General features: G+C 39.6%; 2 long non-coding RNA genes and 1 pseudogene across 2 annotated transcripts; 2 read left to right on the forward strand and 1 right to left on the reverse strand.

Moving 5' to 3' along the window:
• Window positions 1-3,934: 3,934 nt before the first annotated feature.
• Window positions 3,935-4,848, forward strand: LOC140699898 (pleckstrin homology domain-containing family A member 3 pseudogene; annotated as a pseudogene).
• Window positions 4,849-33,275: 28,427 nt separating this feature from the next.
• Window positions 33,276-48,216, forward strand: LOC140699203 (uncharacterized). Its single transcript, XR_012077213.1, has 3 exons — window positions 33,276-33,420; window positions 40,536-40,746; window positions 47,140-48,216. It is a non-coding gene; the product is annotated as an uncharacterized lncRNA (long non-coding RNA).
• A 6,859-nt stretch (window positions 48,217-55,075) lies between these two features.
• LOC140699205 (uncharacterized) lies at window positions 55,076-69,674 on the reverse strand. The gene is made up of 3 exons (XR_012077214.1): window positions 69,576-69,674; window positions 55,971-56,154; window positions 55,076-55,287 (listed from the first exon to the last, which is right to left on the reverse strand). It is a non-coding gene; the product is annotated as an uncharacterized lncRNA (long non-coding RNA).
• Between the last annotated feature and the right edge of the window lie 2,415 nt (window positions 69,675-72,089).

A 72,089-nucleotide genomic window follows, 5' to 3' on the forward strand; every position in this document is an offset into this window, starting at 1 on the left:
ATACCAAGAAGTGCTTTGCTCAGGAAACCTGAGAATGTTACCACAGCCTGCAGCTGATCTATAGTATCTGTTTTTCAATTAGACTTATTTAACTAGAGAGCAAAACTGTGGATTTAGGTCCCTAGTGCAACCAAGTTATGAGAAGAACTCGCTTGAAATCGCAAGAGGAATTCCAGGGCCTCTGCTCATTATATACAAGATTCTTGCAGAAAATCATTAACACAAATGGATTTGGAATAAGGTTAAGTAGAAAACACAATCACTTTGATTTTAGGACATTGCAAACCAGGCTTCAACTGATGCATTGATTTTTAAATATCTGTCCTTACCAGAGAAAAAGATTTTAAGTATTTTCTTAGAGATTAGTGTATAGAAGAACATACTTTCTTTTCTTTGGTGCATAAAAATAAGAAATTGGTTGGAGGGAAATATTTTGTAAGGGTAATTTTACGTTAAAGGAGATTGTTATCAACTGGAGAAATGTTTAATTCTCTGGTGTCCTTAGAATGACTGAGCCATGAGGAAAGTATTTCTACATGAAAGGTGTTAGATGTGTATAGGTTTGAGTGGAGATGAGTGGATCACACTCATAATTTGTTGATACAATGAGATGATTGAGCTCCTGTTCTTTACCAGAAAAACATGTTAAAAGCAGTGGTGAAGAACAAACACACACATATGTGCTCTCAAATGTTTCTTGCTCAAGAATATATGGGAAATCCTAGCTTAATTGTATTTCAACAAATATATTTACTTTGGGGTTTCTTGGACTTCTCATGTACTAGTATATGATATCAAAGTCCAAGAAAGTTGCATGACATGCAGAAAGAAAAATACCATATGATATTACTCATAGGTGGAATTAAAAAAAAAAGAAGACAAATGAACTTAAATATAAAACAGAAACAGATTCACTGGCATAGAATACAAACTTGTGGTTGCCAGTGGGAGAGGAGTGGGAAGGGATAGACTGGAAGTTCAAGAGTTGTAGATACTGACAGGTATATATAGAATAGATAAACAAGTTTATACTGTATAGCACAGGCAAATATATTCTAGATCTTGTAGTAGCTCATGGTGAAAAAGAGTATGAAAGTTAATATATATATATATGCATGTATGACTGAAAAATGGTGCTGAACACCAGAAATTGACACATTGTAAACTGCCTATAACTCAATAAAAAAAATTTTAAATAATGTAAAGCAAAAATAAAAAAGGTGAGAGACGGAAGCAGGACACTGTAGATACATTTTCGTTCTTTTTAGGATGTGTTAGACCTTATATGACTATAAGTTTAAAGCAAACAAATAGAATAATGAATTAATATATTTGAAAAATATGGTCACCACAAATCCAAAGCACACAATAGACTCACAAAAACCAAACATACCAGGATAATGAAAAAGAAAATTATCAAACCACAAAAAGAAAAAGAAAGGAACAAAGAAGAAATACCAAATCAGCTGCAAAACTAAGTTCAAAATGTCAAGAAACAGCTATCAATAATTACCATCAATGTCAATGGACTAAATGCACTCCAATCAAAAGACATATTGTGGCAGGTTAGATAACAAAATAAGAGCTTACAGTATGCTGCATAGAAAAGACCCACTTTAGGGTCAAGGACACACAAAGATTGACAATGAGAGGATAGAAAATGATATTTCTTGCAAATGGAAATGACGAGAAAGCAGGAGTAGCAATACTGATTTCAGACAAAATAGAGTTTAAAACAAAGGCCATAAAGAAAGATAAAGTAGGAAACATTATAATGATTAAAGGAGCAATAAAGATGAGAATATTATACTCTCTAACATATACTCACCTGATATAGGAACACCTAAATACATAAAACAAATACTAACAGCCATAAAAAATACATTGATGGAAACACAATCACAGTAGGAGACTTTAACACCCCATTAACATCATTGGACAGATCTTCTAGACAGAAAATCAATAAGGCAAAGGAGATGCTAAATGACACAATAAAACAGCTGGACTTGGCTGATAATTTTAGATATTACATCCCCTCAAAAGAGAATATATATTCTTTTCAAGGGTGCATGGAACATTCTCTTGGATAGACCACATACTCAGGCACAAAACTTCCCTCAACAAATGTAAGGGGACAGACATTATTTCAAATATCTTTTCTGACCATGGTATCATGAAATTAGAAATCAATGACAGAAAAACAAATGAGAAAAAATGACTGTATGGAGACTAAACAACATGCTACTAAAATACCAATGAGTCAAAGATGAAATCAAGGAAGAAACTTAAAAAAATACTTTGAAACACAACCACACAAAATCTATGGGATGCAGCAAAAGCAGTCCTAAGAGGGCACTTCCTCAAAAAACAAAAACAATCTCAAGTAAATGCCTAACCTACCGTCTAAATGAGCAAGAAAAGGAAGAACAAACAAAACCTAAAGTCAGCAAACGGACAGAATTAATAAAAATCAGGAAGGAAATAAATAAAATAGAGTTTAAAAGAACAATGGAAAACATCAATCAATCCAAAAGCTGATTTTATGAAAGAGTAAATTAAAAAAATCAACAAATCACTGGACAGTCTTACCCAGAAAAGAACGGAGGAGAAATAATTAAACAAAATTTTAAAAATGGAGAAATTACAACCAACACAAGAGAAAGAAAGAGAGAAAGAGAGAAAGAGAGAAAGAAAGAAAGAGAGAGAAAGAAAAAGAAAGAGGGAGGGAGGAAGGAAGGAAGGAAGGAAGATACTATGGACAACTATATGGCAACAAATTTTACTACCTAGAAGAAATGGACAAGTTTCTATAAACAGCTCACCAAAACTGAATCAAGAGGAACAGACCAATCACTAGATGTGAAATAGAATCAACAATGAAAACTTTCAGCAAACAAAAGTCTAGGACTAGATGGCTTCACTGGGGAATATTATCAAACATACAAAGAAGAATGTATACCAACTTTTCTCAAACTCTTTCCAAATACTGAAGAGGCCGGAATACTCCAAAACTCCTTCTATGAACTCACCATCACCCTGATACAAAACCCAGACAAAGAAACTACCAAGAAAGAAAATTACAAGCCAGTATCATTGATGGACAGAGATACAAAAAGCTTCAAAAAAAATTAGCAAACAGAGTCCAACAGCACACAGGAAAGATCACACAGTAAGGTCAAGGTGGTTTCATCCAAGGGACACAATGATGGTTCAACATACAAAATCAACGTGGTACACTACATCAGCAAGACAGGACAAAAATCACACGATTATCTCAATAGATGCAGTAAAAGCATTTGATAAAATTCAGCATCTATACATGATAAAAGCTCTTATCAACATGAGTACTGATGGAATATAACTTAAAAGAATAAAATCTAATTATGACAAACCCACTGCCGACATACTACTCAATGGTGAAAAACTGAAAGCCTTCCAGTAAAATCTGGAGCATGACAAGGATGCCCATTCTCACCACTTCTATTCAACATAGTATTGGATGTCCTGGCCACAGTAATCAGGCAAGAAAAAGAAATAAAAGGGATCTAATCTGAGAGAGAAGAGCTCAAATTATCACTATATAAGGACGCCATGATACTGTACACAGAAAATCATAAAGGCTTCACACAAAAATTTTTAAAGCTAATAAAACCAGCAAGGTAACATGATACAGGATTAACACACACAGAGCGGAAGCACGAGCGGGAGGGGCCGTGGTCGCAGTTTCCCCGCCGCCGCCGCCGCCAGGGCTCGCCCGGGGCCGGGGCCGTCTGAGCCCGCGCCTCGCGGGCCCCGAGCCCCCCCGCGGCGGACGTGCTCCCGGCCTCTGAGGGCCGCCGTGTCCCGGCGGCGCGCGCGGGCTGGGGGCGGCCTGGGAGCGGCTGCCCAGGCTCCGCGCTTCCCTCGTCGCCGCGGCCGGCGCTGGGCCGGGAGGATGCGCGGCGCCGGGCTCTGGAGCACGGAGGGGTTTCTGTACAAGTGGACCATCTCACAGGTTGGCAGCCTCGTTGGTTTGTTTTAGATGGAATCCTGTCCTGCTCTGATTCACCAGGTGATGTTTGCAAAGGGAGCAAAGGAAGTACGAAGATGGCAGTTTGTGAAATTCAAGTCCATTCAGCAGACAACACAGGAATGGAATCATCATTCCCGGAGAGCAGCATCTCTATATGAAGGCAGTAAATGCAGCCGAAAGACAAAGGTGGCTGCTTGCTCTGGGAAGCTCCAAAGCCTGTTTGACTGATACTAGGACTGAAAAAGAAAAATAAATGAGTGAAACCAGTGAATCTCTGAAAACCAAAATGTCTAAACTTCACCTCTCCTGTGACTTCCTAATGCAAGTTCACACAATCCAAGAATTTGTTCACCATGATGAGAATTGTTCATCTCCCAGCATAGAGACCATGAATGAAGCCTCTTCTCTACTTAGTGCCACATGTAATACATTGATCACAATGCTTGAGGAATGTGTGAAGATAGCAAGCACCAAGTTTAAACCTGAGATGTTTCAGCTGTCTCATCAGGATCCCTTAGTTTCTCCTGTGTCACCTTCTCCTGTTCAAATGATGAAGCGTTCTGTCAGCCACCTTGGTTTTTGCAGTTCAGAGAGGAGTGGCCACTCTATAAAAGAACCAGTGCCTACACTTCGACTCTCCCAGTGATGTCGAAGAACCTACCCAGATACAGACTCTTGTAATGATGTTCCTCTTGAAGACCCAGATAGACCTGTTCACTGTTCAGGAAATACACTTAATGGAGATTTGGCATCAGCAACCATTCCTGAAGAAAACAGACTTATGGCCAGAAAAAAAAAAATCTGAATCGGAAGATCCTCTTCCATCCTCATCCTGAGGAAACAGAAGTGTCCAACTTCCTCTAGGTATTGCTAGGCAAAAGCTACTGTAATTAAACTATGTTATGGGGAGTAGTATTTTCCTTCGGATTTCTCAGGACTTTATGCAATATTGTAAAACAAACAAACAAAACAACCCACATACCTCTGAAGTGTATTTTATCTTTATATAGTTTATTTGCAAGAGTATTTTCCTAATAACTCCACAGTATGAATGTGCATTTTTTTTTTAAAAAACAAATGATGGTGTAACATTTTGACATCCATAAGGACAAATGTAGATGTTTTTCTAAAAAACTGTGAGGGACTGACAGTTTAGTCAGTGTGTATTGTAGCTTATAACATGAAATCTTATAAACCTAAGGTTTCAGTTTGACAGAAGTGTGATATACGTAACGTGTGCCATGGACCAAACGGTCACTTTACCCCAGCTGAAAATGAGTTTTGGTCTCAGCTTGAAGATGATTGTATTATATTCCTTTAAGCAAAAAGGAAACAGTTAATATTCAAAGCATTTTTATCCCAAATATCATGACATTGAGGATTTTTTAAAAACCAGACTGCGTTGTCTTTCATATATGAAGTTGACACTATTGATTTATCAATACCAAATGTTGGGCTAAAATATTTAATTTTTATTTACTTATTTTTCTGTTGCATCAAAAAGATGATTGCTTCCTAACTTTTACAACCTGTCAAATTTAAGATATGTATACATTGCTATTTACATTGTTCTAGAAAAGAGGTTAATGTTCTAGTGACCTTGCTCACTTCTGCCAGAGGACTAAATGACTTGCAATGGAAAAAAAAAAAAGATTAACATACAGAAATCAGTTGCATTTGTTTACACTAACAATAAAATATCAGAAAAAAGGTAAAGAAACAAATCTCCTTTAAAATCACATCCAATAAAATACAATACTTAGGAATAATCTGACCAAGGAGATGAAAGACTTACACATGGAGAGCTACAAAACATTGATTAAAGAAATTAAAGATGACTTTAAAAATAAGAAGATATCCCATGCTCTTGAATTGGAAAACTTAATATTGTTAAAATGACCCTACAAAGCAATCTACAGATTTAATGCCAACTGTATTAAACTACCCAGGACATTTTTCACAGAACTGGAACAAATAATCCTCAAATTTAATTCTAATCACAAAAGAACTAGAATTGTCAAAGAAATACTGAAGAAAAAGAAGAAAGCTGGATGAATAAACCTCCCAGACTTCAGACAATACTACAGAGGTACAGTAATCAAAACTGTAGTATTGGCACAGAAGCAGACATATGGATCAATGGAACTGAATAGACATCCCAGAAATAAAGCCACAAACCTTCAATAAATTAATCTTTGACAAAGGAGACAAGAATATCCAATGGAGAAAAGACCATCTCTTCAGCAAGTGGTGTTGTGAAAACTGGACAGTGACATGTATATTAATTTAGAACACTCCCTCACACCATACACAAAAATAAAATCAAAATGGCTTAAAGACTTAAACAGAAGGCAAGACATGATAAACCTCCTTGAAGAAGACATAGGTAAAACAGTTTCTGACATAAATCTTAGCAGTGTTCTCCAAGGGCAATCTACCAGGCAATAGAAATAAAAGCAAAAAACCCACAAATGGGACCTAATTAATCTTATATGCTTTTGCACAGGAAAGGAAACCATAAGCATAACAAAAAGGCAACCTATGCAATGGGAGAAAATATTTGCAAATGATGGCCTAACTTCCAGAATATATAAACAGCACATACAGCTGAATAACAGAAAAACAAGCAACCCTTATCAAAAATGGACCAGAGACCTAAAGAAGCAATTTTACAATGAAAACAGCCAAATGGCCAGTAGGCAAAGGAAAAATGTTTAATATCCCTAATTATTAGAGAAATGAAAATCATAATTACAATGAAGTATCACCTCACACCAGTCAGAATGGTCATCATTTAAAAGTCCACAAATAGGGGGTGGAGGGTAGGAAGGGATAGACGGGATTTCAAAATGTAGAATAGATAAACAAGATTATACTGTATAGCACAGGGAAATACACACAAGATCTTATGGTAACTCTCAGAGAAAAAAATGTGACAATGAATATATATATGTTCATATATAACTGAAAAATTGTGCCCGACACTGGAATTTGAACATTTTAAAATGATTGTAAATCAATAAAAAATGCTAAAAAAAAAAGTCCACAAATGATAAATACCAAATTGGGTGTAAAGAAAAATGGAATTCTCCTATACTGTTGACGGGAAAGTAGTTTGGTGTAACCATTATAGAAAACAATGTGGATATTCTTCAAAAAACTAAAAATAGACTTAACCATATGATCCGGCAATTCCACTCCTGGGCTTATTTCTGAAGGGGATTTTATTTTGAAAAGATACATGCACCCCAATGTTCACAGCAGCAGAATTTACAATAGCCAAGACATTGAAATGACCTAAATGTCCATTGACAGGTGACTGGATAAAGAAGTTGTGGTATATTTATACATTGGAATAGTACTCAGCCATATAAAGAATATAATAATGTCATTTGCAGCACCATGAATGGGCCTGGAGATTGTCATTTGAAATGAAGTAATCCAAAAAGACAAAGAAAACTACCACTCATATGTGACATCTAAAGAAAAAAATAAGGACACAAATGAACATATTCACAAAACAGAAGCAATTTCAGAGACAGACAACACTACCTTATGGTTACCAGGGGGCAAAGAGGGTGGAAAGGGACAAAGTGGAATCCAAATTTTTAGACACTACTATATATAAAATGGATAAACAATGAGTTTCTTCCTTATAGCACAGGGTACTATATTCTATGTCTTGTAGAAACCTATAATGAAAAACAATATGAAATCAACAACAACCACACACACACACACAAAACTCCATACCTAATAGGATAATTTATACATGAATATAATAACCATATAGCAGAATTTAGAACAAGAATACTACTATCACAATAGTTGCAGGAAAAGAATAGGACAACATTCAACATCTAATCATAGTGTAACCCTATACACTGGGAACAGACGGGAACTTCCATAGTTTGATTAACAAAAAGAAAAAGTAAAAGCCTGCAGCTAATAACAGCACAGTTAATGGTAAAAACTTCTAACCCCCTAAGATCCAGGACTGGATAAGAATGCGTTTCTTTCCAGGCTCATGCAGCAGTCCTTGGGTTAGGGCCAGGGAGAGAGAAGGAGACTGATTAAAGGGATGCCTGGAGCGACTTTGGCTGGGAAAGGGCAGGGAGGCGGCCAATCACAGGCCCTGCTGACTCTCAGGCGCCACACAGCGCGCACAGGTGACGTCAGATAAGACGCAGGCAATCAGAATCCTTCCCTGGGGCCTAAACTGAAAGTGAAGTCAGGTCAGAGGCTGACACCGGTCACCTGGAGCTGCCATGGAAAATCCTGGGCTCAGGACGCTCCCGCAGAAGAAAGAGCTGTTACCAACATGGTGTCCCTGTCTCCCGGCATCCTGCTGGGATCCTCTCACCTGGTCCTGCTTCCGGTGAGTTACCTTTCAGAAGACCTTTCAGCCTCCTGGCCTTTCTTGTTCGCATTGTCTTCTCAGTATATTGTTGGATCTTTGTGATAGTCTGACATTGATTGGAAGATGTATTTTTACATTTTCTGTTACCGGGAGTTGGGAGGCCCATGAGTCCAGGGCTTGGCAGCTTTGGGCGCCTGCTGACCTGGGTCGGCGTGCTTCCCAGTGGCAGCTGCGCAGGGAAGCTGAGGCCGGGTCCCCGCTGACCCAGAGCACAGCGCACAGCAACCTGGGCTGGACCGAGCCTGGCTGGGGAGACCACGCGGCCCCCTGGGTTCCAGGGCCCACCTGAGGCATCCAAAGTCAGTGTGCTTTTTGCACGTTTCCTTTAAGAGGTTTCATACTTTCAGTTGTTACGTTTAAGTCGCTAATCCATTTTGGGCTTATTGTTGTGTATTGTTTAAATAGGATTCAACTTTCTTTTCTTACACATGTATATCCCCTTTATCCAATGAAATGTATTGAAGAGAATATTGGTTCCCCGTTGTGTGTTCATGATACCCTTGTCAAAATTAGTTGACTGTCTATTCGTGGGCATATTTCTGAGCTTTCTGGTCTATTCTATGTGTCCCCTTGTTTGTTTTTACGCCAGTAAAATTGTGTTTTGATGATGATGGCTTTTTTATAATCATTTGAAATCAGGAGATATGTTTCTCCCATCTTTGTTTACTTGCTCAGAATTTCTTTAAGGATTTAGAGTCTTTTGAGGTTCTATATATGTGTATATATATACATGTATATGTATATATATACACACACACAAACACACACACACATATATATATATATTCTATACAGGACCATTCCATTTACATAAAGACAGTTCCTTCCTATATGATTTCATTGCATTTTATTATTATGTTTTTTTCTAAAATGCTATAAATTTGACTTCCTGTATTGAATTGAAGTGGTGAGAGTGGACATCTTTGCCATCTACTAGACGTTAAAGGAAGAGGATGCAGTTTTCTCTTTGTTGGAAATGTAAAATTGGGCTTTCTTAAAGGTCCTTTATTTTGTTAAGGTAACTTCTCCTGTAACTATTTTATTGAGAATATTTATTATGATTTTTTAAAACTGATGTATATTTGGTTTAGAATTTTACTTTAGTTTCTGGTATACAGCAAAGGGATTCAATTACATATATATATTCTTTTTCAAATCTTTTCCATTGTAGGTTATTACAAGATATTTAACATTGTTCCCTTTGCTATACAGTAGGCCTTTTCGTTAATATATTTTATTTATAGTAGTGTGTATGTATCAATCCCCAAATTCCAGTTTATCCCTCCCCCCCACCCTTTTCCCCTTTGGTAACCAATGTATTTTTCTGTGTCTGTGATTTTAATTCTAGTTTGTAAACAAGTGCATTTTTCTGATTTTTTTACATAGCACCAATCATGTGGTGATAAAACATTTGTCTTTCTCTGTCACTGACTTCATTTAATATAATAATCTCTAGGTCCATTTGTGTTGCTGCAAAAGGCATGATCTCATTATTTTTACAACTGAGTAATATTCCATTATATATACTATATATATATAAATATATATAATATATATAAATGCCAAATATATATATATATAAATACCAAAATACTACCAATTAATACCTTTTTGAAAATTTTAAAAAGTCAAAGAATGTGAAATATTGGCAAAAATGTGAATCACTGAGAATTCTTTTACAGTGGTAATGGAAATATAAATTGATGCACTTTCTTGGAAAATTGTCTGGCAATATTTCACCAACTTTTAAAAATCCATATTCTCTGACCCAGCATGTGGTCCCTAGGTGTATATACTAGTGCAGAGGTGACCAGGCTAACTACATAGCTGTTTTTATTTATAGCAGCCGCACCTAAAACCCTCAGATATTTTTTCAATAAAATGATTGCTGAGTAAATTATGATATGTTCTTTCTAAGAACATCTATTGAAGAGTGAAACTAATTACACTACATTTATTCACATTAAAAATAGATAACTCTTATTAATACAATTCTAAGGAAACAAGGCATGGGAAAATACAAACAGCATGATTTCAATGTTCAAAGTTGTATATATATGTGTGTGTATATATATAAAACTTATTTAGGGATAGCAAGGGGATGAAAAAGACAAACTTGAAGGTAGTGGTTGCCTCTGGGCCTGAGGGTGGGATGTAAGGAGCATACGGGACTCTTCCAAAGTACTAGTTATGTTCTGTTTCTTAAGTTGGAAATTGGGTACATGTTATATACATGTTATACATGCTCTGCTGTACATATACATCTTTAATCATTGTATTTTAGAAGAAATAAAAATAGGCAACCATCCAAGAATCTGTTTGAATTAGAGTTGAAATTTAATCATTGGGACTTACTTATTTAAAATGTGTGACCACTCAGCCTTTTTTATTGTTTATGAAGAAATTACATAGCTTAGCAAATTCAAGAGTAAACACAATCAAGGACCATATGAAATTTAATTAAAAGAACAAGCTAAAGCTATGTTTAAGAAGACTTTAAATATACATTTGCAGATGAACAGTACTATATATAAAACCTTTTTGGGGAAAGAGTAACTTGGAAAACTGGCATGTTATCTGGTGAACAGTTAAAACAGATATTCTGAATAAGCAATAAATAAAAATAAATTAAATACTAGTACCAGAAAGCTGTTAAGTACTTAGAAAAATATAATCCATTAAATTAATAGATTATTGTTTTTACTAGTTCTGAGTGAAGTCAGGGAAACAGAAACCATATTTGTTAGTGTAATGGAAATCATTTTACACAGGTAATTAGGTTACCACATGTTAGAGCAAAAAGGGACTCTCAGGTAACTATTGGGAGCAGCCATCATCCCTAGGGCTAGAGGAATGACATGAAGAGGTTGGAGTTGTCCAGGAACCTAGCACGAGAGGGAGAGCATTCTGTGGGGCTCAGACCCAGACGTATGTGGAGAGGATGCTGCCTATGCAAACAGTGCCCGAGGAGCTCAGAGAATGAGCCTCGCAGAGCTGAGACTGGGAGCTTTGAGGAGGTGGTACTGACTGGGCTGGTACTTTGGAGGGTGCTTTGATGCTGGGTTTGGGCCTGTAAAACCAAGCCGGGAACCGGAGCCACCTGCTGATTCGTGAGAAGTGTCTGGGGGCAGAGCTCACCAGAGCAGCAAACCCCCTAGTTTCCTGTCCCCTCCTCCAAGCCCTCATTTCCCTCCTCCTTGGTGAAACCTGTCAGGGAGCCAGATGGCAAAGGACAAAGGTAATTGGCTGACTCCCAACTCCAGCATCCCAAGCCTTAGGAGTTTGGGACTAAGAGGCAAAATCTTAATAACTTACTACTTATTTCATTCTTTTTTTTCTTTTTTATTGAAGTGTAGTTGATTTACAATGTCGGGTAGTTTCTAGTGTACAGCATAGTGATTCAGTTATACACACACAAACATATATATGTTCTTTTTCATTAGAGGTTATACAAGTTATTGAATGTAGTTCCCTGTGCTCTATGGTAGGACTTTGTTGTTCATTTATTCTGTATATAGTTGTTTGTATCTGCTAATCCCAACTCCCAATGGATCTGTCTTCCCTCCCTTTCCTCTTTGGTAACCGTAAGTTTGTTTTCTATGTCTGAGTCTCTTTCTATTTTTAATTCTTTAATTTACATTTTTATTTCCATTATTCTAATGTGATCTTACCTGTCTCTCTTATGGTTCTCAAAGTTAATAATAAATGAAAGAAATGTATTGCTTGTGGAGATTTTATGCCACACTATACCTTGTCTTCTCCTGGTTAACATTTCTTCGTGTTATCGTTACACTTTATTTAGTCCTTTCATTGTTGCTTTGTAGACAGCCTCACAGATGACCATACCCATTGCTAAAACTCAGAGAAGAAAAAGTCAGAACAGAGCACGGATGGAGGATTCTGACCAGTGTCTGGAGCAGTAGAAAGGCATTGAGCTTGTTTGAGGAGCACATCTCACGTAGCCACAACATAACCCACATACTCTTTGGTTTTAATAATAGTTACTTGTTAACTCAATTGTCCACGTGGTTTGCAGGTCATTCTTATTATACCTCTGCCACCTTTCTGTGCTACCTGTGGTCTTGGTTTCTGTATCTTAAAGCTTTGGCACAACATTGTAAAATGACTATAACTCAATACAAAAATGTTAAAAAAAAAAAACCTTTGAATGTATATATGTTGGAACTCATGGCTTCTGATAAGCCCTTATCAATTTTTCTAAGTAATTCATAATTTCACAAAAACATCTAAAGTTCTTGTGCAGTGTTCTAAAAGTTGCAACTTCACTGAGGTTTCTTTTTTCAAATTTTTTATTTAATTAACATTGGTCTGTAACATTATACAAGTTTCATGTATACTTCTAATTCTTGGTGCCCTACAGTGACCTCATCACCAAAAATACTTTCCATGTTTCACTATCCAGTTGTCCCACTGTTACCTATTTTGTCCTTCCCCTCTGGTAACCACTACTCTGCTCTCAGTAGCTACATGTTTCTTTTTAGTTGGTTTGGTTTATTCATATATTTTGCTTTTATGTTTGCTGGTTTGTTTTTTATATTCCACATATAAGTGAAATCATATAGTATTTGTTTTTCTGCACTGACTTATTTCACTTCACATAACACCCTCAGGGTGCATCCATGTTGTTGACAATGGTGAAATTTCATCTTTTTATGGCTGAGTAATACTGCATTGTGTATATATGTACCATATCTTCTATATCCATTCATATATTGATGGGCAATTAGGTTGCATCCATATCTTGGCTATTATAAGTAATGCTAGTGAACGTAGGGGTGCATGTATCTTTTTGAATTAGTGTTTTTGTATTCTTAGGATAAATATCCAGAAGTAGAAAAGGTGAGTCATATGGTATTTCTACTCTTAATTTTTTGAAGAGTCTCCCTGCTGTTTTCCATAGCAGTTGCATGAATTTACATCCCCAGAAACAGTGCGTGAGGTTTCTCTTTTCTCCACATTCTTACCAACACTTGTTATTTCCTATTTATTTGATAATCGCCATTCCAATAGGAGTGAGGCAATTGTGGTTTTGATTTTCATTTCCCTAATAATTAGTGATGTTGAATGTATTTTCAAGGGTCCGTGGGCCACCGGTATCTCTTCTTTGGAAAAATGTCTCTTCAGGTCTTCTGCCCATTTGGATTGTTTGGTTTTTTATGTAGATTTGTATGAATTCTTTGTATATTTTGGGTACTAACCCTTTACTAGATATGTCATTTGCAAATTTATTCTGCAATATATATTCAGTAAGCTGCTTTTTGTTTTATTAATATTTTCCTTTATTGTGCAAAAGCTTTTGAGCTTGATGAAGTCCTATTCATTTATTTTTGGTTTTGTTTCCCTTGCTTGAGGAGACACAACCAAAAGAATATTGGTAATACCAATATTCAAAGCATAGTGCCTATACTTTGTTTTAGAAATTGTATGGTTTCAGGTCTTACATTCAAGTTTTTAACCCATTTTGAGTTGATTTTTGTGTATGGTGTGAGATAGATGTCTAGCTTCATTTTCTTTCTTTTTTTTAAAATCTGGCTGTCCAGTTTTTCCAACAGCATTTAATGAAGAGACTCTCCTTTCTCCACTGTGTGTTCTTTTCTCCTTTGTCAGAAATTAATTGCACATACATGTGTGAGTTTCTTGGTGGGCTCTCAATTCTGTTACATTGCTCTATGTTTCCAGTTTTTCTGCCAATACCATGCTCTTTTTATTACTATGGCCTTGAATACAGTTTAAAATCGGGGCATGTGAAGTAAATAACAGTGGTGTCTCTTTCAGTTGATGGGTGTTGCTCATTGCCATTTGATTGTGTGGAACATTTACTAAACTCCTTTATGTCAGTGAAAACATGCTGGGTCCAATACTTATTCCAGTTGCAGCATCGGTGCATTTCAGAATTATAAGACATTGGCAACTAGAGTGACAGAACTACTCCAGAAGCTCTGAAGGAGACTCTGAGGTTTCTAGGCCAGTCAGAGATGCCTGTAGTTACACTTTAAGTCATTATTAATGACACTTTTAGGGGCAGCCACTATGTGGCCAAGCCCCTGGCCAGTATTATGAAGATCCTTTGTAAGCTCCTGGGATAGTCATGCCTGCCCTTGGTAAGCATTATCACTTCATTCTAGAAGTATGAGTTTACTAAACCCATAGAAAATGCCAGGCTTCACTTTGAGTGCATTTATATATGTAGTGTGCTGGTGTACATTGTATAATATTTTCAATTTTATATAGATCACTTTGATACTCAAAGCATTATACCATTTTATTTGTAGATTTTTAACCAAAGAATTCATTTGTACAAGTCCTAAATGTTAAAGCAACTTTTTACTTTTTTAAAATATTATGGTTAAGGATGGACATATTTGAAGAATTTTAGAGCCATATGTGAAATGTTATGAGCATTTTTGTGGTAAGAATGTTTTAATTTTATTGTAAGATGTTGTATCTGTCATCTTAAATACGGCTTTAATCAGTGAAGTAATAACTTTTTACAATCACTTTAGGAAAGTTGAATGTTTTTACTCACTTAGAAGAGTAGAGCTTGTAAATCATCTTTCGTACTATGCCTTCCCAGTGTGTCTGCTGTCGCTCTGAAGTGGCAGCCACACCATCAGTTAAAGAGATACTTGTGTCCGCAGCTACAACACCCTCAGCCTGTAAAACTTACGTCAGATGCAGATGAAAGCCAAGACTTACACTGTCTGTGAGGCATGTTTGACTGTCCTTAACTCTAAACCAGGAGTTCTGCAGCAGCTCCCTGGCCTCGGGTCCTTTGGTTAGAACTTGTACAATTCCAGGTTAGACAAACTGGGACTCCTTGTTATTTACTATTGTTAATGTTTGTATATTCCTTTTTATTTTGATGTAACTCAAGCTTAGAGGAAATTTGCAAGCTGGGACTTGGAAACCCTACATTTGTTTTACCTGGACAACCAGTTGCCTAATTTTCCTGTTTTCCATTTTTTCTACCATTCCCTCTCTCCTGCCCCTTACATACAGACATGTATGTATGTGTGCTTCTATGTACATATGCAGGTGTGCATGACTTTTTTCCTGAACCAACTGCCAGCAAGTCAGAAATATCACAGTCCTTTACCCCAAATACTTTAGTGCATATGTTCTGAGAACGGGGATGTCCTTTGACATGTACACAGTATAATGATCAAATTGGACAAATTTGACATCGATCAGTACTATTATCTAATCCACAGCCCGCTTTTAGAAGTGTTCTTTATAGCTGTTTTTGCAGATCTAAGATCACACATTGCGTTCAGTTGTCACGTCTCCTGAGGCCTCTTGAAACTGTGGCAGCTCCACAGTCTTTGTCTTTCTGATGGTGCCATCGGGGCATGCACACCGGCTTGTTTTGTACACAGACGTCTCTTCTTCTGGGTTTGTCTGCTGAGCGATCCGTGTCCAGTCTGTTGGCTGACTTGTGTCTGAGGGCTGTTGGTCTCATTACTGCTAATGAGGATAAACACTTTGGTCACTTTGTCTGGGTGGTGTCTGCCTGTTCCTCCACTATGAAGTTTTTTTTCCATTTAGAATCAGTAAGTCATTTGTGTGGTGATTCTTTGAGGGTATCTAAATACCCTGTCCTCATCCTCCTTCACCCACTAGACTGAGCATCTGTTAAAACGTCTAACTTCATTATTCCTTCTCTGTTGGTTGAAGCTTGTCATTCTTGTGTATACGTTTCTTTAAAGCAAGTCTGGTATAGCTTTAATTCCATTTTAAGCTACTTTGGTCTTTAATGTATTATGAGAGGCTTTCATCAGTGTTAACTAATTAATTATATTTATAGCTTATAGGCAAGTTTAAGTTTATAGGAAAACCCAGTTTACCTTTCCTTGTAGACTCTCAGTGTCATCTTTAGAATTCCTGTAAACTTCTACAATTTATTTGCTTTCCTATGAGAAGTTCTGAGCTAATAGTAATGTTTATTTAACAATTTGTTTATTCTCAGAAATCAAAAGTTGTTCCCATGAAGAGCCATATGATTTGGAAAGGGAAACGGCTAGAAATAGTCCTATCCTATTTTCAGTAGGAAACAGTGTTTAGTAAGTGACACATTATGTCATGATTTATCACATGAATGTATTCAAAGAGCAGCATTATTTTAAAAAATTAAGTTGAATTTATGCACGGACTTAGGTATAGAGCTCTATTGTTGAGTATCAAAATTCCTTAAGACCTTTCCTTTGGCTAGTTTGCTGATGGCTGTAATTCAGAACAGGCACAGTGATGGAAATATAAATAGAACGTTTTTGATTTTGTAGATACTATTTTTCATTTCTTTTCTCATAGTATAGGTGACGCATGATCCATTCTAGTGGCAGAAGTATGTGAGTATTTTATATATGTAACTTTGAAGGAAACATGTGGCAAAACATCTACTTTTAAGCGGGACCATGTTGCCTTCTGAAGTTAAGAAAAAGCAAATATCCAACACCGAGATCTGCTGTGATTTGTAATGTTTTACCTTTTTGATTGCATTGTTGACCATTAAAAAGATAAATATTTAGAAAATGGGAGAATATATATATATATTTAGTGAAATATACTTGATTTACAATGTTGTATTTTTGATATACAGCATAATGATTCATTTATATGTGTGTGTGTGTGTATATATATAAATATATATATAATCCTTACCATATTCTTTTCCATTATACATTGCTACAAGATATTGAATATAGCTCCCTGTGCTATACAGAAGAAATTTATTGTTTATCTACTTTATATATAGTACGTAGTGTGTGCAAACATTGAGCTCCCAATATATCCCTTCTTTTACCCATAAATATGTCTGAATCTGTTTCTGTTTTGTAAATAAGTTCATTTGTATCTTTTTTTAAGATTCTACACATAAGCTATATCCTATGATATTTTTCTTTCTCTTTCTGGCTAATGTCACTTCAACTGACAATCTCCAAGTCCGTCCATATTGCAGCAAAAGGCATTTTACTCTTTTTATGGCTGAGAAGTATTCCATTGTATAAATATACCACAAATTCTTTATCCATTCATCTGTCAAGGACATTTGGGTTGTTTTCATGTCTGGGCTATTGTAAAGAGTGCTGCTATGAACATTGGGGTGCATGTATACAGTCAAATTAGAGTTGCCTCTGTATGTATGTCCAGGACTGGGATTGCTGGATCATGTGCTAAGTCGATTTTTACTTTCGAGGAATCTCTGTACTATTTTCCACAATGGTTGCACCAAACTACATTCCCACCAACAGGGTAGGAGAGTTCCCTTTTCTCCACACCCTCTCCAGCATGTATCATTTGTGGACTTTTGAATGATGGCCATTCTGACTGGTGTGAGTAGATACCTCATTGTAGTTTTGATTTGCATTTCTCTGATCATTAGCAATACTGAGTATTTTTTCATGTGCCTATTGGTCATTTGTGTGTCTTCATTGGAGAATTGCTTGTTTAGGTCTTCTGCCCATGTTTGGACTGGGTTGTCTGTTTTTTCCTTGTTTGGTTATATGAGCTGTTTATGTATTCTGAAAATTAAGCCCTTGTCAGTCTCAACTTTTTCAAGTATTTTCTCCAATTCCATAAGTTGTCTTTTTGTTTTGCTTATGTTTTTGTTTGCTGTGCAAAAGCTTATAGGTTTAATTAGGTCCCATTTGGTTTTTTTTGCTTTTATTTCTATTGCCTGGGTAGACTGCCCTAGGAGAACATTGCTGAGAATTATGTTGAGAATGTTTTGCCAGTGTTTTCTTCTAGGAGATTTAGGGTGTCTTACGTTTTAATTTTAAGCTGTTTTGAGTTTATTTGTGTGTATGGAGTGAGGGAGTGTTTGACTTCATTGACTTGCATGCAGTTGCCCAGCTTTCCCAATACCATTTCTCAGGAGATGATCTTCACTGTATACTCTTGCCTCCTTTGTGGAAGATTCATTGACCATAAGTCTATAGATTTATTTCTGGGCTCTCTATTCTGTTCCATTGATCCATATGTCTGTCTTTGTGCCAGTACCACACTGTTTTGATGACTGTAGCTCTGTAGTATTATATGAACCCTGGGAGGGTTATTTCTCCAGCTCCGTTCTTTTTCTCCCATACTGTTTTGGTAATTCTGTGTCTTCTGTGATTCCATATAAATTTTAGGACAATCTGTTCTAGTTCTGTGAAAACTGTCCTGGGTCATTTGTCAGGAATCACATTAAATCTGTACATTGCTTTGGGTAGTATGGCCATTTCAACAAAAATTCTTCTAATCTAAGAGCATGGGGTATCTTTCCATTCCTTTAAGTACTCTTTAATTTCCTAATCAATGTTTTATAATTCTCAGTGTATAAGTCTTTCACCACCTTGATCAAACTTGTTCCTGAAGTATTTTATTTTTGGATATGATTTCAAAGGGATTGTTTCTTTTCTTTTGTGTTATTTCATTGTAAGTGTAAAGAAATGTGACTGACTTGTGTATGTTACTCTTGTGTCCTGCTACCTTGCCAAATTCTTTTATTAGCTCTAGTAGTTTCTGTGTGGAGTCTTGAAGGTTATTTATATATAGTATCATGTCATCTGCATTTAGTGGCAGTTTTACTTTTTCTCTTATAATTTGGATCCTTTTTCTTTTTCTTGTCTGATTGCTATGCCTAGGAATTCCAGTGCTGTGTTGAATAGAAGTAGTGAGAATGGGCATCCTCTTCTTGTACAGATTTTAGTGGGAAAGCTTTCAACTTTTCACCATCAAGTATTAGTTGCCTGTCAGTTTGTCATAAATAATTTATATTATGTTGAGATATGTTCTCTTTATACATACTTTGGTAAGATTTTTTATCATAAATGGGTGTTGAATTTTATCAAATGCTTTTTCCACATCGATTTAGATGATCATGTAAATTTTCCCTTTTCTTTTGTTGATGTGGTGTGTCATGGGGATTGATTTGCATAAGTTGAACCATCCTTGTGTCCCTTAGATGAATCCAACTTCATCATAGTGTATGATTTTTTTAGGTGTTGTTGGATTCTCTTTGCTGATATTTTGTTGAAGAGTTTTGCATCTATGTTGACTAATAATATTGGTTTATAGTTTTCTTTTTTGGTAGAGTCTTTGTCTGGCTTTGGTATCAGGGTGATGGTGGCTTCATAGAATGAGTTTGGCAGTGTTCCATCCTCTTCAGTCTTTTGGAAAAGCTTGAGAAGGATTGGTATCAGTTCTTTGTATGTTTGATAGAACTCCCCAGTGAAGCCATCTGGTCCTGGACTTTTGTTTCCTAGGAAGTTTTTTATTGTTGATTCGATTTCATCTCTAGTGATCTGTCTGTTCAGATTATCTAGTTTTTCTCAATTCAGTTTTTGCAGACTGTATGTTTCTAGAAACCTGTCCATTTTTGTAGGTTGTACAGATTGTTGCCATATAGTTGCTCATAGTATTTTCCTATTATTTTTGTATCTCTGTTGTGTTGTTGCATTTTCTCCATTTGCAGTTCTTAGTTTGTTTGTTTATGTTTGACCTCTGTATTTTCTTCTTGGTGAGCTTGGCTGAGGTTTATTGATTTTGTTTACTTTTCAAAAACCCAGCTCTTGGTTTGTTTGATTTTATTTCTGTCATTTTTTTTAAATCTCTGTTTTATTTATTTCCCCCCAATCTTTATTATTTCCTTCCTTCTGCTAACTTTTAGTTTTATTTTTTCTTCTTATTTCTAATACTTTTAGGCAGTGGGATAGGTTGTTTATTTGAGATTGCTCTTGTCTTTTGAGGAAGGCCTGGTTTGCCCTCAACTTTCCTCTTAGGACACTGGCTGCATCCCGTAGATTTTATGTGGTGGTGCTTTCATTGCATTTTTCTCAAGGTATTTTTTAGTTTCTTCTTTGAGTTCATCATTAACCTATTTTTAACATGTTTATGGTGATATGGTTCCTGTATAGTAAACTACACATGTTTCAAATGTACAATTTCATGAATTTTGATAGATGTCTACACCCATGAAACCACTAACACAATCAAGAATGCCAACATTTCCATCACTCCCCAAGAGATGCAATTTTCATATTGTCAGTTTATCCCTTCCCACCCCTTTTACCCCCTGGTAACTATAAGTTTGTTTTCTGTGTCTGTGAGTCTGTTTCTGTTTTATAGATATGTTTATTTGTGTCCTATTTTTAGATTCTGCATATAAGTGATATCATTTGGTACTTTTCTTTCTCTTTCTGGCTTACTTCACTTAGAATGATGATCTCCAGGTCCATCTATGCTGCTGCAGATGGTAGTATTTTATTATTTTTAAGGCTGAGTAGAATTCCAGTAAATATATGTGTATATATATATGTATACATATACATATATATATACACACACACACACTCCACATCTTATGTATCCAGTCATCTGTTGATGGAAATTTGGTCTGCTTCCATGTCTTGTCTACTGTACATAGTGCTGCTATGAAAATTCAGACATATGTGTCTTTTTGAATTGTATTTTTCTCATGGGAAACAATTTGTTTTTTGAAGAAATAATTTCTGATATAAACAACATTGTTTTTCGTGTCTGTTACGTGGTTCCTTCAAATGTGCTGGTGACAGACTTATAGATACCAATGATCTGGAAATTCACAGAAAAGCACTGACTGGAAACTTATAAACATTGACTGAACTTGGAGACTTGTAGATGTTAGAGCTGGAATATTTCCATTTCCTAAAAAAATACCAGACTCCTCATGATAATGGTTCAGTTCAGAGAATGGCATGCAGAGTGCCTGCTTTAACGACATATTAATGAGATGATATTTGCTCTGTCCCCCTAAACATGCCAATATGGTGGCATTCATATATTGGAACCAGTTTTCCACTGGGAATGCCTGAGACATCTTTGTTCTTATTATCCTCTGGCTGGATTTTTCTCTGTATTTGGAAGCCTAACTCATGCTTACCTTTTTAACATACTACATAACCATTTTGGATCAGAAAGTTCTTTAAATGAAACAAAACCTAGCATGATTGTAATTACTCAGTTACATCAACACCCTTTAGAGTTGACTGTAACACAAGTTTTCCAGGAACTCTGTCTTTGATATGTGCCATTTTTTTGTTTGGGGGTTTGGTGATTTTTGTCTTTTTTTTCCCCTCTATCTAGCTGGATGAGTGCTGGTGGGCACCATTTCTTATTCTCACATCTAAAGTAACAGCATCCTCACCCCACTGCAGTTTGACCTATTGACTTAACCCAGCCTGCACTCCTCCAGAGTGGCTCCCAGCCCTGCCAGGCCAGTGAGCATCCTTAGCCAACACCAGTGCCCCCAAAAGTGGCTCTGTGTTCGCACAGCAGTGTACCTGCAGCAAGCACATCCCAGCCAGAACAGGAAGGCACCTGCAGCCTTCACAGGGGACACTCCTGGAACACCTGGCTCTGGCAACCATGGGGGACCATGCTCCTGGCCACAAATAACACCTTCAACAGAAAATTGGAAATTGTATCTGATCTCCCTAATACATAGAAACAAACTGATATTAGGCAAAACGAGAAGAAAAAGGAATGCCCATGAAAGACCAAGATAGATTCTCAGAAAAAAAAAGTGAATGAAATCTTTAAGTAGACTTATCACAAAAATTTTGAGATGGCCCAAATAAACAAAATCAGAAATAAAACAAGGAAAGTGGCAAGTGATATCACAGAAATACAAAGGATTATAGGAGATTATTACAAATGATTATATGCCAAGAAAGTGAACTAGCTAAAAAAAAAAGGATACATTCCTAGAAATATCAATCTTCCAAGGCTGTGCAAGTATCACTGGAACAGAATAGATAGTCCAGAAATAAATCCACAAACTTTTGGTCAATTAACCTTTGACAAAGGAGGTAAGAACATACAATGGATTAAAGACAGTCTCTTCAGCAAATGATGTTGGGAAAACTAGACAGCTGCATGTAAATCAGTGAAGGTAGAACAATTCCTCACTCCATACACAAAAATGAATTAAAAGTGGATTAAAAATTTAAACATAAGCAAAACACTCTAAACCTCTTAGAAGAGAACATAGGCAAAACATTCTCTGACGTAAATCTCAGCAATGTTCCCCTAGGGCAGTCTACCCAGGCAATAGAAATAAAAGCAACAATAAACAAATGGGACCTAATTAAACCTATAAACGTTTGCACAGCAAAGGGAACCATGAGCAAAACAAAAAGACAACCTACAAAATAGGATAAAATGTTTGCAAAAGATGAGACTGACAAGAGTTTAATTTTCAGAATATAATCAGCTAATATAACCTAATTAGGAAAAAACAAACAACCCAGTTCAAAAATAGGCAGAAGACCTAAACCAGCAATTCTCCAATGAAGACATAAAATGGCCCACAGGCACATGAAAAAATGCTCAATAGCACTAATTGTCAGAGAAATACAATGAAAACTACAATGAGGTATGAACTCACACCAGTCAGAATGGCCACCATTCAAAAGTCCACAAATGATACATGCTGGAGAGGCTGTGGAGAAAAGGGAACTCTCCTACCCTGTTGGTGGGAATGTAGTTTGGTGCAACCATTGTGGAAAATAGTACAGAGATTCCTCGAAAGTAAAAATAGACTTAGCACATGATCCAGCAATCCCAGTCCTGGACATACATACAGAGGAAACTCTAATTTGACAATATACATGCACCCCAATGTTCATAGCAGCACTCTTTACAACAGCCAAGACATGGAACCAACCCAAATGTCCTTGACAGATGAATGGATAAAGAACTTGTGGTATATTTATACAATGGAGTACTTCTCAGACATAAAAAGATTAAAATGCCATTTGCCATATCATGGATGTCCCTGGAGAATATCACTGTGAGTGAATTAAGCCAGAAAGAGGAAGAAAAGTATCATATTTTACCAATTATATGTGGAATCTTTAAAAAATATAGGAGACAGATAAACTTATTTACAAAACAGAAACAGATTCACAGCCATGGAAAACTAACTTACCAGGGAGGAAGGCAGGTGGGAAGGCACAAATTGGTAGTTCAAGATTTCTTTGTTGTAATATATGTAAAATAGGTAAACAACAATTTTATTCTGTAATGCAGGGAACTATATTCAACATCTTGTAGTAACTTATGGCAAAAAAAAATATGAAAACAAATATACGTATGTTCCTATATGACTGAAGCATTGTGCTGTACAGCTCAAATTGATAAAATATTGAAAACTGATTCTAAAAAAAAAAAGTATATAAATAAATAAATCTTCCAAGGCTGAATCAGTAAGAAATAGAAAATCTGAACAGGCCAGTTACTAGTAATGATACTGAATCAGTCATCAAAAACCTCCCATGAAACCGAGGTCTAGAAGCAGATGGCTTCACAGGGGAATCGACCATATATTTAAAGAAAAGTTAATACCTATCCTTCTCAAGCTCTTCCCAAAAAATTGAAGGGGAAGAAATACTTTCTAGGTCCTCCTTCAAAGCCAGAATTACTGGCCAAAGCCAAAGATACCACAAAAAAAGAAAACTATAGGCCAATATCTTTGATAAATATAGATGTAAAATTTCTCAACAAACTATTAGCCAACTGAATTCAACAGTAAAAATCTTATGCCTGTGGCTGTCTAGCATTAAAAAATTAAAAGGATCATACACCATGGTCAAGTGGATTTTATCACAGAGATGCAAGGATGTTGCACTATTTCAAATCAGTCAATGTAATACATCACATTAACAAATAGAATAAAAAACATATGTTATCTCAGTATACATGGAAAAATCTTTTTACAGAATTCAACATCTGTTTATGATAAAAACTTCCCAGAAAGTGGGCATAGAGAGAACATACCTCACCATAATGAAAGCCATTTATGGGTAAGCCACAGCTAACATCATTCTCAATGGTAAAAAGCTGAAAGCATGTCCTATGAGATCAGGAGCAAGACAAGGATGCCCACTCTCGCCACTTTTATTCCTCGTAGTATCAGAAGTCCTAGTCATAGCAATCAGAGAAGAAAAAGAAATAAAAAGCATCCAAATTGGAAAGGAAGAAGTAAAACTGTCACTATTGTACAAAGAGTAGAACACAAAGCTACAGCATCAGAACAGTATGGTACTGGAAGAAAAACAGGCACACTAATCAATGGAACAAAATGGAGACCCCAGGAATAAACCCATAGTTTTATGGTCAATTAATTTATGACAAAGGTGTTAATGCTGCACAATAGGGAAATAATAGTCTCTTCAATAAATGCCTTTGGGAAACCTGGACAACCACACACAAAAGATTGAAACTGGTCTTACAAGATTCACAAAAATAAACTCAAAATGATTAAAGACATAAATGTAAGACCTGAAATCACAAAGCAACTACAATAAACCATAGGTAGGACATTCTTTGGTATTAGTTCTAGGGATTTTCTTTTGGATCTGTCTCCTCAGGCAAGGGTAAGAAAAGCAAAAATAAACAAATGGGACAATATGAAAGGAATAGGCTTTGCATAGCAATGGGAACCATCAACAAAATGAAAAGACAGCCTACTGAATGGGAGAAGATATTTGCAAATAATATACTTGATGAAGAGTCAATATCCAAATTGTATAAAGAAATCACAAAACTTAATACCAGAAAAACAAAGAATTCAATTTAAAATTGTGCAGAGGACCTGAATAGACATTTCTCCAAAGTACAAAAAGATGGCCCACAAACACATGAAAAGATGCTCAGTATCACTACTCATCAGGAAAATGCAAATCAGAACCACAATGAGATGTCACCTCACACCTGACAGAATGATTATTACCAAAAAGGCAAGAAGTAACAGGTACTGGGGAGGATATGGAGAGAAGGGATCCCTTGTGCACTGTTGGTGGGAATGTAAATGTGTGCAACTGCGATGGAAAATAGCATGGAGATTCTTCAGAAAATTAAAAATAAAACTAACATATGACCCAGCAATTTCACTTCTGGGTATTTCACCCCTTAAAAATAAAACCACTAATTCAGAATGATAGAGGCACCACTCTGTTCATTGAAGCATTATTTATAATACTAAGAAATGAAAGCCAATTAAGAGTCCACCACAGGTGGATGGATGAAGATTAGTTTTACATGTATATATTTCATATACAGACACCCACAGTGGAATATTACTCAGCCATAAAAAGGAACGCTTTCCACTTGCCACAGCATGGACTGACTTAGAGGGTATTATTCTAAGGAGAATAAGTCAGACAGAGAAAGACAAATACCACATGATGTCACTTATACATGAATTCTAAAATGCAAAACTAATGATTAAACAAAACCAAACTGAAATACACTCATAGATACAGGGAATAAATTCATGGTTGCCAGGGGTAGGCATGCAGATACAGCTGAAAAAGTTGAAGTGGTTAAGAGGTACAATCTTATATTTAATATAAAATAAATTATAGGGCTCTAATATACAGCATAAGGAACATAGTCAATAATACTGTAATAACTTTGTATGGCCACAGATAGTTACTAGATTTACTGCGGTAATAATTTCATAATGTATATAAATGTCCAATCAATATGTTGTACACCTGAAACTAACACAATGTTGTATGTCAAATATATTTTTAATTTCTTAAAAAAGGTATTTTCACAATCCCCTAGAAGGTGAAGTCTTGTTCATAGGCTTCCTTTGTCAGTATTTGGATGTTTCCAAAGTATGTCTGGACTTATGTCAATTATTGGGATTAACAGGATTTTCTAATTCTGACATATGTTTTAGTTGTTTTAAATGCACCATTAACAGTGTGACACTCTGCACAAGGTCTCTTTCTAATTTCAGCCTGTGAGGTTGAATTAGGGAAAGTGTACCAGGTATCCTCAAAAGGGCACATCCAGCCTTTCAAAGAAAACACAGAACAACTTATTATTGAAGATAAATTCTGAAGTGAAATGTTTTGTTTCCCCCCTCTTTTCAGCAGAAAGTTAGGAGGCATTTTTAAAAATAGGCATTGGTTTAAAGGGATTATTCTGACATCACAGAAAAATAAATTATGTTTAATCATGGATCACAGAGTTTCAAGAGCCTAGCATTTAACTGAACATGCTATTTTGTGGATTTTGCTCATAATTACTGGCTTTTTTTTTTCTGACAGTAAATACAAGAATTATTGGTTAAAATAGCATAAATTTATAAAGGCATCAAAACATTATGCTTTTGATAGAAAGTTAGATATTCTTGTAACTTTTATCTACACTTATGATTTGAGTTCAACCTGGTATTTATTAGCTTTCTCAAAACATTGTGCTCCAAAACAAAGTATATTGATATTTTTCAGTTCTTTAAAACATTCTATCCTATTTTTATAGGCAGTACAAATATCTCTGGATATTTAACACATTGTTCCAGTAACTTTAAAAGCTTTCTAAATATTATTTTATTGATTCTTCCTATATTCCTATGAAATAAGCAAGGATGGAAAATTTCAGATAATATTAAAGCAACAAAAGATATTTTTAAAAGAAAAAACCTATGAAAAGTCTTTCTCTTTGAAATCATTGGAACTTATCATTATATGAGAGCATTAACTACTCCAAACATTTCTGCTCTGGAATGTTACACATCTTCTGAAGTTCACATTTTAGTATCATCCCAGGCTCTGGGAACATTCTTGCTGTTTCAGGACTTCTCCTAGGGGCTGACATGGCATGAGACTGAGGCCAAATGGTATTCTGGAAACTGGCTCCATCCTTTTTATTAGGCCATGGTTTTTATAGGTTGTTTAAGTGTCATTAATGATGATACACACAATGAATGAGTTATACCCAAATTTGATTAAATGTCAAGCACAGCCCTTTTTTAGGTGGGAAAATATTATTTAATCTTTTAAGATAATCATGAAGATAGAAACAGAAATTTGGTCAGTCATAAGTCAGAGTGATTTTCATTTCCACATTCTGAGGTCCTCATGACTGAGAGTGGAAAATCTACTCATTGAGTCCTAAATAGTCCTTGACCGAAGTCAGAGTCCTATAGTTATGGATTAGAGGTTCCTGTAAGCTCACTCCACTGTTAATACGGAATACAAATGAGTCTTGCTTTTTCCATCCAGTGGGGTTTTAGGACCAAGAACATGTAATTTTAGCAAACTATATAGGGAAAGGGTGAAATATTCTTTTTTACACAAGGGTAGAAATGACTCCTTAATTCTATAACTCATTAAAGAAAGAAGTCAAAGAATTTGCTAGATTTTTGCATCTAAAACATTAATGAGTGTGTCATTCATATGGTTCACATAATATGTGGTGTATTATATAATATTTTGAATCTGCATTTTTTAGACCAGGCATTGAAATTATCTTTTGATTCTATCTCAGTCTATTTTTTTTGAATGAATAGCAAAACTATGTTTTTCAGCCTAGCTGGAATTGAGGAATTGTGCTTACATACCACACATGGTCATCCATATCTGATACCTTTGGAAATCAAATGATACAGTTGGAAATGACTCCCAGGGTGTGCATAGGCCTTCAGGATTTGTCTAGCAATTCACTTGCACAGAAGACCATATCTGGCCATAGTAAATGGATAAGTATTTATTCATATTTTAATGGTCTTCCATGAAGATATTTTAACCACTTTACTATGAAACTGAGGTGTCAGTAATTCTTATAACTCTGCATGACAAATGAAACCATAACTATTATAAGGGAAATAACCTATATATTCTTATAGATATTAAATACTTCACCATTTTGCCATTAGGTTAGCCCCAATTATGAGTCTTTCTTCATGTCTCTTCTTCTATCACTTTTATTTGCTTTCTTATTTCTTCCCTAATCCACTTTAAGTGTTCTGTGATTATATGTTCATTGAAAAAAATTTGAATGCCTACTATCTGCCCAGACATTCTTTGTGGTACTCAGTTAGAGAAGTGAAGAGGAAAATGTATGTGTCTCAGTGGACCATATGTTGTATGTTATCTGAATGACATAATGACAGCAGCAATCCTTTAGAAACACTTATGTAGATCAAATGTGTCCAAAATCTGGAAGAAAAAGAAACTAGTCCAGCTTTAAATATCATTGTTCATGAGCCTGTGTTCTGCGATATATAATGAAAATAATGGATTTCAAAATACATTTCTTTAGGAATGTAGCCAATTTTTTGGTCCTACATTTCACCTAGCCATCAGGACAAAATTCTAAAATTAAATTTATATAGTAAAAAAAACATTCCACTTTAGTACAAATAATAGATGCCAAAAGTTTGGTTCCAACTGGGCTTTCTGCAGTATTGAAGTAGTTTTCTTACAGTAACCTATGTGCTCAAATTACCTTACAGAGGTATATTTATGCTTTTATAAATCCTGTCAAAGTCATTTTTTTTTTGGAGAGGAGGTAATTAAGTTTCTTGATTGATTAATTTAATGGGGGTACTGTGGATTGAACCCAGGACCTCCTACCACTGAGCTATACCCTCCCCCTGTAAAAGTTTTTTTAATGCACCTCATTTTCAAAAACTAAACAATGTCTCCTACAATTTAAGACTGTACCAGATATTTTCATTTCATTAGCTTCTGAAATACAATAGAAACTTCTCTTATTCTTGTAACTAAGCTATTATGTGGTTTTTGGACCACACTCTAAGAGTCTCAGATTTCATCTAACCTTATGGATCCACTGATCCACCCACTTCTGCACTCCCTGTCTTCCCAGTTTTAGTCAAGCCAAGATTTTATGGCCTCCACTTAAACACCTCTTAGGAATGTCCCTCATCTCTGCTCTAAAATAAGCAGTTGAGTCCTACTGCCGTAATGCATTCATTGTTTGTACTGGTGCTAGCTGAGGACCATCCTTGGCAAAACTGAGAATATAATGTTAATGATTAATGTTCTTGGCAATCTGTGAATTTAAGGCAATCCCTATCAAATTACCCAGGACATATTTCATAGAACTGAACAAAGCATATTAAAATGTATATGGAATCACAAAAGACCCACAATTGTCAAACTATTGCTGAAGTAAAAGAATGAGGCTGGAGGAATAACCCTCCCATTTTTCAGACAATACTATAGAGGTACAGTCATCAAAACAGAATGATATTGGTACAAAAACAGCCATATGGATTAATGGAACAGAATAGAGAGCCCAGAAATGAAGCCACAAACTTTTGGTCAATTAATCTTTGACAGAGGAGGCAAGAACATACAATGGAATAAAGACAATCTCTTCAGCAGACGGTGTTGGGAATACTGGACAGCTGCATGTAGATCAATGAAGTTAGAATACTCTCACACCATACACAAAAATAAACTCAAGGTGGCTTAAAGACTTAAACATAAGATAAGACACAATAAAACTCTTAGAAGAAAACATAGGCAAAACATTCTCTCTCATATATCTCAGCCATGTTCTCCTATGGCAGTCTACACAAGCAAAAGAAAGAAAAGCAAAAAAAAACAAATGGGACCTAATTAAACTTACAAGCTTTTGCACAGCAAAGGAAAGATAACAAAATGACAACCAACAGAATCGGAGAAAATATTTGCAAAAATGAAACTGACAAAGGCTTGATCTTCAGAATACATAAACAGCCCATACAACTTAATAAGAGAAAAACAAACAACCCAATTCAAACATGGGCAGAAGACCTAAACAAGCAATTCTCCAGTGAAGACATATGAATGACCAATAGGCACATGAAAAAATGCTCAATATCACTAATTATCAGAGAAATGCAAATCAAAACTACAATGAGGTATCACCTCACGCCAATCAGAATGGCCATCATTGAAAAGTTAACAAGTAATAAATGCTTGAGCATGTGTAGCGAAAAGGGAACCCTCGTACACTATTGGTGGGAATGCAGTTTGTTTCAGCCATTGTGGAAAACAGTATGTAGATTCCTCAAAAGACTAAAAATCAACCTATGAAAATATACAACAATCCCACTCCTGTGCATATGTCTAGAAGGAACCCTAATTCAAAAAGACATCTGCACCCAATATTCATAGCAACACTAATTTACAATAGCCAAGACATGGAAGCAGCATAAATGTCCATCAACAGATGACTGGATAAAGAAGTGGTGGTATATTTATACAATAGAATATTATTCAGTCATAAAAAACAACATAATGCCACTTGCAACAATATAGATGTCCCTGAGAGTGTCATTCTAAGTGAAGTAAGCCAGAAAGAGAAAGAAAAATACCATATGATATCACTCATATGGGGAATCTGAAAAAACAAACAAACAAGCAAAGAAACAAACAAATAAACTTAAATCTAAAACAGAAACAGACTCACAGACATAGACTACAAACTTGTGGTTGTCACAGGGGAGGTGAATGGGAAGGGACAGACTGGAAGTTATAGATCTGTCAATACTGACAGGTATATATATAATAGAAAATCAAGATTATACTGTATAGAACAGGGAAATATATATAAGATCTTGTAGTAGCTCATGGTGATAAAGAATATGAAAATGAATGCATATATATAAATGCATTACTGACAAATTGTGCTCTACACCAGAAATTGACACAAGATTGCAAACTGATTACAGCTCTATAAAAAATAAAATAAAATAAAATCACATCCAATAAAATAAAATACTTAGGAATAAATCTGACCAAGGAGATGAAAGACTTACACATAGAAAACTACAAAATATTGATTAAGGACATTAAAGAAGACTTAAAAAAATGGAAAGATATCCCATGTTCTTGGATTTGAATAAATATTGCTAATGACCATATTGCCCAAATCAATCTATAAATTTAATGCCATCCCTATTAAATTACCCAGCACATTTTTGACAGAACTGGAACAAATAATCTGACAATTTATATGGAATCACAAAAGACCTAGAATTGTTAAAGAAATACTGAAGAAAAAGAATGAAGCTGGATGAATAAGCATGCCAGACTTCAGGCAATACTACAGAGGTACAGTAATCAAAACAGTGTAGTATTAACACATAAACAGACATACGGATCAATGGAACTGAATAGACAGCCCAGAAATAAAACCACAAACCTACAATCAATTAATCTTTGACAAAGGAGATAAGAATATCCAATGGAGAAATGACCGTCTCTTCACCAAGTGGTGTTGTGAAAACTGGACAGTGACATGTAAATTAAGTTAGAACACTCCCTCACACCATACACAAAAATAAAGTCAAATTGGCTTAAAGACTTAAACAGAAGGCAAGACATGATCAACTTCATAGAAGAAAACATAGGTGAAGCAGTTTCTAACATAAATCTTAGCAATGTTTTACCAGGACAATCCACCAGGCAATAGAAATAAAAGCCAAAAAAACTACAAATGGGACCTGATTAATCTCATACGCTTTTGCATAGCAAAGGAACCATAAGCATAACAAAAAGACAACCTATGGAATGGGAGAAAATATTTGCAAATGATGGGAATGACAAGGGCCCTAACTTCCAGAATATAAGAACAGCACAGACAGCTGAATAACAGAAGAACAAACAATCCAATCTAAAAATGAACCAAAGACCTAAAGAAGCAATTTTCCAATGAAGTAAGCCAAATGGCCAATAGGCAGATGAAAAGTGTTCAATATCCCTAATTGTCAGAATGAAAATCAAAATGAAGCCTATAGTGAGATATAACCTCATAACCTGTCACAATGGTCATCATTAAAAATCCACAAATGATAAATGCCAAAGAGAGTATGGAGAAATAGGGAATGCTCCTACACTGTTGGTAGGAATGCAATTTGGTGTAACCATTATAGAAAACTATGGATATTCCTCCAAAAACTAAAAATAGGCTTAAACATATGATCCAGCAATCCCACTGCTGGGCATATTTCTGAAGGGGATTCTATTTTGAAAAGTTACATGCACCCCAATGTTCACGGCAGCAGAATTTAAAATAGTCAAGGCATTGAAATGACCTAAATGTCCATTGACAGGTGACTGGATAAAGAAATCGTGGTGTATTTATACAATGGAATAATACTTAGGCATAAAATGGATAAAATAATGTCATTTGTAGCACTATGGATGGGCCTTGAGATTGTCATTCTAAATGAAGTAATCCAGAAAGAGAAAAAAAAATGCCACTAATATGTGAAATCTAAATTAAAAAATAAAACGACACAAATGAACTTATTTACAAAACAGCAACAGATTGAGAGACAGAATATCAACTTATGGTTACCGGGGACAAAGGGGATGTGAAGGGACAAACTGGAATCCAGATTTGGAGTCATTAACTACTATATATAAAATAAATAAGTTTCTTCCTTGTAGAACAGTTACTATATTCTATATCTTGTAGAAACCTATAATGAAAAAAAGTATGATATCAACAAAAACCACAAAAAATTCCATACCTAATAGGGAAAATTCAACTATTAAATGCCGAGTTGATATTTATATATGAATATAATAACCATATAGCAGTATTTAGAACAAGAATACTACTATCACAATAGTTGCAGGAAAAGAATAGGACAACATTCAACGTCTAATCATAGTGTAACCCTATACACTGGGAACAGACGGGAACTTCCATAGTTTGATTAACAAAAAGAAAAAGAAAAAGCCTGCAGCTAATAACAGCACAGTTAATGTTAAAAACTTCTAACCCCCTAAGATCCAGGACTGGATAAGAATGCGTTTATTTCCAGGCTCATGCAGCAGTCCTTGGGTTAGGGCCAGGGAGAGAGAAGGAGACTGATTAAAGGGATGCCTGGAGCGACTTTGGCTGGGAAAGGGCAGGGAGGCGGCCAATCACAGGCACTGCTGACTCTCAGGCGCCACACAGCGCGCACAGGTGACGTCCGATAAGACGCAGCCAATCAGAAACCTGCCTGGCTGGGTGGTGGTGACCTGGGGTCGTAACTGAAAGTGGAGGCTGATGTAGGTCACCTGGAGCTACCATGGTGGCTGGGACCCTCCCGCAGAAGGAAGCGCTGTCACCTGCCCGGTGGCCCTGTCTCCTGGCGTCCTGTCCTGCAGTGCTGCTGGGATCCTCTCACCTGGCCCTGCTTCGGGTGAGTTACCTCCCAGAAGGTCTCTCAGCCTCCTGGCCTTTCTTGTTGTTCGCATTGTCTTCTCACTGGACTGTTGGGTCTTTGTGATCTTCTGACATTGATCGGAAGATGTATTTTTACATTTTCTGTTACCGGGATTTGGGGGGCCCTTGGGCCCTGGGCTTGGCAGCGTTGGGCGCCGGCTGACCTGGGCCGGTGTGCTTCCCAGTGGCAGCTGCGCAGGGAGGCTGAGGCCGGGTCCCCGCTGACCCAGAGCACAGCGCATAGCAACACGGGCTGGACCCAGCCTGGCTGGGGAGACCACGCGGCCCCCTGGGTTCCAGGGCCCACCTGAGGCATCCAAGGTCAGTGTGCTTTTTGCACGTTTCCTTCAAGAGGTTTCGTACTTTCAGTTATGATGTTTAAGTCTCTAATCCATTTTGTGTTGATTATTGTGTGTGGTGTAAGTAAGGTTCAACTTTCTTGCACGTGTATATCCCCTGCAGCCAATGAAATGTATTGAAGAGAATATTGGTTCCCCGTTGTGCGTTCATGATACCCTTGTCAGAGTTAGGTGACTGCCTATTCTTGGGCATATTTCTGAGCTTTCTGGTCTGTTCTGTGAGTCCCCTTGCCCGTTGTGGTGCTAGTCAAATCGCGTTTTGAGGAAGATGGCTTTGAATACAATCTGAAATCAGGAAATGCGATCTCCCCATCTTTGTTGTTCTTGCTCAGAATTGCTTTAAGGATTTAGGATCTTTGGTGGTTCTATATACATATATATATTTTTTCTATATAGGATTATTCCATTTGCATACAGACAATTCCCTCCTTTATGATTTGGTTCATTTTATTATTTTTTATTTCTAAAATTCTATAAATTTGACTTCCTAGATTTAATAGAAGTGGTGAGAGTGGACATTGTGCCATCTACTAGAACTTAGAGGGAAAGTATGCAGTTTTTTCTCTTTGTTGGAAATGTTAAATTGGGCTTTCTAAAAGTCCTTAATTTTGTTAAGGTAAATTATCATGTAACTATTTTGTTTAGAATAATTCTTATGAGTTTTTAAAATTGATGTATATTTAATTTAGAATGATGTGTTAGTTTCTGATATACAGCAAAAGGATTCAATTATATATATATACACACACTCTCATATCTATGAATATATATATTCTTTTTCAAATCTTTTCCATTATAGGTTATTACAAGATATTTAACATAGTTCCATATGCTATAGAGCAGGCCTTTTTGTTTATATATTTTATTTACAGTAGTGTGTATATATTAAACCCAAAATTCTATTTATTCCCCCCCCACCATTTTTCCCTTTGGTAACCATTATTTTTTTCTGTGTCTGTGAGTTTAGTTCTGGTTTGTAAACAAGTTCACTTTTATCATTTTGTTTTAGATAGCAGTAATCATATCATGAAATAAAATTAGTCTTTCTCTGTCAGACTTATTTCATTTAATATAATAATCTCTACGTCCACTTGTGTTGCTGCAAATAACATAATCTCATTCTTTTTATGCTTGAGTAATATTCCATTGTGTGTGTGTGTGTGTGTATATATATATATATACACAATCTTCTTTATCCACTCATCTGTTGATGGACATTTAGGTTGCCTCCATATCTTGGCTATTGTAAAGAGCGATGCTGCGAACACTGGGGTACATATGTCTCTTTGGGTTATAGTTTTACCCAGATACATCCCTAGGAGTGGGTTGCTCAGTCATATATTAACTCTGTTTGCAGTTTTTTCAGAAACCTCTGTACTCATCTCCAAAGTGACTGCACCAATTCACATTACCACCAACAGGATAGGAGGGTCCCCTTTCCTCCACACCCTCTCCATCATTTATTCTTTGTAGACTTTTTAACAATGGCCATTCTGACTGATGTGAGGTGACACCTCATTGTAGTTTTGATATATATTTCCCTAATAATTAGCGATATTTTGAATCTTTTCATGTGCCTGTTGGCCATCTGTCTGTCTTCTTAGTGAAATGTCTATTTAGGTCTTCTACTCATTTTTTGATTGGGTTGGTTGTTTCCTTTTATATTAAGTTGTATGAGCTGCTCATATATTTTGGATTTAATCCCTTGTCAGCCTCATCATTTGCAAATGTTTTCTTCCACTCTGTCAGTTGTCTTTTCATTTTGTTTATGGTTTCCTTTGCTATGCAAAGCTTTTAGGTTTAATTAGGTCCCATTTGCTTATGTTTGCTTTTATTTCCATTACTCTAGGCACTGCTGGGGAAAAAAAAAGTTATTGCTGTGATTTACGTGCCTATGTTTTCCTCTAGGAATCTTAGAGTATCTTGTCTTATGCTTAGGTCTTTAATCCATTTTGAGTTTATGTTTGTATATGATGTTAAGAGATGCTCTAGTTTCATTTTTTACAAGGAGCTGTCCAGTTTTCCCAGCAGAGCATTTATTAAAGAGACTGTCTTTTCTCCATGATATATTCTTACCTCCTTTGTCACAGGTTAATTGATCAAATGTGTGCACTTATTGCTGGGCTTTCTCTTCCATTGCATTGGTTTCTGTGTCTGTGTGCCATTATCATCCTGTTTGATTGGTGACCATTATTTTTTGAATGTTTTGAGACTTCATCCATGAACTTTCTGGACCTGGGCTTTTCTTGTTGGGAAGTTTTTTTATTCTGATTTCAATCTTCTTCTTTCTTATTGGACTGTTTAGCCTCTCTATTTTTCTTTATTCAGAAAAAAAGGTAGAATGGTAGGATGTATGAGACTAAGAACTTATCCATTTCTTGTAGGTTCTCTAATTTGTTGTTGAATAACTGTTCACTGTTTGAGGCATCTGTTGTAATTTCTCTTTTTTTTAATTTCTGATTTTAATTATTTGAGACTTTTCACTTTTTCACAGTCTAGCTAAAGTTTTTTCTGTGTTGTTTATTTTCAAAAAAAAAAAAAACTAAAACCTCAATTTTGTTGATTTTTTTGACATTTTGATTTCTCTATTTTCTTTGTTTCTGCTCTAATCTTTACATTTTACTTCCTTCTAACTTCAGGTATATTTTGTTTTCATTTTCTAGTGCCTAAGTGTAAAGCTTGGTCATTTATTTGAGACATTTCTCCTTTTTATAATAGAAGAAATTATCCATATAAACATCCTGCTTTTGCTGCATCCCATACATTTTGGTAAGTAGTGTTTTCATCTTCTTTAGTCTATGGGCATTTTTAAGCTTCCCTTTTGATTTTGTCTTTGACCCTTTGTTGTTCAATGGTGTGTTATTTAGTTTTCATGTTTTGATAATTTTTTATCAGTTTCCTTGCTGCTATCAATTTCTGCTTTGTCTCTGTTGTGGCCAAAATAAATACTTGGAATGGTTTTAAACTTTTTAAAATGGTTAAGTCTTGTTTTGTGACCTGGCATATATTTTATCATGGGGAACATTCTGTGTGTGCTTGATAATAAACACGTGTATTTTTCTGCTATTGGGCAGAATCTTCTGTATATGTTAGTCAGCCTTGTTTGCACTATAGTGTAGTTCAAGTCCACTGTTTCTTTATGAACTTGCTATCTGGTTAAACTATCAAAGACTCAAAGTCAGGCATTGAAGTCTCCTATTACTGTTATAGTGCAGACTGTTTTTCCTTTCTGATTTGTCAGCATTTGTTTTAAATATGTGCTTGCTCTGATATTTGGTGTATGTATATATGTACAGCTGTTTATCTTCCTGTTGAATTATCCATTTATCTTTATGTTATGACATTCTTTTCTTTTAGGGGCAGTTTTTCATGTAAAGCTGATATTTTCTGTTATAAATACATCCACTTCTGTTTTCTCTCAGTTACATATGCATAGGATATAAATTTCCATCGCCTCACTTTTGATCTATTTGTCCCTGAATCTAAAGTGAGTTTCTTGAAGACAGGGTTCAGTTGGCTCTTTTTTTTCCTATCCATTTAGCTGTGCTTTATCTTTCTATTGGGGAGTTTCATTCACTTCCATTTAAAGTAAGTATTTATAGGAAAAGTTTTGAGCTTGCTGTTTTGCTAACTGTTCCCTGTCCTGCATTCTTTATACCTCTTCTCTTTTGCTGTCTTATTTTGTGTTTAATGACTGTTTTTACATGGATAAGTTTTGATTCCTCTATCTTTTTCAGTTGTAAAAATGATGTAGGCAGTTATATTGGAATTACCAAGGTTCCTATATAAAATGTCTTATAACAATGGCTTATTTTAAGCTGGTAACATCTGAACGTCACTTGCATAAAGTAATGATAAAATTTACCTTTTCACCCCTCATATTATATGATATTGCATATATATTTTATACATCTATGTTATATATAATACATTTATATTTATTTTCATGATGTTTCCATTATTCTACATATCAGTGATCTTATATACCAGTTGTCTTTTATTTCCAAATTAACTCATTTACATAATGTGCTTAAACTCCATTCATCTTTTAGCAAATTGAAGAATATCCTTCTTTCTCTTGGATGCATACCGTACAATTGTGCACATTCCACATACTTTTATTTACTCATCTGCTGATAGGCATTTGGGTTTCCCTAATTTGGGCTGTTGCACATAATGCTGTAACATGGGCATGCATACACTTCACCAAAATGCACATTGAATTTCTCATACTCTTTGGGTGTATATATGCAGAAACGGAAATGTTAGATTGTATAATAGATCTGTTCTTAATTTTTTTGCTACAGTCGTACTGTTTTCCAAAGTGTTTAGGCCATTTTACATTCCAAACAACAATTTGTCAGGGTTCTCTTTTCACCACATTCTTGCCCCACCTGTTGTGTCTTCTTGATGATGGATATTCTAACAGGTGTGAGGTCATATCCCATTTCGGCTTTGGTTTGCATTTCTCTGATCAATAGAGATATTGAGCATCTTTTCGTGTGACTTTTGGAGCTCTTTGCAAAAATATCTGTTTATTTATTCTGTCTATTTTTTCATTGAATTGGTGGGTTTGTTCCTTGTTCTTGTTTTTATGTTGTATGAGTTTTTATACATTTTGGATATTAACCTCTGCTTGAATACACATTTCCAAAATTTTCTCAAATTCTGTAGATTATCTTTTTTGAATTTTTACTTGTTCTTTTGTGGTGCAAAACCTTTTGAGTTTGATGTGGTCCCGTGTGTTGATTTTTGCTTTTGCTGTTTGTGTTTTTGTCATTATGTCAAGACAAATCCTTGCAAAAAGCAATATCATTGCGGTTCTTTAGGATGTGTTCAAGGAGTTTTATGATACCAGTGTTTAATCCATTCTGAGTTAATTGTTTGTGAATGGTGTGGGACAGGCGTTCAATATTTTTATTGCATGCATTTGTGTAGTTTCCCCTGCACCTTTGTTGAAGTGACTATCTTGCCTCATTGGGTGTTCTGGGTTTTCTTGTCTAATATTAGTTGACCATATGTAGCCGGATTTAACTCTGGCATCTCCTATTCCATTTGTCCATGTGACTGTTTTTTTGACAGAACCATATTGTTTTTAGTAGTTTGGGTTTGTAGTATAGTTTGAAGTCAGGAAGCATGATACTTCCATGCTTTCTTTTCTTCTAAGCATTGCTTTGGCTGTTCAGGGACTTTCGCATTTACACACAAACTTTAAAACTCTTTCCACTATTTCTGTAATGATTGCCTTTTCTATGTTGCTTTGGATTGCAGTGAATTTGTAGTTAGCTTTGGGTAGTATGGCCATTTTAATAGTATTAATTCTCCAGATCTACATACATAAAGGGTGTTGTTGTTTTATTTTTTACTTTTTTTTTGTATGTCTTTCAGAAAGTTTGCAGTTTTTGTTGTACAGATCTTTCACTTCTTTGATTAAATTTACCCCTATGATATTTAATCTCTTAAAGTAATCTATCTACTCATTACTGGTTTTGTTTGATTGTTTTGCTTTCTTTTCATTTGCTATACTGAATGAGATCATTTCCTTTATTTCTTTTTCAGCTGCTGCATCATTAATATGAAACAATACATTTGGTCTCTGTATTTTGATGTTTGTATCAAGCCGCTTTTTTGAAATCGTTAGGTAATTCCAATAGTGCTTTATTTGGCTCATTGTGATGTAACATCATATCAGCAAATAGTGATGATTTTATTTCTTTGTTTCTGACTTGGATGCCTTTTATTTCTTTGTCTTGCTTAATTACTCTGGCTAGGACTTTCAGTACTATATCTACTGATTAGAAGTGATGAAAATAGGCATCCTTTTTTTTTTTTTCATGTTATTCGAGGACCCACTTTCAATTTTTCTTCACTGAGTATATTGCCAGCTCTGTGTTTGATATATATTCCCTTTATGATGTTGAGGTATCCTTAATTTGTTAAGGGTCTTTATTGTGAAAGGCTGTTGCATTTTGTCAAATGCTTTTTCTGCATCAACTCAGATGGTTTCTTTAACTCTTCAGTTATTGATACAATATTTTACATTTATTGATTTGCATATGTTGAACCATCTCTGGTTCGCAGGGTGAAATCTCACTTGGATAATGTGTACAATCCTATTAAGATGTATTTGAATTTGATTTTCTACTATTTTGTTAAGAAATTTTGTATCTACATTCATCAGTGATACTGGTCTATAGTTTACTTGTGGTACCCCTATTTATTTACTTTTGGTATTCAAGTAATTCTTACTTTGTAGAATTAGTTTCGATGTGTTCCTTGTCCCTTGATATTTTTGAGGAATTTGAGAAGAATGTGTATTAATTCTTCTTTAAATGTTTGGAAGAATTCTCCAGTGAAGCCGTCTGATACTGGGATTTTGTGTTTTGGTAATGAGTATTTCCCCCCACCTTTTTTCCCCAAAGTTTTACTGTAGCATACGTTTCTGGCTTCTCTTACTAGAAGTGATTTGTTACTAAGAGTGGGAACATGTAAAAAAAAAAAAAAGCTCATGGAGGGAAACATAAGGGGGTGCTATCCAGTAGTAGGAAGATGTGTGTTTGGGGCTTGGGTTTTGGATGTGCCCATATACCAATAGGTAAATCCTAGTTTGGGGATGTGGTCCCAGAAGCCAATGGGATGACTTTGGGATCATCCAAGGGTGAACAGGAGGGTATTCATTCAGTTTTCTTTGTCTTCCTTCTTCCCTTTTGTTCCTCTCCTAATGTGGCTGCAGTCTCTCCTATGGAGAGAAGCAGATTCTTCCAGCTGCAACATGCACAGCTGACCACTGACTCAGCAGCTTCCCCTTCCACCTGCTTTCCCGGAAAGGCTGAGCTGTCCCAATGCCTCCTGCTGCTTCCACTTGTGCTGCTGCCCCCGTCACTGCCACACCCCTTCTCTCCAGTACATGCTGAGATGCCATCCAACTCTTTGAAGATCTGTAGGTGAGTGGCTCCCTTGTATGCTGTGTGGAGGCACTTTTTTTGGTTATGGATGTCCCATGATTTTTATATCATAGGAGAAAGAACAAAATGTACAAATCTCACTGCTGTGATGCTTATGTAACTTTTCTGTTTGGTCTTTTAAAAGTATCTTCTTTCTACATTTGAACTTCTCACTTTGCTTATGCATTGATCTCATGATTCTGATGAACATCTTTATGACCATTATGTTGAACTCTCTTTTGGGTAAATCAGTTATCACCATTTTTATTAGAATTTGGTTCTGAAGATTGACTTTATGCTTTTCTTTGGGCCATATTTCCTTGTTTCTTCATTTTCCATAAGTGTCTGTTTTGGTTTCTGTACATTTGACAAATAACCACCTCTCAAATGTTCACAGACTGGCCTCGTATGGCAGATAAATCTCACTAATCAGCTAGGCCATAAATTTTGTTTTCCTCAAAGCTTTGTGCTTGTTCAAATGGCCACCTATGTTCATAGTGTGCACAGGGTACTAGGTTGTGCTAAGTCCTGTAAGTATCCTTAGCAAACGAGATAGAAACCTCTCTGCTCAATAGCTGCCAGAAAAGTTGATGTCCTGTGTGTCGTCCATCATCTCTTCTCCTCATCCTTAATTACAGGGAACTGGAATTTGTCTCCTATACATTCTACAATAAACTGGGGGCAGGACCTATGGAAAATGCCTGCACATTTGTCAAACCACATACTCTTTCAAGATGTTTCTTTGCGCTTGGTTGCTGCCAGGAATCTGGAGGCTGGTGGGTTCTGTGGGCTCTCAGAGGTGGGTGGGGCAGCTGCAGGCTGGAGTCTATCTGTGGAGCTCAGTGGGGAAGGAACTGCCTTACGTATTCACCTGTGCATGAAAGTTATCAGGGGGCTGGGGGTTGTCTTATTCATCATTTCCAGAGAGAGACAAACTAGGAGAGACCCCTTTGTTCAGTAGCTGGAAACGCTGCTGCCGCAGTGGTGAAGGGAAGCATCTTCCCTGAAAGGGCTATGATCTTGCAGTCACTTCAGACATGAGCCGGGGAAGGGAGTCACAGGAGAGGGCATGAGGCTGATAGAGACCGCTGAGTTGTTCTCTGTACACGCTGAGCAGCCTAGTGAGTGCAGGGCTTCATGAGCTCACAGTGAAAAAAATAGCTAAGTTAGAAGTCAGACCCTCAGGTGGCAGCCAAAACAAGCAGAGTAACATATAGTTCTCCTCCTCCTAGGGAAAAACTCAAAGCCTGATCCTGCTCTGTACACACACACATGCACACGTGCATGCACACACACACACTGGAGGAAGGATTAACACGAAGTGCTCCCATGTGCATGGTCATTTGATGTCTGACTTTCAGGCAGCATTTCTAAACATTGGACTTACATGTGTAGTCTACACCCTGCACTGGAGAAAATGGGAGCTGTGTTTTTGCCCGCTTCCTCTGTTCTCAGATAGGAGAAATAACCCCTGAAGGACCTTGTGCACCTGTTTTAAATCACCGCTTTATTACCTGTGGTCCCTGGGTGACTCATGAATATTCAGCCCTCTGACCAACAAGAGCAAGGTGATCTAGGGACCTCAGAAGGCACCTATAAATGTTAGTGCCCTTGATGTCTTGTCCAAATCCTGTGTTTCTTAGAATGAAGATAAGAGCCAGGGTTTACATCCTGAATGCAAGGGCCACTGCTGGGCCTTGGGTTTATGGCCCTCGTGTATGTTGGCTTTTCCTAACATGTCAGTATTTTGCCCGTCATCCAGTGTGTAGGAGAACCAACCCATTTTTACATTCCTCTCACAGGAAATTGATTCTTGTATCGCTGTTTATTTAGTGCATCATGGGAGGAGGGAGTCAGGAGCCTCCAGTTCTGCTTTTGCCTTGATGTCCAAATTGAATACTTTAAAATAGTTATATATTGAATTTTATCAAAAAATAATAATTAAAAAAACCTTAAAACCACTTTTGCCAGTAATGGACTTGAGCTTATTGCCTCTAAATGTAGCAAAACCCCAGAAACAGTAAATTAGCAGCGAAGAGTAAAATTAAGAAGACAGAGTCAACCAGTTGCTTTTTGTACTTTGGACTCACCTCAGAGAACCAAAAAGTTACCCATCTGGGCTTCAGCCCTGCTCGTGGGGCACTCTCTTGTCATCAAGACTTCCCTGATCCCGGGAGATGAGTCAATGGGCAGTGTTTTTTCTTGAGGAAAACACAATAAAAACAAAAGTAACATACTGACTTTTATGTTAAGTAAGACTAACAACATGATACATTGTAACAGCTAAGAAGGAAAAATACCAAGCATAGGGAATGGTATGGAGCAATTTGAGTTTTTGTATTGGTGATGGGATGTTTAATGGTACAAATATGTTGGAAAAAATCAATTTAAGCACACAAACTCCGCATCAACAAGCAACTCTGCCCCCAGGATTTTGCTCAAGGAAAAAGTAGGTAAACAAAAAATGTGTCCATAGATATTTATAGTAGATATTTTTTCATTCCCTCCAAAACTGGAGACAGACTAAATATCCTATGATGGGAGAATACATAGGTGTTGTACAGCCATATAAAGTTTTAAACAGGAATACACATGATTAATATGTTCACAGCTTTATAATACAACAAAATGGTAAAATCTCATTGAAATCATGCTGAGAGCAATGGTGAGGTAGCCGGATATGCTGTCCTGTTGAAAATAAGAGCCTTCATTACAGATTGTAAACTGAATCCTCACCTCACCTTTCCGTGATCAGCTTCCAGGATCCTGGCAGACTCTCTCGATCCTGCCACAGAAGGTCACAGACCACTTGCTGAGACACGTGGAGCCATCCAATGCACAGACTCACAGTTCCGTGTGTGGCCCATGCGTAACGCAGGGAGGAACACTGAGAGATGCAGGCCATTATCCAGGCACACGGAAGTCATGTGCAGCTAATTTCTACCCATCTCATAAACATGTGAGTGCAGGGTAGGACTGTGTGATATGAGAGCATGTCTTCTAGCATGATAAATGGAGGAAAAAACTACATTGAAGGAAGGTAACAAAGGAACAGAAGATAATGAAAAGATCATAGGAAAACATGAAATAAATGATCTGTTAATATATCTCAAGCAAATAGAGAAGGTATTTTATAGAATGACACTGTTGTTTACATACAAAACTCTATATATTACATATATATGTGTATATATTCATGTACAGATATATATACACATAATATGTATATGAATAAGGTTGCCCAAATTACCCAGAAATTTCCACCAACAGGCTTGTTACACTCAGTTGAGCTCTCCATCCCTGCATTGAAAGAAATCTCCTGGCCTATTACGAGAATTTGAACAGAACAATCTGGATTTACGATCCATAAAAGGATTCCCCAAATGCACTCTCAGTACATGTATCATTTTCAGTTACCCCCATCAACATAATCACAAATGCTTCTAATGTCAACTTTACTTTTCAAGATAGTTTAGAAAACCTCTCACCACTTCTATTTCCATCGGCTCCCACTGGATACATGAGTTCAGAATTCACAAGCAGAGTATTCATCACACAGCCCTGTGAATATCAGCCCTTTCTTGCTTAGTTAGGAATGAGTGAACTTTCTTGTATCTCAGTTTCCACCAGGGTGTTTTGAGGCCACAGCAGATACTGCCTCGTTTTGTCCTCATGAGGATGGAGTGGGATAATGCAAATAATGAGCATGTTTTTAATCTGTTCTCACTGCAAGGCTAGGCAGTTTCTGGCTAAGTGCTAGGCAGCTGTGGTGGACTCCTGTGGCTTGCAAGGGCTCTGACATTCTGGCTAAAGAGCACTGAACCCCAGCTTAAAAGTGGGAGGTGATGGTGTCAATGGTTCATAGGATGATTGTGCCTGAATTCATGCTTCTGAAGCACAAGGGTAGTTAGGATCTCTTAGGATCTGAAGTTCACTTGATAGAGAGGGGGACAGTGTACCTGGAGGCAGATCCCAGAGTTCAAAAGCAAATCACAGGCTGAGCCTCCAACTCAAAAACAGGTTGGCCTCATTTTACAAGAGCCAAAGACAAGAGAAGCACCCTGTGTACCATGACACTTGTGTGACGGTTCCAGCCATGTTCCTCATTTCTCTTCAGAGCCCTGTGACTACGTGAGGTGTCCCATCCCTTGTGGTGAAAAGGGACCAGGTAGGGGATCATGCACAACTCAAGCCCCAACATGTGTACAGACTGAAGAAGACCACCATTGTGCTCATTTCTGTATTTTTGATCCTGGGAAACCTAAGTTGACCTGTGAACACAAAAAGGCCCATGGAGTTTATCCAGTGAACCAACCCAGTACTTGGACTCCATCTCTGCTAAAGTAACTTCACTCCCCAATGACCCTTCACATTTATAGCTGCCTCTCTGGTTACACTGTAACCCCAAGACCCTTGAATCGCTCTTATAACATCTTATTTCTACTCTGCTGTCATGGAACCTTGTCAAAAGTCTCCATCCAAGCTCTCACATTTCCATTTCCCTTCCAATACACCCCTCTGAATTCATCCGCATTTCACTGGAAGACACTGGTTCTGATCCTGATGCTTAAATAAGAATTCTGTCTTCATCCCCACCCCTCTCTTCCCTGGAACCCACAACCATCATCCGTCACATGTTCTCTGCAGGGCCCCTGGTTGATTTGATCCCATCTCTCAATCTCTACTTCTTTGCTTCCACTGGGTCCAGTCATCTCTGTCCTCAGCCTCAAATCACTGTTACGTTCTCACACCTGGTTTATCCTCTTTCCAGAGTGGCAGCCAAAGCCCAATTTACTTGAAATCAAGCTGTTTACTGTGCTGGCAGTTCCCTCCATCTTCTGATGCCTGGTGGCATTTACCCCCATCTCTGCCATTCCCTCACTGCATTCTGGCCAGCCTTGATTTTGACAGCTCTTCACGCACAGCATGGTCAGTACTGTATCTACTGTTTGTGCCTTCATCCCACAGGGCGTCTCTCCAGGTGTCTGCCGTGCTGAGGTGTCCCCTCCTCAGAGGGGCCTTCAAGCCCCACTTCTGCCAAGACCACCAGCCCCCACTCCACCGCTGCCTCTTTCCCTGTTTCTATTTCTTACACAACTTATACCATCCTCACAGGCAATATCTTCTCTTTAATTTTCCTCTATAGAATCTTTCTTTCCTCCCTTCAGTGTCAGCACCACAAAGAAATGGACATAGTTTTTAGTTTTAATTAATCTTCCCCAGCCCAAGCACCATACATTTATCAATTTGAGGAAATGTGACATATCTTATGATGCTACCTCTGTCATTTATTCATGTGATTCCTTCCACTTACAAAAGTATTGTGTCTCCTTCACTTCTGACGTGGTAAAAACCAATTTGTGCTCATTGCCTTATAAGAGTGCATGATGTGTAAATAAAGATGGTAATTGTGGGCCTCAGACTAAATTTTGTATGAAAAAAACCTCCCTGCCCTAGTTTTCCACCAAAGTTTGTGTGCAGGATGGTGAATGAGAGGGGACGGGCAGGGATGTCATGATTTTTACATATTGTCCAATTGAATTTCTTCTTGATCAGAAATGTATGCTGCAGGTTTCTTGCAAGGAGAGAAAGGAAACAATGTCACATAATTTCACAAATTTATTTTTAATATGGATATTGTTACAGCAGAATATAAAACTTAAATAATAAAAGTTTCTTCTAAGAGTACAATTTAACTTCATCTTAAAGAATCTTTATTTGTTTTTAAATTACACATACTCAGGTGAAAAAAAGGCTCTTTGACTTAAACTTATGGCTTCAGAATTAAATTGTAGAAATAAATGCTATGGCCATCTAAAAGTTTGTATTGACAAGTTGCATACAATTTCAAATTATAATGTAACATTTGTGCACAGAATAACTCTATGTGTACTTCACTTACATGGCTGGTATATAATAGTTACCCAAACTGTCTTGAGAAATGAGGCTTAATGTAGATTCCAGCTAAGTAGAAGATCAGTCTCAGTTACAACATTTCTTTCACAACAAATAAGAGATAATCCACTCATTTGCTGAATATAGAGAAAGCCCCATGCTTCGTGCTGTGTTCTGGGAATTCCACTATATTGTAGATGAGAGATGTTGACCATGAAGGAGTTCACTGCTGTGCTCACTTTTAAAGTTGGAGGGACTCTGGTCCAAAGGAGGGGACTGCCCTCCATCCACTGGCCTCCTTGCAGCACAGGTGGAGATCTGACCGGGTGAGTGAATGCAGCCCGGCAGCTTGGGAGGCCTGAGTGGAAGGGAGGGCACAGCATGACTTTAATAAGAGGGCCCACTCCTGGGAAAGGGACCAGCAGGACCTGGTGCTCAGTCCCCTGGCTGGTTTCTAACAGCCCCTTGTGATGTGCTGATTCTCGTGACCTCCTCCAGGAACGTGCACCCTTTCAGCATCTCCACCACCTCTGCTTGAATAGACTGCAAGGATCTCTCTTTCCTCAGTTCTTCGATGAGAAAACTGATTCCTTCCTCGAACTCAGGTTGACTGTCATCAAGTGTCTCTAAGCGTTAGCAATGCTAGGTACGTTTACTGGCTCCTTCTCTAGCCCGGCGTTCTTTAAAGTCACCTCCATGCTGGGACACTCCTGTTTAGCCACATACAGCTGGTCGATGAGGTGGCAATTCTCTTCGATCTCGGCAGCCAGTGTTTCAGCCCGCTGTTTTCATAGCTTTGATAAAGGTGACTCCTAACACACTGAATAAGTCTGCAGGTAAATAAGACACCACCAATGAGGTGAAGACAGGGAGACTCAACACTGCCTCTCACTAGAGGCCATCAGGGAGCAGCGACACCAGGACCATGCTTAGCTCCCTCAGGATCAGCCCAAAACCAAGCTCCACAGAAGACAGCAGCCCCTCCATGGCACTGACCCACCCAGGCCTCTGCCCAGTTACTGTGGATCCAACAGCCACAACAAGCCCCGGGGACACCCCAACATTCCACCTGGAACCCAGCCAGCAACTGACATCCCAGATTGGTCAGTTACCAGTGTGTGGGGGAGGGGCTGTGCCAGAGGGGAGGGTTGTAACCAAAGTGTCCTTCTCTCCATTACTGTCCAATGGTAATTTTTCTTAACTCTTTCTTCAGTGTTTAGATCTATATACAGTAAAAAATAGTGAAATGTATCGATGTTAAGTTTTAGATTTCACAAATCTTTCATTTTCCGAACCCTCAACAGAATATACACCCTCTGTCACATTTCAATTGAAGTACACACACTCTCGTGTCATGCATCCGTCAGTTTGATGATGGCTGAACTTCACCAAAATGAAAAAATCTCAATGTATACCTCGATGTCTGTATCATTTGCTCTAACGTTTTTAGAGCTACATATTTGTATTTGAATATGCCATTCATTCTGTTTGTAGGGCTGAGTAATGTGACCTTGTGAGATTGTGTCACAAAATATTTACCCATTCTCTTAATAATAGACATTTGGTTTAGTTCAAGCGTGGGTCATTATGAATAAATATTTTTGTGTATATATGTATGCATCTTTTTTCTAAATATCTGTTTTTATTTACAATGTGAGATGAGTACCTGGGAGCAGCTCTGCTGGGTAGATATGTGCTAAGTGCTCCTTCATTTTGAAGGAGATTTCCTGAGGTATATTTAACATGCCATAAATTCACTCATTTAAGCACAAAATTGTTTGGCTTTTGTGTGTGTAAATGTGCAGAGTTGTGTCTCCCTCACAATCCCATTTTAGAACAATCCTATCCCAGGAAAAATTTTCTCAATCCATACTTTTCTTTATTGGCTTCATTTGACACAGTCAGTCTCTCTCCCTCTTTGAAAGGCTTCCATGATATAGATTCCAGTTCAATACATTCTACCATTTTAATAATTTTTTGTTGTTGTTTTCTGGGATTTTTATTTTAAGAACTCAGTGGTCTTTCCTTCTGTGACTCCGCTGATGGTTTCTACTTTTCTTTCAAACACTTTAGCGTTAGTTTGACGCAGGAATTAGGTCTTGATCCAGTTTTCTTTCCCAGCCACTCATCTCCTTGCTGACCTCATCCAGACTTGTGGCATCCATGATGTCTAGACTGTCATGATTTGAAATTCACTCCTTCGTTCCAAACCTTCCCATACATTCTAGATTTATGCCCACCCAGCTGTCTCCATACCATCTGCAGATGGACATCTGACAAGCCAAAAACAGATTAACCATCTCCCCTGAACCTGCTCTTCCTCATTCTCCCCATTTTGTGAATGTAACTCCATCCTGACAGGAGCTCAAACCCCAGTTTTGTGGTCTGTCTTGACTTCTCCCCTCCCTCCACCTCATCTCCACCCCATCAGCAAAGCCTTCATGTTCAATTTCAGACTATGTCCCTCATTGGCCTCCCCCTATTCTACCTGAGCAGTGCTGCCACCACCTCTTGACAGGATGGCAGTGGCTGCCACTAACCACGCTCCTTCCCGGGCCCTCACTCCTGTAGGCTGTTCTTCACCCAGAATCAGAGAATCCAGTCAGGTCACTGCTCAGTTCATTCTGCCCACAGCTTTCCATTCCTCACAGATGAAGCCAACATGCACACAGCACCCATGAGTCCTACGTCACCTGTCAGGTGGTTCCCTCTCTGATCTAACTCAGCAGCCTGGCCGGGCCGCACTCTGCTGCAGCCTCACAGGCCTCCTTGCAGCTCCTTGATTGTGACGGGGTGCTCCTGCCCCAGGGCCTGGCATTAGCTCTTCCCTCTGCCTTGAATCCTCCCTGGACACACACGTGGTGGTCTCCCTCCTTCCTTCAGGTCTCAGCTCAAATGCCTGCTTGTCTGTAAGATCTCCCCAGGTCCCTTGTAGTGATCATGCAGTAGGAACACTGATGACTGCCCCATACGTCACCATCTGTCCCACCTCCCTGCCTCATTTCCCTTCAAGGTTTTCTTACCATTTCCATGTAAATTACAGGCTTGTGAACTGTCTAATTATTAACTGAATTGGAAGTCTCACTGGGGCAGGTTTTTTTAAACTGCTTTGTTACTGCTTTATATTGAATGTCTTATTCATTACATAATAAATACAGTATGAATGCAAATGAAAGGAGGTCTGAATTGCATGGGAATCAAATATATATTTCATTTACTTTAATGGATTTCTCACGTTTTCCAAATCTGCATGTGGACACATATGCCAGTAGAGTTCAGGCACTCTGCAGTCCACTGATGTAAAGTTAATTTCTTCAAGATCTTCTTGGGAAGTAACTGTAGGGTCTGGAAAATTTAATGAAAATATTTGAGGAAAATCTAAATGAAATGAATAAATAGTTAATAAAGACTAAACACAATTTTTTAAATAACAATAGAGTTAATAAGCCACTAGCTAACTATTTATATTTAAGTATATAAACTTAATAACATAAAATAATGCTTACTGCAGCACAACAGGCACTAACTATGGGTCAGGAGTTGGAACTAAATTCTCTACAAAACAGAAACAGACTCACAGACACAGAAAACAAACTGATGGTATCCAGGGGGCAAAGGAGGTGGGGAGGATTAAATTGGGAATTTGAACATTGCACCTCTTGAGGAGTGATGGGAATCTCAGCTGTCCTGACCGTGGTGGTGGTTCATGGGTGTGTACATCTATCACAGTTCATCAAATTGTACATGTGAAATATGTGTGATTTACTGCACAGGACTCGTGCCACAACAAAGCTGTTTAAAATATAGAAATAAACTTGAAAAAAAAGAGCTGCAGCTGACGGCGCTGCGGGAGCGGAGGTCCGGTGCTGAGACGGCGCAGGTGGTCGCAGCAGCCCAGGCCTGACGAGAGCTGTGATGTGCGCATGCTCTGTCCCTGGACCTGGAGCTGCCACACATGCTCATCCTACTTGCTGAGCTGGATCAAGAGCTCTGACCTGCACCTGCCTTTGCACTGGAGCTGGGTTTGGTGCAGGTGGTTGTTCTAGCTCTTGACATTAAACAAGAGATCTTGCTGGAACTTGCGTTGGCTCTGAATCTGAAGCTGGTGTAGGGGGTTGTTCCATGTCTTGAGTTTGCATGGAAGCTGTGGCGTGAGCCCACTCTGGGTCTGGAGGAGTTGATGCTGGCACCTGTTCTGGCCACTGGGAGTGAACGGGAACTGTGGCTGCAGCCTGCCGTGGGTCTGCAGCTGTCAGGGGCACTAGATTTGGAGCTTGTGCTAGCTCCTGAGGTGGTTCTACATCTTGCTCTGGAACTGGTGCTGCAGCTCCAGGACAAGAAACTATCATCAACATGAGTGCCTTTGCCTGTGCCTGCCAAGTACATTCATTCCGGTCAATGAAGTGCGAGGCCAAGGTCCCACCCCTAGGAAGTCTTCCAAGACTGCAGTCCATGGGAACAGTGATCTGAGCCTGCTCACTGCTCCTGACCCCACCCCAGCCTCTGGAGGCTCGAGAACAGCCCTGTATCCCCGACACATGCCCACAGCACCCACCCTGTCTACCTCACCCTCAGTTTCTGCCCCAGGAAGTTCAATTGGCTCCATCAGTGCCAGGAGAGGGTGGACATGGTGCTCCAGATCCAAGTCAGAAATACTGAGGCCTGTAGGCCATGTAGGCCAATCGGCATATACTTGCAGGGAAATTAGGGAGCTGGTGAAAATCCACAGTGAACTGGGATGGCCAGGTGTCAGGATGGAGTAGATGGTATTGCTGTAGACATGTTGGCAGCAGAGTCAGAGGCCTGACTTTTCTTTCCTTACTAACCTTCTAGGACCTGTGGGGCACCAGGACTCAGGTGCTTCCTGCTCCTGATCATTCAGAAGCCACACCTTCCTTTTCCACCTCTCACCTGGCAGTCCTGGCAGAGGCAAGCCTGGTCACCAAGGAGGTGATGGCAAAAAGCCCCCATTGACCCATTGATGGGAGCCTTTGATCAGTGGAGTGAGGGCCTCACCCCTTCTTCAGGGAAGCCTGGCACACTGCTGTCTGTCTCCCTGATCTGCTTCCCCCTGGAGTGTCACCTGTGGTGTCTGCTCTGTTACTGGGTCTCACTGGGACCCTGGAGGTGCTCCATGAATATCTGATGGTCCAGGGAACAAATGGTCTCTTTCTCCTGCCCAGGCTCCCAGGTCCTACCTGAACACCTGCAACACTTACTCCTGTGTCTGCATGTTGTTGACCCCAGTAGGTTCCCCATGCTTCTCCTCCTGCCACTGACACTCATCTCCCACAGGGAGGGCTCAGCCCGCCCCTGAGCGACCACTGACCCCTTGCTGTGGAAGTTCCACCAGATTAGTGAGCAAGATGCTCTCCACTTCCCCTGTTATAGCTCCCAGGATGGGGAGGCAGGCTGCAATGGGAAAGGATGGGTATGGTCCTCCAGCCCATCTCTGCTTTCCCAATGTAACCACAGCCCCAGTTACAGCCTTGACTCCCTTCCTCAGACCTTTGCCCTCTTACAAGATCCATGATGTGTGGGATCCAAGATTCCGCCAGCACATCTGATCCACAGTCCTCATGCTCCTCTCCCAGTTCTGTGGAGAAGGGAGCCTCTCCTGTTGGATCCAAAGCTCACTCACAAGGCAGCTGGTCCAGGGCTCTCCTGCCCTCAGCAGTATGCATCAGGGTACACCCACATCTGGAGGAGGCGGCCAGCTGGGGGCACACGGACTGCACCGTGGGCACTACCTGCTGGTAATGTGTCCCGGGACTGTCTGACTCCTGCCAAGGGTGAAGCCCTGAGGGAAGGGTTGTCTGCTCTGTGCACGGGATTATGGTTTGTGTCTGGAAAAGGGCTTGTGCCTGGTAGCTTCCTATACATTTGATGAATGAATGAGGCCCAGCCGGTCCCATCAGAGCTGTCTGAGTCGGCCTGAGGCCTCTCGACATGTTCTCAGGGATCCCTGACTGGCTTCATCCAGGACAGAAGCACCCCAGATAAAATCTCAACTCTCCTCCTCAATAGGGAAAAACAGCTCATTCCAACAGCCATGGAGACAGTGATGGATGAGGCCAAGCCCTGGGGAAGGAGAAAACACACTAGCACAACAGCTCCTCCAGCAGACCTACCGCAGGGCCAGGATCCCAGACAGCACTTCCCACAGAAGACGTCACAGTCCCCACAGCAACCCTGTGAGGTTAACCCTCTATTCACCCCACTGTTCAGAGGAGCAGCCTGAGGCTCAGAGAAGTATAGTGACCTTCTGAAGGCTCACAGCTGGCAGGTGGCCGAGTCCCCACCCTGCTGTGGAGGGGCAGGGCCCTCACCTTTGGGACAGCAGGTGCAGGACCGGTTGGGTGATGGCAGATGCTCAGTAAGTGCAGGGAATGTGGGGACACAGGGGGGTCATTTCCCAGGCAATTGGGTGCCAGATGCTCCACTAGCTTTTCCAGCCTGCCTGGCTGGCTGCTCCACACCATGCGGGCTACATTCCTGTTCACTGTTGATCCACTTTTGCCCTGGGGTGGGACAGAGGAGGGACATGCAGTCAGGCAGAGCACCATGGGCCACCAGGAAGGAGGGTTAGGGGCTGGAGCTCAGGCTCAACCCCCGAGCCTCATGTCTTGTGACAGGAAGTGGGCCAATGAGAAAAAATTCCTAGAATTAAAGGTAGAATTTGAGGTGGAGAATGACTGAAAATGTTAGTCCTGAGGTCATTTTGTTAGCTGAGTACTGACAGCACCTCCCTGTAACAAGCGCATCATTTCAGTGAGTCCTGATGAAACATCGCATTGTGGAGATGAGAAACCAGGGGCTTGTCCTGGGGAGGAATCAGGTATCAGGACATGCAGGATTCTCAGGGCAGCACTGCTGAAATGGCAGCAGAAGGAACCACATCACGGCCCCACATCAGGGAAGCGCTGGATGTGGTGGTAACCAGTCTCCCTTCTGGAATCTTGTGCAGCTCACTGAGGCCCCAGATATCACTGGGTCTTTTAACCCTCCGAAAGTTCTTGGAGTATTGTTCCAGTAGAAATAAACTTTAATGTCTGAAAAACAAACAAAAAATACAAAATATAAAAACAAACAAAGAACAGGATATGTTCCTCAGGTCAGCAAAATGCAGAGAAACAAACATAGTACCATGACCCCCATGTCCTTTTGGGTAAAAGCATCCCCACAAGTCACAATGATGTGTAAAAGTTGGAGAAGTGGAAGGATTGTCTGGCCAACATAGACACCCGGGTGTAAGTGTTCAAAGAAGAAAATACATAGAAAAATGCAAAAATGCTCTGGACTTAATGTGAGATGACATCATATGAAAGTCTCTTTTCTGATATATGTACAATCATGTGGGCAGTGACTTTCCATCTGGCTAAGGAGGGGCTGGGTGGTGAGGGCGAGTTTGGGGAGGAGGTGGGGCCCCAGGGCCCTTTGGGTGGAAGACTCTAGGAGGGAGCCCTGGGGAGCACAAGGCTTTCTGAGACCTGGGGCCCTCTTTGGTGGTATCAGGACCCTGGGTGTGGGGTCCCCTCAGCACCAGCACTCACCCTGAGCCAGCGCTGGACTCTAGGGGGCGAGGATGGGCACCTGCCCCTGTGGCAGGGGGATGGAGCAGGTGAGCAGGAGGCAACATGGACCAGGTTCTTTCCAGTCCCCTATGTGGATCCCAGTAAACCCAGTGCCCAGCAGCCAGGCAGAAAGCCTCAGAGCCCTGCCCGGCTGGCTTTGCTGGTTCTCAGAGCCCCAAATATGCCCATCCAGACACGAGCACACCACTGTCTGCACAAACCTCCACCAAGGAGGGAGAAAGATGATGGCCTGATGATGACAGGGCCTGGGTTCCCACTGGCACAGATAGGGAGCCCCTCAAGGATCCACCTTCCCCCACGTCAGCCTGTCCTGGGGGGTGAACATGACAGGACCACCCGCTTATCAGCTGCCCACCTACCTGTTCCTACACTGAGGGGACCCTCCCGTCCTGTCGTTATTCCTGCCACATGAAGAGGAGGGTGAAGGGGACCCAGGGAATGTTCCCAGAAGTGCCCTAGGCCACCCTTTGTTACCCCAGGGGACCTCCAGGGAAATGACCAGAGGCGTCGTGGGTGAGGGTTGAGTGAACGTCTGCAGCTCTGCAGCCTCTGGAAAGACTTTCACTCCAGGGTTCCCCGAAGCCAGAGCCCTGGGAATTTGTGACGCAGCAGGAGAAACCCTTTCACTATGCGGTGTCTCTGGCCCTGTGAGCTGGGAATGAGGCTGTTGCTAGAATGTGGGTGCCTGTTAGCAAGGATTTCAAATTCCGTTAGGGTCTGTTGTGAAGAAGGTGTCTTCCCTTCTGGGGTCCCCTTACCTGAGGCCTCTCCTTGGGCAACATCATCCTAACAGCGCTCTCCACGCAGCACCATATCTGTGCAGTCACAGTGAACACCCCTCCCCACAGCCCCTGGGAAAGTCTGGGTGTCCCCAGGGCCCCGGCTTGAGACAGGCCTGGGTGCAGACTCAGCTCCCCATTCTTACCTGCTCTTCATCCTGGAGAAACCGCGGTGCCTCCCAGGGCCTGCCTCCTCACCCACACAATGCGGACGTTTCCAGCGATACTTCCCAGGGATGTCTTCTCTTGTATGTGGGACAAGACCTATAAACCTGCAGGAGTTGTGTCACATGTAGCTAGGGGCCTCCAACCTCTTTTCTTCCTCTTGTCACCTCCCCTGTGTCTGCCCCTTTTCTGACCCAAGGCCACAGTCCTTACATCTAATGTCATCTAGTGTGTGTGTGTGTGTGTGTGTGTGTGTGTGTGTGTGTGTGTGTGCGCACGTGCGCACATGCCAGTGGTCCTGTTCTGGGTGCCTAAAAGAAAATGGCCCCACATGGGGAGGAAAGGGCAAGTGCTTTCAAGATGTTAAGCCTTCTACTTTCCAAGCGAACCCTATAGAAGCGGATGGAGCCTTGGCTTAGGAGGTCAGAACATCCCATTACCTCGGGGCTCTGCCTGTTGTGAGCCCTGGGCCAGTGCCTGCCTCTCTATGGGCTTTTGTTTCCGAATTATCCAACAAGGATGAGATTCAGAGTTACAGGAGTGCGCGCTCAGCAGTAGGGTGGGCCCAGGGCCCACGCACCTTGGCGGGGTGTGGGTAGGAACGCACTGAGGAGGTTCCCCGACCTGAGATCCTCCTCAGAAGAGAACTGGCCAAATGCCCATCTGGGCTGCTGGAGGCTCATCCTCCCCCCAAGACCATCTGCACATCTGTGCACAGTCACACCAGAGCCCCTGCGACAGCCTGGATGCAGCCAGGGCCCAGCTTGAGGACACAAAGTTGGGTTCATACCTGGCTCCGCCTTCTGACCAGCTGTCATTCTGAGCAAGGCCTCTCTCAGGGTCTTCCCTGACACTGCCCCGGAAGACGCCGACAGCTGCTCAGCTCGGCTTGCGACAGCAAACATCAGAGGTCAATCCTGGGCCTTGCTGAGGTCTTCCAAGTGGGGCACAAACTCAACAAACCTAAATCACATCTGAAACACAACCCACAAAGGACTGTGAGAAACGTCAATTTTCCACTAGCCTCTGATGTCAGGAAAGAAGACCAGGAGGAGATTTAGCAACACTCCATTACATCCTTAACCCTGGTAGTAGAATCGTATCAGGAATATACAAAGAACCCAGTGAATAAACAAGAAAACTCAGGAAACCCTCTAGAAAAAGGTAAAAAGATATGAACCGGCAACACACAGATGGGTAAACCCAAATGGCTAAAAACACACTAAGTTTTCCTCAAGGGGGTTAGCCATCAGATACATACAAAGTAAACAGTAAGTCAATGACATAGCACTTTCTCTCACTGGATTGGTAAAGACTCAAAAATTAGATGAATGCTGATTTGCTGTGCTCATGGAATACAGGCTGCGGGAAACATTTTAAAAACAGAACGGGCAGTAACACACAAATTAAGTAAATCTTCATTTTCTGACCTAGCAATCTCTCCCCTGAATATACACTTCAGAGAAATTCTCACACAAGACCTATATGGGAATACTCATCAGAGCGCTGTCTACGGTGGCATCTAGACGGCCACCCCGTGCAGGATGGTTAACCGTGACGCACAGCCACAGCCACCACAACGCACGTCTCTAGGGGGCATTACTCACATACAGTAGGCGGTGCACAGTGTCCCCTATGCTCTACACCCCAGCGGAACTCTCTCTGGAATGTGATAAAGCAGTAAGAGGCAATCAACTTGATAAATATTTATCAGGAAAAATCTGTATATTTTTTCCCCAAAGGCTCCTGAATTAAAAAAAAAAACAAAAGAATGAAGTTTACAACTCTGAGTGTTTGTATGACATAAAATTAAATATACACAGAAATACTATATGCTTTACAAAGGTACATATAATGTTAAGGATATCAATTAAACACATAAAAGCAGTTTTCTCTGTCCTTGAGGGGGGTCAGAATAGGAAACGAAAATACAAGGACAAAGTGAAGAGATCTGCACTGACTAATGACGCCCTCAGGGATGTGAGTAAATGCCACTTTTTCTTTCCTGAAGACCAGGGACAGAGTGTCAATAATACCTAAAACTACTAGGGCGAACATGAGCTATCTGAAGAAGGGCTCCAGACATTCAGGACAGGTGGGGGGCAGAGACTGGCAAGGAGGGGACCAGACTGCAGAGGGTTAAGTAATAATATACAAAAGTACATATATATGCGTAATATATATTTATACATAATATGTTTGTACGTGTGCATAAATTAAAACTTTAGACTCAGGGCAATATGGAACCACTGAAATGGTTCCATCTGGGACTGGCCAGCTCATTTCGGTATTTAGTTTACTATCTTGTCTTGTACAGAATTACTGGAAAAGACCCAGAGGGGGACAGAGAGAATGTTTAGGAGCTCAGTGTTGGATGATCTGTTGTAGGAAATGTAGAGGCAACGAGAACAGAAACTAGAAGAGTTATCAAAGAGAAACTCAGAAGAGAGGAAATGGAAAGACTAACTGATGTCAAGTTTGAGAAGGATGGAAGAATCAAGGCTGGAGAGCCACGCCTTGACTGGGAAGCCCAGGAGGTGAGTGTTTAAGGGGGGCGAAAAGAGTAAGAATGTTTTAGACCCAGTGGCTCTCCTAGCCCTGTCACAGCCAAGTGGGATGTGCCTGCGCCGGGAGCCAGAGGAGCCAGAGGTGCAGACCCAGCAGGCCTTTGGGCTACTCAGTAACGAAGCCCGGAGGGCAAACACAAAAGGGAGCCGGTGACTCAACCTCAGAGGTTTAGCCTAAAGCTAAACTAAGGCCACATGCCCAGCTCTTATTATTATCCCCAAGCAGATGGTAGTGAAAGTGATCTGCGAATTTAGAGTCGAATGAGGCTCCTTAGAGAAATAATCCAAGTCAGAGATACAAGGCTTCCAGGATCACTTTTTCACATATATTACATTTTCAGCCCAGAGGCAAATTTCTCTCCACCCAAATCACTGCAGTTTTTATTCAGACTTATTTGTCCACCAACAATATATCGGATCCAACAGCATCAACACATTTTTGAATTTTTCTAAGACATATCAAACCCTACAACCTGAAATAAAGTGCCAGGATACTATCCGAATGTTTTAGGCCCTCAAAGCCATTTAACCAAAATAGCAGCACCAGGACAGTAAAAAACAACTGCAGAGCATCTTGGGTGGCTGTGAAATGTAGCACCTCCCATAGAGAATTCACATGCCTTACCTCTCCACACAGGCAAGCACTGGTCTACAGGTTTGAAGGGTACTGGGGTAGGGGGCAATTATCCACAAGTATATACTCGCAAAAGAATGTCTCTATTGTTATCCCATTGTTTTTATTACTCTTTTCAAAGGTAAGACTTGTATGTTAATAATGAAGAGACTCATTATAAAACTTTCCACAGAGTATTCAAATGCATTTATATGGAATCCTGAAATAGTTCTTCTCTAGTCCATTTGCTTCTTAATGAACTTAAACAAGCTGTACTTGTTTAAGGCCAATAAAATTTAAAAAAGAGTAAAGTATCTAGAAGCTCTCAAAACCTTTTATCTTTCTAGTCTTTCAAGAAATTTTTCATGTCAATGCAAACCTCTAAATGAAATACCATGGGCTCGAAAGTTATTTGAGTAAGTGTATATAATAGTAGGGAAAACTGAAAATAAAACCCAATATATTGAAGTATATTGACTGAAACTACTTCAGAAAACTGCAGAGGAACGAACACTTCCAAACTCATTCTATGAGACCACCACCCCTCTGATACCAAAACCAAGTAAAGCTATGACAAAAAAACTACAGACCAATATCACTGACGAACATAGATGCAAAAATCCTCAACAAAGAAACTTCATGTATTTTTAATAAGATGACTTTCCATAAAGTGGCATTGTTATCTTTGGCTTTTAAAAGGTGAAATATAAATATATTTCCTAATTTGTCCAAAAAAAAACAAACCTGACTCCAATAATACGTTAAAAGGATCATACACCATGATCAAGTGGAATTTATCTCAGGGACACAAGGATTATTCCGTATCCACAAATCAATCAATGTTATACACCACATTAACAAACTGAAGAATAAAAACCATATGATCTACTACTCAGCCATGAAAAAGAATAAAATAATGCCATTTGCAGCAACATGGATGAACCTGGAGATCATCATTCTAAGTGAAATAAGTCAGAGAGAGAAAGAAAAATACCACATGCTATCACTCATATGTGGAATCTCAACAAAAAAGTCACAAATGAACTTATTTACAAAACAGAAACAGACTCACAGACATAGAAAATAAATTTATGGTTACCAGGGATGAAAGGGGATGGGAAGGGATAACTTGAGAGTCTGAGATTTACAGATACTAACTACTACATATAAAATAGATAAAAAACAAGTTTCTTTGGGGGAGGGGGTAAAATAGGATACACTGGGAGTTCAAAATTTGTAGATACTGACAGGCATATGTAGAATAGATAAACAAGATTATACTGTATAGCACAGGGAAATATATACAAGATCTTGTGGTAGCTCACAGAGAAAAAAAATGTGACAATGAATATGTATAAGTTCATGTATAACTGAAAAATTGTGCTCTACACTGGAACTTGACACAACATTGTAAAATGACTATAACTCAATAAAAAATATTTAAAAAAACAAAAATAAGGAAGATCCTAGATGTTGAGGAAAAAACAAACCAAGTTTCTTCCGTATAGCACAGGGAACTATATTCAGTATCTTATAGTAACCTATAATGAAAAAGAATATGAAAATGAAAAAAAAATGATCATCTCAATAGGTGCAGAAAAAGCTTCTGAAAAACTCAATATCCATTTATGATAAAAATTCATGAGGAAGTGGGCATAGAGGTAATATATCCCAACATAATAAAGGTCATTTATGACACACCCACAGCTAACATCATACTCAATTTTGAAAAACTGAAAGCATCTCTTCTAAGATTAGAAATGAGACAAGGATGCCCACTCTCACCACTTTTATTTAGCACAGTTTTCGAAGTCCTAGCCACAGCAATCTGAGAAGACAAAGAAATTTTTAAAAATCCAAATTAGAAAAGAAGACATACAACTGTCACTGTTTGCAGATAACATGATACTTTACACAGAAAATCCTAAAGATACTACCAGAAAACTAGAGCTCATCAATGAATTCAGTAAAGTTGCAGGATACAAAATTAATACTCAGAAATCTGTTGCAATTCTATAAACTAACAACCAAATATCAGAAAGAGAAATTAAGGAAGTAATCACATTTACCATCACAGCAAAAAGAATAAAATACTTAGGAATAAACCTACCTAAGGAAGCAAAAGACCTGTAAAACTATAAGATGCTGATTTAAATGGAATACTACTCAGCTGTAAAAAATGATAAAATAATGCCATTTGCAGCAACATGGATGGCCCTGGATAATGTCATTCTAAGTGAAGTAAGCCAGAAAGCGAAAGAAAAATACCATATGATAATCACTCATATGTGCAATATAAAAAAAAAAAGACAAATGAACTTATATATAAAACAGAAACAGACTCACAGACATAAAATACAGACTTGTGGTTGCCAGGGGGAGGTGGTTGGGATGGGATAAACTGGGAGTATGACATTTGCAGATACTGACTGGTATATGTAAAATAGTTAAGTTTATACTGTATAGCACAGGGAAATATACTCAATACCTTGTAGTAGCTTATGATGAAAAAGAATATGAAAATAAATATATGTATATTCATGTATGATTGATGAATTGTACTGTACACCAGAAATTGACACAACATTGTAAACTGACTTTATCTCAATTTAAAAAAAATGCTGATTTAAGAAACTGAAGGCAACACAAACAAATGGGAAGACATAAAGTGTTCTTGGATTGGAAGAATAGATATTGTTAAAATGACCATACTACCCAAACAATACGAGTAGCCAAAACAATCTCGAGAAAGAAGAACGGAGCTGAGGAATCAGGCTCCCTGACTTCAGAATATACTACAAAGCCACAGTAATCAAAACAGCATGGTACTGGCACAAAAACAGACACACAGATCAATGGAACAATATAGAAACTCCAGAAATAAACACACACACTTATAGCCAATTAATCTATGACAAAGGAGGCAAGAATATACGATGGAGAAAAGACAGTTTCTTCAATAAGTAGTGCTGGGGAAACTGGACAGCTACATGAAAAAGACTGAAATTAGAAGGTTCTCTAACATCATATATAAAAGTAAACTCAAAATGGATTAAAGCCCTCAATGTAAGATCAGACAGCATAAAACTCCTAGAGGAAAACACAGGCAGAACTCTTTGACATACTTTGCAGCAATATTTTTTGGAATCTGTCCCTAGAGTAGTGGAAATAAAAGCAAAAATAAACAAATTGGACATTATTCAACTTAAAGCTTTTGAACAGCAAAGGAAACCATAAACAAAACAAAAAGACAACCTACGAAATGGGAGAAAATATTTGCAAATGATGCAATTGACAAGGGACTAACTTCCAAGATACATGAGCAATTCACACAGCTCAATATCAAAACAACCACCACCACCACCTAATCAAAAAATAGACATTTCTCCAAAGAAGACATACAGATGGCCAAGAGGCACATTAAAAATGCTTAACATCACTAATTATTTGAGAAATGCAGATCAAAACTACAATGAGGTATCACTTCACACCAGTTAGAATGGCCATCACCAAAAGTCTACAAATTATAAATATTGGAAAGGGTGTGGAGAAAAAGGAATCCTCCTACACTGTTGGTGGGAATGCAATTTGGTGCAGCCACTATGGAGAACAGTATGGACATTCCTTAAAAAACTAAAAATAGTGTTACCATATGATCCAGCATCCTTTTCCTGGGTATACATCTGGAAGGAACCTCAATTCAAGAAGATACACTCATCCTAATGTTCATAGCAGCACTATTTACAATACCCAAGATGTGGAAACAACCTAAATGTCCATTGACAGATGATATATAAAAAATGGAATACTATTCAGCCATAGAAAGGAATGAAATATGCCATTTGTAGCAACAGAGATGGATCTAGAGATTATCATATGAAGTGAAGTAAATCACACAGAGAAAGACAAATATCATATGATATTATTTATACATAGAATCTAAAATGACACAAATGAACTTATTTACAAACCAGAAAGTGACTCACAGACATAGAAAACAAACTTATGGTTACCAAGAGGGGAAGGGGAGAAAGAGGGATAAAACGGCTATGTACAGAATAGATAAACAACAAAGTCCTACTGTATATATCACAGGGAACTATATTCAATGGCCTGTAGTGACCCGTAATGAAAAAGAATATATATATAATCACTATGCTGCACACCAGAAACTAACACAACTTTGTAAATCAACTATACCTCAATTAAAAAATGTTAAAAAATAAAGTACACTGAAATAAGAGAATTAGTAGTACTACTTTTATTGAGAAGTTTAAACTAAAGGAAAAATGCAAAGCCTATAATCCATTCAAGAATAGAAGATTACTTTTATTGTAGATAATCAATCTAAAGGGACTTGCTTGATGTATTTGGTACCAGTATTAGAAAGACTCCGTATACTCGAAGTGCTTGGGTCATAACACTGTACAACACAGACTTCCCTTTTGTAGATTTCCATAAAACAGGTCAACCGCCCACTACACACAGTCACTCACTGCCTTGGTGTTCAAAAGCACAAGCTCCTAAGCGCACATCACAGAACAGCTTTCCAACCAATTCAGATCTCCTTTAGCATTAAGTAGCAACTGATCAAAACCATCAAAATCTTACCACTAGCTATTATGAATATCCAAAGCATCTTTACTCCATGGTATGAACAAATCCTCCAACATGGGGTTTTCTTCCACTCTAACAGCAAAGAATAATTCTAAATATGCAAAGTATCACTATCAGGAGAAAAGGCTACCTCCTGGAACCATCACTCCTGTAGATTCACAGGGTTGGATGAGACGTGGAGGAAGCAGCTTCCCAGCAAGATTGCATTCACTTCTACAACCTGGGAAACTAGGGAACTAGGAAGAGTAAGACACTACTGCCTCCTGTCCTACAGGAAGTCTGTGGGCCACTTAAAAGGGGAGCCCCACCGGAAGACCTCTCAGTCTGCACTACTGCCATCGTGCTGCTACTGTGTATGTAGAGCAACAACCTAAATGACACAGAATGCTCCATGCATGTCCACTACATGACAGAACTACAACCAAGAATCCTTCTGCTTGAGGGATAACAAGAGGCCCCAAGGAATAGGGTTTAAGCATTTTTAAGTATAACTTTAAAATACAGCAAAGGCTTAATTTTCTCAAAATATTATTCTACTCCCCTTGAAAATAAAAATGACTATTTTCATCCCATTGCGGCTCTGGCATAACAGATAATCAAGCTTCTAGTATGCTGCAGACTGACTCTATCACAGAAGGATGGCAGTATTTTCCTATCCAACAATGCCCCCAAGTACAACCTTGGAAGGGAGGAAGATAGAAATTTTTCCCTCTCTCTTCCCCACAGTGGAGCAGGGTAACAATCTCTAGCATGGCTGGCATCCTCCTACAGCATCTAGTAACTGCTTTTCTTGGTTCTTACACTTCTGATGTTATACCTTGTATTACTAACTACAATTTCAAATTGACTAGAAGTTATATTTTCCAGGGATTTATATTTTTGATATTAAAAAAGCCTTGGTTTTCAGTCACTAAAATTATATCCAAAAACTATCAAGTCACAAGGCAGTACTTATTTGTTTCTTCTTAAGTTTCCGTAATGCTAACTTTCATTAACACCAGATTGTCACTTCTAATGCAAAAGTAGAAATGAACAGACTGATAACATTTTCCTCTTTCACGACCAATAACATTGATGTTTGGAAGCTGAGAGTCACTGTATTATCATTGCTAGTTTAAATCAACCCACAGAAATAGAAATAGATGTTCTCTCAACGCAAGTTCTATGAAAGCATCATTCTCCCTTCACCGCTGATTCAATCATACCTCAATAAAAATAATTTCTAAAATGTCAGTAATTTTCCAGCTTAAATTCAACTAGATTTAGTTAGCAATAGGAAGCCTGGGTACCCAACTTGCCTGTTTGAAAAAAATGGCAAACAAGTATTCCTAAAGGCCTCAGTATGCTCAGTGCTGATCTTATTGACTGGCACAGAGCAGGCACAGAATAGGGACTCGTGGACGGATTGACAGAAGTGGGTGATGAACGGATAGAATCAGGTGAGCAAGCAAGGAGAAAGGAAAAGCAGAAGGAAGTGAGAAAGAAGACCTAAAGGATCCCCAAATCCAAAAAGTGTATCTGGTATGATACAGACAGTAAATCCAGAGACACGGGGGTGGGTGACTGGCCAGCCAGTTCTCCTGGTAAAGATACAAAACAGGAAAATGGATGCTTTCTCAGATGCTAAATCAAGAGAGACAAATAGTGTGCTGCAAGAGAGTAAAAACTGCTAGACAAAAGCACAAAGTCAGGAAAATGAAAAGAATGTTCATTGAGCAGTAAGCAGACTAGTTCATCTAAAGTAGAGAGTTTATGAAGGAACCTGGGAGGTTAAGGCTTCAAAGTCAGGCGAGTGTAACCAAACACTGCAGAACATAAATGCTGAGGGGGTCAGCTTGCACCTCGCCTACCCCACCCCTCCTTTAAAAATCAGCACCTCCCCGTAATTACACAGTCATACTCCCTTCATATGCTTTTTAAATCCAAATCCCCCCAAAATCCAACGTTTCTGATAAAATGACAAAAAGGTTTAGTCATAGAAAATGCAAAAAAAAAAAAAAAACCTGATGTATAAACAATTTGCAAAAAACCTGACTAGAAATAATCATTTCCAACTAGTATCTGATTATATCCTTCCCAGTATTTGTACACAATTTCAGAGTCATTTTGTTATGATTTGACAAATGTGGTCTGGACCTCTTTGAACAATGTAGTCTATTAGGGCAATAAATCAGCCCAGGAATGCAAACAGCACCAACTGTGCATCTCCTATGCACCAGGCAGAGCTGCAGGGGCTTTACATTGACTATTTCATTTAATCCTAGCATCATTAATTTGAAATTGTTCCTCCACCTTCATGCATATGAGAAATAATTACTGGAGAGTCACCTAACTAAACAGCAAGCTTGGGTGCAGATATACCTGGAATAACAGTAGTTATAGTACCTACTGCTGCCATCACCCAACTGTGCATGTTAGCATCTTTTTAATAGAATCAGAAGGAAACACTGCTCTAAGTGCACCTGCTCAATTTCAATTTCATGGCTTGCATCTGAATGCCTCAGTGCACTAAAAACCAGGCCAGTCCTCAGCTCATAAAAGCAGTCACTAAAACCCATCACTGAAGCTACTGGAGTACTTGACTTCAGTCCAAACCACAGCCTTAAAGAAACCATGAGAAAGGATGCTTTAGACCAAACTGAAATGATTTGAGGACAGTGCTCCTGGTCCCAGCTTATGATGCCGATTCCTATTCAGATATATGAAACCCAGTGAGGCAAGACACAGGGGAAAGAACAGCCTTCTCTTCATCCCTTTTCCTGTTATGGTAACACGGATACATCATACAGAGCAGGGGTGGCTTCTGACCTTCGCTCATTTGCTGGACAGTAACTGGACAGCTACACTCTGTCCAATGCTACTGCTACAAGTAAGACAGCTCCTGGCATTAAAACGTTCACAGCCTAATAACTCATTCAAGAAGCTACGTGAGAAAGTCTGTACTCCTAGAGTGGGTCCTTCTACTTTGATACAAAAATCAAGATAACCTTTAGAAAATCCAAAATGAGAATCACATAATCTAAATTCTAAAGCCCAAGCCCTTTATAGATTAGCCAGTCCTCCAAGGCTCACTGACACACCGCATTATTTTATTCACATTAACAACAGATTTGATTTCCAAATGGACCATTTACTAGCTTAATGCCCTTAGGCAAGTTACTTCACTCTCCTTACCTTGGGTAGTTAACTCATTGGGAAAATGAGGATAAACAGCTACACCTCAAGACTGTCAAAAGGATTGGAGATAATTATATGATGCACCAACACAGAGCCTGGCATTTAGTAGAAGTGCAATAAATATGGCTATCGTCCTAATCACAGGATTTATAAGCCAATAACAAATTGATCAGAAAAATCAAATTAGAAGTAATGGGGGGGTGGTACAGGAAGAAGAGACCAAAGATAGTTCTAAGAATAAATAGCTCAAAAGAAGGAAAAAGTCAAGAAAATCACACATATACAAAAACTTCAGAAACAGCTAACTGGAGTCACCAGTCCATTACACTTCAATAGTTGATCAGGGCAACACCAATGTTTTCACAGGATGTAACCATGATGTGCCTAAAGATGTCATTAAGCCACTGAAAACAGATGAACCATTTATTCCATGTGTTTAAAAAAAGACAGATAAGCACATAATTGACTTCGGAAAGATTCTTATCAAAAGTGATTTAACATCACAAATTTAACATTTTACTTGTCTGAACTTTAACTGCAAAATTCGAATAACAAGCTTCTGCTATTCTTACTGTGCAAAGGAATCTCTCAAATTTCAGAGCACTTTTTCTACTAAACACTGAAAAAGATGTATTTTCAAACATTCACTGTAAAATTTCTGTGCAGAGGCAGCATCAGTTCCTTAACAGTTAAAACAAGATAAAATACTGGTCCCCATTATTGCTAAAGGTTTCCATATCTGCCAAAGAAACAAACATGTGCCCTGGAGGTCTCTTTTCACTTGAATTTTCTGCCTACATTTAGAAGGCAGTAGAAAGCAAAAAACATCTGTTCCTTCCGGCAGAGCTGACAACCCTCATTCTATGGTTTAAAAATAAAAGATGTTCATAGAAGCTTATAGCTATAAAGATCACCTGCTTCAAAGGCAGCTGGCAATTAATTGATCCAAAGATATGCAAATTAAGGCCAGAAAACAATTTCCTAAGGACAATGCTAGTGCTCCCCAGGGCTCTAGTAATTTCCAAGACACCCATAAAACAGTTGAGGATGGTAAAGAACCAATTGTGAAGCCAGATGACAAGAAAACAGACAACAGCTGAGAAACAGAGGCCTGCGTCAATCTGTTTTCAATCTACCACCTTAAGAATAGCTTCCATGAGAGCTGCCTGGAGAAAATCTGCTTCATCCTGATCAGCAATCACTCTGCATCCAGCCCAAGGAAGGCCAGCCAGATGTTCAACAATTAAAGGAATTCACCTTATTAATAACAGAAACTAGAAAACCTCATAAGTGAAGGCCTTAAATTCTATAATTGTTAGAAGTTTTTATTCTATGGAATGTCTCAGTGTTGAACATCCAAAAATGAGTAACAGGCAAGAACATTCAGACTTGAATCGGTGGACTCAGCTCCTATTTCTGGCTCTGCCTCTGAATGAATCACAGCATGACCTTGAAAAAGTTTCATCTCTTTATTTACCTCCATTTGCCAACCAATTACAAGATTAGGTTAAATCTACCAATTTTTTTTTTTAATTTTTAAAGAAAGTGAGTAGGTGAGGTAAATGTATGGAAGCTGCTACACAAATATCTACTGGTCACTGACCAACTATATCCAAGCATCAAATGTAAAGGAGGTGATGCCCATATTACAGCAACCACCTCTGCACAGTAAATAAAATTCTGCTTGGAGAGGTTCAACAAAGCCCGGGTCCCTTCTGAACAGGACTCCTTTATGAGTCCCAAATTTCATATTTGGAAATACTTAGCAAATTAAAATGAAATGCTAGTTCCAGGAACACATTTTTTTTTCCCTTAAGGAAAACAAAACTTCAACCTATTTGGAGTCCTATGATCTTTAGGACAAGTCAATCCTCCTATGAATTCCTCTTTCCTCATCCCTTGTCAAGGAGATCAGTCACACACTTGATGTACCCTGAGTACCGTACTGCATTTCTCTGTGTGTGTGAGCCTCAGAGAGGCAGAACCATGATTTAAAGGTCTTTATATCACCTAGCATCTAACATATTGCCTGGCACAATATGGCTGCCCGGTATAAATATATTTCCAAACTCTAACGCTGCTAAGAACCACTATTAATATTAATGAATGATAGACCTGATCATGGTGACATTTTCACTAAAAAATAATTTATACATTATGAATTTTACCTAGATATAGATGAAATACTCAACTTCTCACCATCATTAAATTCACAAAAACTAAATAGGAACTTTTCAATTCTCTTCCTTAGAAATCATTTTTTTTTCACAATTTATCTAATAGATATTAGACTGTAAACATTCCTTTTAACTTAACCTACTCAATAAAGGGAAGGGAGAAGTAAAAGAGGGGGGATAAGCATGCAGAATCAATAGAAGAGGCTACTCTTAGTTATAAGAATATATAAATGAATATAAAATAAGAGAGCCTGGAGAGCAAAATTAAAATGTGGTCGTACCACAAGATTAACAGCATTTAGCCACCTAAGAAGTAGCATGCTTGTTGAGAAGCATCACCTACTGTTCTACAGAAAACCTATTTATTAAAGTAATAGAATATAAGATAGTAAGCTTTTCAAATCATGTTTGAAAATTTTAATTATTCAAATACTTATCACAACCTACTTATACTTGCATAAATCTTCATTTTCCCTTTCTCCTTAAATTCCTACCCTCAATATTTCATCTAAAAATTAAGAGAAGTTAGTAAACATGAAACAAACTGACATTCTACCAGTGAGTACTTCAGGTAAGGCCTTGGGACCTAAGTAAGCATAAACTCATCATACTACTTGACATCTACCACAGTGAGCTGACCCTTCAGCTAGCTTTGTGATGCCTGGCAGAACCCATACCAGCGGCTAGGGAATGTACCAGCAGGATCACGTGTGCTTCTGGCTAGCTCACCCTCACTATCCCCAAGCCACACCCTGTTTTGATTGACCCATGAAACCAAATGCAAATGATCCCTAACATTCTATACCACTATTTAATACTTTTCTACAAGCATGTATCAGATTTGGTTGCATCAGCAAACAGGAGTGACCACTTAGTTCACTAAGGAGTCCACCCAGATCCCTGAGAAACCACGAAGCACATGCGTGCACAAACACATGTGTATCAGAGCAGTCCTAGAAGAGACGATTTGTCCAAGGACCGTCAACAATCTTGTTATTTTTAATGCTGTGGGATGAGGAAGGAAAGAGAACGACGGCTTTTCAAACGCTGCAAAAAAGGAGATTATCTACCTGGCGTCACCCTGGACATAGAGAAGCACAGATATTTTGGCGAAGTGAACAGAGGGGCCCTTTCTCAAGAGGACTTAGGCTAGATAGGACTAAGCTGCTCCTTTAAGATCCTGCATGAAAACAGACATTTACCCGATGGGCAGGCGCACTGGACCCTGCAGGCCCGGCGCTCACCTGCGAACACATCCTGGAGACCGCCTGCCCGGCGCTGCGGCAGGTGCACCGAGCCCCCAGCCCCGGGCGCGCGGCCCAGCTCCGCGGTCCAGTCGGCCGACCGGCTGCGGCCCGCTCGGGGCTTCCTGGCCGGGACGGCAGCGGCGGCCCTGACAGGTCTGGTTCCCCGGTCCAGGGAGGACTCCGGCCGTCTCTGGACCCTGGGGCTGTGGCTGGGGGACGGAGACGGGGAAGGCCCGGGCGAGCTGAGCTGCCGGGTGGTGGTCCTGACGTAGCAAGGGGCGAGGGGCGGGCGGGGCCTGAGGCAGCGCGAGCTGTGCGAGGGGCTGCCGGGCAGGGAGGCGGCCGAGCCTCGGCGCTCCCTCATCGTACGACGCCCCCGGCCTCCGCGGTGCCTCTCCCACCACCGGGCCGCACTCCGCCCCCGGGGACCCTCGCGGGGCATCCTCGAAAGCTTCCCCCTCGCCTTCCTCGTCCGTGTCCCCAGCCCCTAGCACAGGGACTCCGGCCGCGCGCTCCCCGGGTGCAGGCCCAGGAGACGGCAAGGTGGCGGTCGCGGACGGGTCTGCAGCCGGGGGCGGGTCAGGGCGCGCGGGCAGCGCCTCCTAGGCACTGGGGCCTGGCAGGGGTCGGTCCAGGCCCAGCAGGGCCCCGGGCTGGGGAGTGGCGGACGGGGGCGACGCTGCGGGCGACTCGAGGCCCTGGGACTGATGCTGCAGCTGCTGGAGGCGAATCGCTTGCTGGATATCCGAGAGCAGATCCTCCTGCTCCGTAGCCGAGTGAAAGCTGTAGAGGTCTGTGTCCGACCCCGAGCTGGTTCTTTGTCCATCCTGCGCCCCTGCCGCAGTCTCTGAATCCTCGGCGACTGCCGGGCCCCCGACCCTGGCCTTGGCCGACCCGGGGCCACCGGGTCGTGTCACCTCGAAAGGGTCAGCACACTCAGTATCTGACAGGCCCGTCTCGTCGGCCGAGAGGCTGAGGTCTGGGGTTTTGGTGACCAGGGAGTGGGCGCTGTCCAGCTCTCCGGCCTGCAGGGCCTGGGGGTCCAGCACATCCTCACGGGAGCCGCCGGAACCTCTCCGCTTAGACAGGGTCTTCCTGATCCGCAGATTGGAAAAGACCGAGGCTCTGGGGTCCGACTTGCTCTTCTTCCTGCCCGGCTCCCCGCCGCCGCCGGCCCCCTTGCCGTGCCTGCCCGGCGCCTTCTTGCCCCCGCCCCCCTTCTTTGTGCCCTCCGCGTCGCGTGGCCGGCAGCGTCCTCGCCGCCGCCACCTCCGTGCGGGGCATCGCCTGCGCTCCTCCTCGGCTTCGCGTCCTGGTTCCCCATGCTGCTGCTGCCTCCCGCCGCGGGCGCTCAGGCCATACCAGCCCCTCAGCCCGGCTGCGCTGGGCTCCCGGCAAGACCGGCGGCCCGCGAGCCGTTGGGAGGGAAGGAGGCCGCCTCGCGCACATGCCGCGCTTCGCACTGGGTGCCTGTCTGCGCCCGCCCGGGCCGGAGCGAACACGCTCACGCAGCGCCGCCAATGGCCGCGGGGAACGCACCGGGCCCCGCCCCCAGGCCCCGCCCCCGCTAGGTCCCTTGGCCCCGCCCCCAGCCTCTGAAGCGGGAAGAGCGCCCCTCTGGCTCTGGAACCTTAAGCTGCGCAGCCGCCGGAATCGACTGCCAAACAGCTTGGCAGCTGGAAGATGCACACTGAACAAAAACGAAAATTTTTAAAGGGGAAAAAGGGAAGCCAAATTCCCGTTTAGAGGTGCGATAACTTAAGGCCACATACACTGCCCCCTCCAACCTGACTCCAGAAACATGGCTCTTCAATAAACATTGGTTGAATGGGTTGTTCTTTTCTTTAATAATTGATCACCTTAAACACTTACCATACTTGACGTATGGTTTGGGGAAGGTTACTTACACATAGTGCTGCTTTTATGTTCATGCGGAGCTTGCATCTCCATGACAGAACATTGGCTGTCATTTCAAAATTTCATTTTTCAAACTTTTTTTGACAAAATGGCAAGGTGGAGGAATCAAAATATTGAGATTAGACTTGATTAAAATGCTAATCTCTAAGTTTCTCTGTATTTACCATATAAAGCAAACAGCATTTATATTCAAAAAGGGTGCACATACTTAACTCCCAGGAGGTCAAGCTCAACAATATTAAACATGTCCCTATTGTTGCCGCCTACAAAAAAGGAACAGACAAAAGGGAACACCCTTGGCACTAACACAAAAAATCACATGGTATGCCATAAACCACCACTCTCCCAAGCAAACCCTTCAAGACAGACTTTGTCCCTGCCTTTACTATGAAAGTTTGCAATAGTTCACTGAATAGGGGAGCAAAATTTGCCACCCCAAAATGTGTGTCTATGGCATTAGGATTAATTATGGCTGATTATTTTTAAGAAACAGAAGACTAAGGAAGTCTTTCTTTTTACCTCCCACTTTGCTGCCTAAAGAATAGAGCTATGACTAGTGGTATCTGCAAGGAGTGAGTGTTGGGTGTGATGGGG

The sequence above is a fragment of the Vicugna pacos genome, chromosome 11 (assembly GCF_048564905.1).
Source record: "Vicugna pacos chromosome 11, VicPac4, whole genome shotgun sequence".
Lineage (NCBI taxonomy): Eukaryota > Metazoa > Chordata > Mammalia > Artiodactyla > Camelidae > Vicugna > Vicugna pacos.